A 72,089-nucleotide genomic window follows, 5' to 3' on the forward strand; every position below is an offset into this window, starting at 1 on the left:
TGTAACTTGTCATACAAGATAGTGGAATATTGACAGCTTTAGTTCCACAAGTAAAAATACATCATTCGTCTTGAATTGTTCTGAGTGTCCTTAATTAAAAAATACCAGATATGTGCACATTTGAATAGTTTTTTTTTTTTAGGTGTATACTAATCAAAGGTAAATTATCAATTTATCTTTTTATTATCAATCTACTGGCAGCCTATTTTCTTACTGCGCTAAAACAAAAGTAACCTGTGCGTCAATCTCCAATAGGTCACAAATCACAAGCCCCTAGATCCACACGCGGAGAAAAAAACGCCAAAGTCAAATAAATCGACAGGTTGGATTTTATTTACCACAGGCTAAAGTGTAGTAGACAAACTATACAAAAAGTCAAACGCTGGGGGCTCCCGAGTGGCTCATCCAGTAAAGGCACTCCACGTGGAGTGCAGGATGCGCTCTATAGTCTGGACGTCGCCGGTTCGAGTCCAGGCTATTCCTTTGCCAACCGAGGACGGGAGCTTCCAGGGCGCGGCGCTCAATTGGCCGAGCGCCGCCCGGGGTGGGGAGGGTTAGGTCGGCCAGGGTGTCATCAGCTCACCGCGCACCAGCGACCCCTGTAGTCTGGCCGGGCGCCTGCGGGCTTGCCTGTAAGCTGCCCGAGAGCTGCGTTGTCCTCCGACGCTGTAGCTCTTGGGCGGCTGCATGGTGAGTCCGCAGTGTGAAAAAAAGTGGTCGGCTGACGGCACACGCTTCGGAGGACAGCCTGTGTTCGTCTTCGCCCTCCCGAGTCAGCGCAGGGGTGGTAGCGGTAAGCTGAGCATAATAAAATAATTGGCCATTCCAAATTGGGAGAAAATAATAAAAAAAATAACTGGCAACGACTACATTTATAAAAAACAAAAAGTCAAGCGCTGCCTGAAATGTTTGCACGGTGTAAATGTGTCTCCACCGTCTAATCCGCATACGATGCCATGCGTAATATGAGGGTTGCTGTGTTGGACTTAGTTAATACAAAAATGTGTACTGGGCAGTATTAATTAAATTTGCCTACATAGTAATCATCAGTATCTAGTTGTGGTCAGTAATTCGGTCTTAGCAGTGTGCGACACCCAGTCGGGAAAAACTCAATTGTTACGTCAAACCAAAACTGAGCACAACTGATCGCCGAATCTGTGCATACTCAGGTGAGATGAGTCGGGACGGCTTGAGTCGGGCTGTGTGCAGAGGGCTTAACATTTATGTATTTAGACAAATTCAATATTTACATTAAATCCGGGGGGGAAAAGTGACTGTTATGCATCTGCGTAGAATGGATAATGTTTCATTTGTTCTGTTTATGTTCCTTTTAATCTACTCCATTTCTAAGAGAGGGGGGAAAAGGAAACTAAATGAACTACCTTGCTCTAATATCATTGTTAAATAAAGTATACTATAAGCCCATTCATATTTGCTTGTACAACAACAGACCATTGTGTAAGAGTTCTCAAGTAGTGCATATATTTGTTCTCAAGTATCTTCTATAGCCGTTTAAATTGGATGGGCTTTGCAAAGTTGCTTTGGAACCAACCACTTCTTTTTTCTTCCTCTCACAGTATAACAAACCCAGTGAAACCGTGGTTACGGACACAATTGATGGTCTTCAGGAAAACTTGGATGTTGTTGTGTCTTTAGCAGAGAGACATTATTATAACTGTGATTTTAAAATGTGCTACAAACTCACATCAACGTAAGTATACACTTAGTGCCCTTTTTAAGTGATGTGACCACTCAAGCATACCCACAGTCTGATGCTTGTTTTAGTTTTCAGACCATAAAAATGTAGAAACTTACGTCATTTATTTATTCAATTGTTAATCTAAATAGTTTGGTTAATTTGTGGTACAGCAATGTGCTGGTTTATAATAAAGTAACTTGCTTTTCTTTCCCAGGGTAATGGAAAAAGATCCTTTTCATGCAAATTGTCTACCTGTGCATATAGGAACACTGGTAGAACTCAGCAAAGCAAATGGTAAGATTCTATTTGGCTGCTTAGTCAACTTCCCATCCATTGTGTAACAACCAAGCCTTCTTTATAAAGTGTTTTTTTTTTTTTTTTTTGTAAATATGCAAAGCCCCAGCAGTAACGGAACAAAGGTTATACTGTGCACATTAGTATTACATTTAGTAGAAAGCAAATGAGCAAAAGAAATGTGCCTACTGATAAGATGGTGTACTAAAAAAAAAAAAAAAGAATGTGTATTTAGGTTGTATCTTTACCATTGCATGTCTACTCTTGCCTTTATCTGTATGCTGTAGAACAGGTCAGACATACTATTGTGCTGCACTTGAAATGTATTTGCTTACGATTGTAAGTCGCCCTGGATAAGGGCGTCTGCTAAGAAATAAATAATAATAATAATAAACTACCTAAGAACTGCATTTGCATTAGTGGTAATTGACACCCTCCTATCTCTTTGCAAATTGCATGTTACTCTTATTACCGCTTAGGAAATGTGTTAAACATCTGAATTTGAAATTGTGAAGCGAAATAGGTATGTCAAAAAATGAACAAAATATATAATTTGAAGACATTTCTTGAATTTCCTGCTAAATCGTATTGTTTCAGAACTATACTACCTTTAATATATGAGTGTCCAAATTTCCTAAGTGGTAATATAATATCAGAGTATATTGCGACCAGTTCAGATCCCCTGAAGAAATATCCACGCCGCTTTTTTTCTCTCTCCCCCCCCCCCCCCCCCCCACAGAACTGTTTTATCTTTCACATAAATTGGTGGATTTGTACCCAAATAGCCCAGTAAGTAAATTTCATTTTTCAAAAGTTGTGACAAATAATTGTTAAATTAAGTATCACTACTTCTGAAAATCCTGTGTATTAAATACAGGAAGTAAAATAGTAACATTATTTTGCCAGCATAATCTTATTTCCTTGTGTGTGTGTGATTTATAAAAAATATATATATATATATATATATATATATATATATATATATATAGGGTGATTAGAAAGTATCACATCAACGCACCATCTCACAAACGTAAACTTTCATATCACCCTGTATAAGAGAGAAAATACTAGTATTGTATAATTGCTGTCTGTATGACATTCATGTCTGTATAAATAGATTTTTTTAATACTGCGTGTGACTTTTAAAGCTGTTCTTTTGCCCAGGTGTCCTGGTTTGCAGTAGGATGTTATTACCTTATGGTCGGTCACAAAAATGAACATGCAAGGAGATATCTCAGGTATATAAATGCACCAACCATTTACTACTTTAAGTTTTTGTTCCATTGAAATGTTGTTTACTTTCAAGAGCATTCCTTTTCAGCAAAGCCACCACTCTAGAGAGGACCTATGGACCTGCATGGATTGCTTATGGTCACTCATTTGCAGTAGAAAGTGAACATGACCAGGCCATGGCAGCCTACTTCACAGCTGCACAGCTAATGAAAGGGTATGTTAACCAATCCCTCAATGCTGGTTTTATTGTTATTGTTCTCTGCTGGAACATTTTAAAATGTTGCTTTCTAGTGCTGTTTGCTTAATATTCTTGGTTATGAAAGTTCTTCATAACTTTCTCCCAACAGCTTTTGAATTCCCTTCCCATTGTGTTTCTCCAGTGATTCCACATGTTTAGAAGAAGAAATAAAATGTGCAGCCTACAGTAAATTAGTTTTCGTTTTATTTATAATTTTTTCCTGACCAGCGACAGGCTGCATACAGTACGCTATAAAAGTGCTGACATCACTTCTTTCTTTACCAAACCATTGCAAAGGGTGGCCGTTCTTTAATCCTTGCTCCCTGTTTCTGTAGCGAATGTAAAATACGGGCAAGATTCACAGTCTGACATTTAGGCATAGTTTTATTTTGGGGGTGCTAACTTCGTAGATCAATCGGTCAAAAAGGCACAAGTGTTTTTTGACAAGGAATGTTTAGAACCATTACAGTGGTGATGTAACATTTTCTTAGTGTTTTATATCATTTGCATCATTCAAATTTGTCACGTGTTATAACTAATTAGCCAAAGGCTAGTTTCCCCCTGATCCACATACAGTCAATAATAATAATAGTTAAGTATTACTTGTTTTGACTGTTATTACTATTAATTCTTGGCCTACTAGGGGTGTGAATTTGAGTACTTATGCACTACAAATGTAGAGAAGGTACAGTTGTTACATACACTTGTTATTGAGGACAGTAAAGAAGGCACTAGCACAAACATTTGTCTATTTGAGTTAGTTTTACCCTGTATCTATCCTATCTATCTATCTATATATCTATCTTTCTATCTCTATCTATCAAGACAAGTTGAACAAAGTCAAGGTTAATTAGCTTCAGTAATCACTTAGTGAATTGTCATTTTTTGGTTGTTCATAGATGTCATCTTCCAATGTTATACATTGGTCTTGAATATGGTTTGACAAATAACTCTAAGCTGGCGGAGAGGTTTTTTAGCCAGGCACTCAGTATCGCCCCGGAGGATCCGTTTGTCATGCACGAAGTTGGAGTGGTGGCTTTCCAGAACGGAGAGTAAGTAAGACTGGCACTTGATCAAATCGAAATCTTCTGGCACTAAACTAATTCCACAGAACCTCTCATAAACTTATCACTATGTTAAAATGCAACTTAGACACAATTCTGAGTTGTTAAATTAAGTTGTTTGTTACTTTTGTAAGATTTTATAGTTGCCCTTTTTTTGTGTAAAGAACTTTTAATGAATCTTTCCCTACAGTATATACCTTAACTTCTGTTTATGTGGTTATAATGTAACTCACTCTGGTCAAAGCCTGCAAAAGATTGACCCTCACATTGACTCTAATAGTTTGTGTGAGTGACTGATTATTTGTTTATATTCTATTTTGAAAAGACTGCAAAAGTATATTTATAAACGCAGGTCATCTGCCTTGACAGAAATTTGGTATATCTTGGCTATTCATTGATTGTGTTGATATATCTGTGATAACTGTTTCCAATTGTCTATACTGTTTTAGTTGGAAGACGGCAGAGAAATGGTTTCTTGATGCAATGGAGAAAATAAAAGCTATTGGAAGCGAGGTAAATACAATTGTTGCCTATAATACTGTACAATGAAAAGAAACTTCACAACATCAGTTTGTTGCTGCCTTGGTTGCATATCCCCATGTTTAGTGCAGTGCCACATTTACAACTGCATCAGTAAACCACTCAGTCATTCAGTCTCCTTTTGTTCCAAAATCTAATTGTATGTGAAACCTGTTTTTGGAACAGTGTCATTTAAATGAATGTACTGAATTGTTACAGTAGTGGGCTTTCCCCAAGAGAAATAACCAGTTCTCTCAAACACAAACAAACTGCATCATAGTTTCCTGGCAACTGCTAACTTCCATTTGTCATTGTGAGCTACCAAAACTTTTCAGATCAAGCCTCAATCATTGTTTTTGAGTTTCAGAATCTGGGCATATATGCAGGGCTCCAGACTGCAACTAACATGGTCACAAATGCGACAAACATTTTTGCAACTGTTTTGTGGTGAGGCGTCTGACGCCTGTAATACAGAAATGCTGCCCCTCCAATTAAAGTCATCTGTCTATTTTTATGAACAGTCTGTATAAAAAAATAAAACTTGCATGTTTTAATAAACCTAAAGTGCGAGTAGGACGGTAACAATTTGATCAAATACAAATGCTTGCAAGTGCAGAGAAGTGTTGTATTAATACCAGCAAAATACCAGCAGTTTCATTGAACAGTTGTGATGGTGAGTACCGTTTGTATAAAAATGTAACTTAAAATGAACCGTTACATTTCAAGAAATTTAGAACAAGAACAGCAAAAAATTAAAATATACTTAAGGTGTATGTGTTGCACACGTGCCATTAACAAAATGCCCCGAAAACTTCAAATAAGTAATTATTTTAATGAAGGGCTGTGATGCAGCAAAAAGCTCAATAATGAAACAAAAAAGGAAGTGCAAAGGTTACTGTATCAAGCTGAAAGTTATTTCAGTAAGCCAACATTAAGTCAAATCGTAGCGTGCTGAGGACAGCGTCACTGGCAAGGCTGTTGCTACCAAGAAGTGAAATGAAATGTACTGCAGCTTACTTGATTGCAGTAAAAAAAAAAAATATATATATATATATATATATATATATATAATATATGACAATGGGCTTACTGTGGTGTATTTAATATCGTAAAAAGCAGAACAAACTCGCTGAGACCATTGCAGTCAACTGCTGCATAGATTAACCGTTCATCAGAATGAGGCAACAAACAAGTGAATACAGCTATTAAGTTACTGTTTTAGTATCACTTTAATGTCTTGGCAAGTTGCATTTGAAGCAGTTAAATATGAAGCAACCAATTTGCTCCTGAAGTGTCACCCAGCAATTTAATTTGGCAACCAATTGGTTTTGTCCTAGGAGCCACTGGCTCAGAAGGCAAAATGTTTGTCTGGAGCCCTGATATGGAGGAAGTTGGCTCTCCCTCCATCTTAATTTTTTACAAATACATACAGTGGATCTAAGTCATGATTGTCTGCTTTTTTCAATGTAGCTAATAGCTCAAATTTTATTTTTATGGCTATGGCAGCTTCCTAGGTTTTAAATGCATTAACATCACAACCTAATAGGTGTAGTCTTCAAAAGCCTTTTAAAAATAAATACAATGTTTTGTTTGAAATTAAAAAGGTTGACCATAAATGGTTTTCCTGTTTTTAGAAAATGTTTCCTCCTTCAGACTTGTGACTTTTTTCCATAGTTGCCTTGTTACCAAAATAGGTTATTTTACATCTACTTCAGTCCTCTTCAATCAAAAGAGGTTGGATAGTGGAGACTAATTCAAGAGCCTTTTACTGCAGAGATTGTTGTTGGTGTGCCTAATTGAATATGTATTGAAAAGTTATTTGTTTAGGTAATGGTCCTTTTTTGCCGTACAACCTGCACCTTGTTGTCTGATTTGCACATGTTCTCTCTTGCTTTGGGTAATAATAATAAATAGTAGTACTGTTACCAGTGCTATACCTATCTTTGTGCATTATACTATACAATATGAATGGTACTACTATGATATTACCACCTAGTTCGTTATTGTGCATTCTAATTGGTGTCCTTGTGTTGTACTAAATCTCTGCCAAAATTGTTAGTTGCATTTCAGAAATATGAAGGAGGTTACTTAACTAGCTACACAAATTATCCAAGTTAGCAGACCATGTCCATAACTGGTGCATTGTATTCCCTTAACATTGTATTGATTATATTTATATATATATATATATATATATATATATATAAAAATACCTTGGTAGCTTGGCATGCTAAAGTAATAATTAACTGTTTTATAGACACATACTGTTGCTTTTTTGGGATCACACTTGGTAGGTAAAATAAATGACCGCTTTTCTTTTTTTTTTTTTTTTTTTTTTTTGGGCAGGTGACTGTTGATAAATGGGAGCCTCTGTTAAATAACCTTGGTCATGTATGTCGGAAACTTAAGTAAGTAAACATTTAATTGTATACTATTTTATGCAGGCAGCCTGGTGGGACTAGATCAAATGTAATTTGAAGTTTCCCAATCATACACTCCCTTCCAGGCATCAGAATAGACTTGGTAATTTTAACATATTTATAATCATGTTGGCTACCATTGCAATTGGAGTCCTTTCTTTGTCAAGTTAATAAACAGGTAACAACAAACAACCAACCAACAAATCTAGCTATGATACAATACCGGGAAAAATGAAATATATCAAACAAATTCACCCGAAGTAGAGCTCACCAAAAAATAAGTAACTTTGTGTTAAATAATATCATTTTGCCACAGCATATGATGTGGAGTCATTTGTTTTTCCAATAGCATTGTCTTTTATGACTTTCAATTGGGCTGCTACGAGTTGTGATAACAATGCCTAAGTGTGATAAGATCACGGAATCCAAACTATTTACTGTAACAGTATAGGTATCAGACACAGCTCCGAGCGAGTAATACCCGGTCCAACAGGTTTCAAGTGTTTTCCCAGAAGTGTAAAATTTGCATGAGATGACTAGCATAAGCTGGCACGACAGACCTTCTAGTGTGGGTTACAACATGCAGAAAGGTGCCGGCCCAGTACAATAGGAAGGTGATGTTTCTTCCTTATTCATCCTTTGCAGTATGAAGCCGTAACAAGATTGGGGCAGTCTGTTTAACGAATATCACTGTCACACAAGAGAACCTCACGTTGTTTTATAGGATAGCCTTTCTAAAATAAAGATTGTAACTACGAATGCTGTGCCCATCATTGTCCACCTGAAATATATTTTGCAGCATTTGTTTGTGTTGAAAATTTTTGTCACGAGTTAAATGTGTTCACCTTTTTATAAAACTCAATTTTGTTCACCTTTTTATAAAACTCAATTTTGTTCACCTTTTTATAAAACTCAATTTTGTTCATCTTTTTATAAAACTCAAAAGGAGAAGGGGGGCAGGTGGGCATGGATACTAAACTAATCTCTCCTCTTGCAGGAGAAGATCACATTGTCCCTTTGTGCTCTCCATGAGTGTAGATAAATAGGACTTCATTCTTTGTAGCTAAATCCCCAACTCGAACAGCTACCTCATTGTTTCCATGGAAACGTATTGTTTGGTATTGCACACCACGATTCTTGGTTCTAATATGGTATAATTAGTGTACTGTTGTCGTATGTACAGGTTTAAACTGGATTGATGGTTTTAAAAGGAGTAGGAGAGGAGATGCAGATGTTCCTGTAATTAATTATGCAGCTCTTCATGTACAATGAACAAATAAGCTGTGGACTAGATGTAGAAAAAGCTCTAATTTCAAGTACCATGGAAGGTGGCAAAATGTCCAATTACTGCTTCCATGATTCAACTATTTTGCCTGGTAAATACTAGCCTGCAAAAAAAGCAGCGTTGCTTGGTTCTCTCTATTTTACTGAAAGACTTTGTTGCTTCTGTAGGAAATATGACCAAGCACTGGAGTACCACCGACAGGCCCTTGTGCTGATTCCCCAGCATGCTTCCACGTATTCTGCTATTGGATATGTCTACAGTCTTATGGGCGACTTTGAGAGTGCTATTGACTATTTCCACACAGTAAGATTTTGCACTGTTTTATATACACCGCCACCCTCATTACAATCAAAAGCAAAACATTTTCTTGCAAGTTTACTTGTAATAGCCTTAAATACATTCCTTTTCCAGGAACACCTTTTGGTACAGCTTTAACTGTGGTGCGTAACACCTGATTCAAGATGTATGACTATGATAAACTCAATCTTGTCTGTCAGCTGATTTGTGAACTGCTATTAATGTAATTTACCAGGAGTTGTCTGTGGTCTGTTTTTCATGTGGTTGAAAATAAATAAGTGAAAAAATAAAAATTCAAGTTGTATACTATTATATATTATATCTACAGTATCTATGTTCATGTAAGTGTTTAACCAACACGAATAAATAAATTGCAACTTCTTTTTTTAAATGCAGGCCCTTGGTCTCAGAAGAGATGACACATTTTCTGTAACAATGCTAGGACACTGCATTGAAATGTACATTGGAGATGCAGATGCATATATAGGTATGTTACCCATTTTATGCCAGAACTGTAGTTCTTCTGTAATTTGCTAGATTGGGGCTTTTTTTCTAATGTAAATGGTGTAATTATGTAGTCAACAATAAATTTCTGTGAAGCTTTGTTGGAAAATATAAGCCAATTTGACATGGTTGTCTTGAAGCATCATTTAAAAAGCCTGAAAGTAATCTAGCTGCTTTCTAGTATGACATTGTAGTGTATTCTGGGGGCCACTTTAATATTCAATATACTGTGACTGTTTTAAAAAATGCATTAACTTGTTTTAGGAACAGACATCAAGGACAAGTTACAAAACACTCAGAGTACTCCAGCACTAATGAAAATGCTGACAAACCCAGTGGATGCCAATGAGCTCAGAACACAGCCACTGGAGGAGAGTGGCATCATGGCCTTGGAGACTTCTCCAAATCCAGAGAAATCGATAGAGGCTGCTCCCAGACTTAATGAAACCTTAGAGTTTGAGATGTATGAAAGTGATATGATGTTAGAGACGTCTATGTCTGACACCAGCACGTGATGGGCCCAATTTGCGTGCCTTTCTTGGTGTCTGGATTATTGTTGAACTATGTTGCAAGTGAATCCTCTCGGAATGATGATATCGTATAATCAAAGGTTTGGAAAATTGTATGTTAAACACAACCTACAAGGAAGAAAAGCACAGCAACCAGGAAAAAAAAAAACTGTTCATGAGCAAACCAACTAAGTATTCCATGCCTGTGGATTTTTACATAATTCAATAAATAAAACATGCTTAATTCCACTTTTAAATGTGTCAAGTGAATGAAGTTAATACATTTATTAAAAATCATTGGACTTCTTATTTTTCTGTAAACTATAAAAAGTAATTTAAATTGTTTTGTGTGTGTGTAATTGCATCTAATCTACAAGGGGTACATTTTAAAACTGAGTAATCTTCAATTAGAGTTTCAGCAAATCAAGGCAATGTGTTCCAAGTATGAGGGGCTTTAAAAGCTAAAGTTAGTTAAGTACTAGACTTCTGTTCCATTATATTTAACATTGTTTTGTTGTGCCTGAATGCTAACGTACAATGAGGCTGTTTACTGTAACACTACTGGAAATGTCTGAATGGAATGTGGCGTTTTAAATCTTAAAACATTCTCATTACTGTCAGCAAACAAAATCTATTCCTATTTTCCAGCAAGGCATATGTCTTCTTCATTTCCTTGTTATCCTTCACAGGGATGAAATCATCTGACAGAGATATACAGGTAGTGGAGGCGACTACAAAATGTTAAATTAAGTAAGGTAGTCCAAGATTTGTGTCAATTGGTGGCTGTGAAACCACCCCGATAATAATGTAATTATACCTGTAGAAACACCTCTACAAGACTGTTCCTAAATCTCAGTTTACCTGCTCATTTTTAACAGGTAAGGATAAGTTGACTCAATGATTCAAAATGCCCTCCTGGAAACCTGAACCCACATTCCAGTTTAAGCCCTTATTTTTAGGTAACATCAATGGCTTGAAAACATGAAACCGAAAAATGAGTTTATGTAAACTATTAGAATCAAGAAGTCAATTTCTAATTTACTGAAATAAAGTTAAGGTCAATTACAAAGTTTCTGCTTTCTGCTAGATTTTAGTGCCAAGCAACTGAATCAAGTAAATCAGGGACCTGTTTTCAGCCAAAGCGGGGTGAATGGATTCACTTGTCACGTATCTCGTTTATTAGAACTACTACCATGATTAGGTGCCAGAGATCTGAACTGGCACCTGATTATTTTAGTAACTATATGTCACAGTAGTTTTTGTAACAAAAAAGGTAGGGTGTTTTTTTTTTTTTTGGCATGAATTTGCCTGAAACCTCTTCTTTAGTTTGCATAATAATAATAAATAATAATAATAATAATAAACTTTATTTGTTGAGCTCCTTTTATACCAAGAGGTTCAAGGCGCTTCACACAGACTTACAAAAAATATTGTAAAAAGAAAATAAGAATGTGTGTGTGTGTGTGTGTGTGTATATATATATATATATATATATATATATTGTGTGTGTGTGTGGCAGATTTCAAATTAGGAGTTGGGTAACCCAAGTTTATTTTTGACAGTATCAGAGTTAAGTTGCAGAAAATTTGGGGACATCCAAGTCTTTGTCAGTAAAGCACTCCAGAAGGACCGATGATGTGATATCACCTGGTTTCACTGAGATGTATAACTGCATGTCATCTGCATAACAGTGACAATTTACACCATGTTTACAAATAATCCGGCCTAGAGGTAGCATGTATAAAGAATAAAATTGGACCAAGTATAGAACCCTGAGGGACACCACAGCTGATATTTGCTAAAGAAAACATTGACTCCCCCAGTGAAACAAAAAACTGTCTATTAGAGAGGTAGGATCTAAACCAGTTCAGTAAATTACCCACCAGACCCACCCATCCCTTTAGACGGTCAATTAAAATGGAATGATCCACTGTATCAAAAGCAGCACTAAGGTCCAAAAGAACCAGAACGGAAATAGAATTTGAATCGGCACTCATCAGTAAATCATGTGTTACTCTAACCAGGGCAGTCTCTGTACTGTGATTAGAAGGAAACTCAGATTGAAACTTTTCAAGAATATTGTTTGAACTCAAGAAAACATTAAGTTGTTTAAGTACTATTTTTTCAAGGACCTTTGCTAAAAACAGGAGGTTTGAAATGGGTCTAAAGTTACTCAAAAGTGAGCTATCTAAGTTAGTTATTTTTAAGACGAGGCTTAACCAGGGCAATTTTAAGAGGACTGAACTATTCCAATTTCCAGTTAAAGATAACCAGACTAATCCCAGCATATAATAACATGAGCTATCAGGCAGGTAAAAGAATGATATCTCTATATAACTGAAATTTATTACATTCCAAATGCTATCAAAAAAATTAAACACTTTTTTAAATTCAGAGTTGTAAATGCATGGTTTGTTATAAACCAGTAATATCTAAAATGGCAAGATCATTGAAACACAATTCGGTTCTGCCCTGTGGAATTCTTTCACTTGATTGATTGGATAAAAGGAATTAAGCCGAGTATAGCAAGGTGAATACTTGCTATACTCTTCATATTTGCCTGCTTAAAACCTATTTAAGTGTTTTGTAGTTATGTATGAATATAGGTTTTAGCGGTGATACTGTTTTTTTTTGTGTGTGTGTGTGACACCTATAGGCTAAATCTTGACTACAATGTGTCTTCAGTATATATATCCTCCATCATGAGTGTATGCACTTGTATCACAAAACCTAGTTTCCATAGCACAATATAGTTTGAGAACAATATATACTGTACATAAATACATACATTTGAATATCTGATGCATTATACCTGACAAAAACTACTTTTAGGATGCTGTGTGTAAATTTAGGTTCACTTTTTGTTTAGAGTTGGAGCCCTAGTAGTGCTATGCCAAATGATGCAGAATGTCATAAATATTGTAAATGAAGTCTGTGCCACACACTACACATGCACTTCAGGTGGGCTGACGTTTCTGTAGAAACGTCTTTCAAGAGCATTTACGTCAAAGCAGCTCCATCAGTTCATTTCAAAGCTTGGTCGAGAGGCACAAACAAAGATCACTCGCTTGTGGAACCAAGACAGAAGGATCTGTGCCCTGTTTACAGATGATGCTGAAGCTGCTGCTGCTATTCTCAGATATTAATAGATCTGAACATCTGAATTGCTCAAGTAAGAATGCATTTGGAGAAATCCAGGGATGGGATGCACGCCGTCTAAATCCAAGGCCACTTACACGCATGATAAAGTCTGGAGGGATTTGGACACCTGCTCCACCTTGGTCTCCGGTCTCAAGAGCTCAGTATCCACTCCTGAAAGGCCGTCTCCAAGACCCTGTTTTGAAGACCCCAGTATGAAACAAAACTTTTTAAATGGTGAGTACTCTTTACTTCTGCATATACTTTAGAAATCTTTGCTCTGCTTCACAGTATTCAAAGCGTGTTTCAGCATCACATTTTAGGCACGTAGCGATATCCCAGACAGCTGTCACAGTTCCTCCAAGGTGCCATGCAGACACATCAAGATTAAGCATCTAAACTTGATCTTGTGCATCTCTGTGGAAGTAATTTGTTCATTGTTTTTATTGTTTATTTAGTAGTTTATTTATTTTTGCATTCCTATTTTATATATATATATATATATATATGTTTTATCTCTGTGGTGCATAATTTTAGTTCCAATAATAACATTTTTAAATATTTGATGTATTTGAGAATGTTCTTATTGAATGTAATGGAACCATTTTCTTTCAACTTCAAAATGAAAACTGTTCTCGCACATTAGCATGTTCTCCCATAATAAAAAATAATGAAAAACTCTATTTCCTAACCCTGTGTTTTTTTTTTTGGTGCCTCCAGTCCCTTGCCGGGACTACCATGGCAGGAGTCTAAGCCAGCCCAGCAGCCCTGATATGTGGAGCACCTTCAGCACCCCTAGTGCCAATAGCCCACTCTGCCAACCCCGACCAAGCACCAAACCCAGCAGCAGTGACAGCGATTCATCCGACAGTGAGACACCTTGCAGGCAGAAAAGGTGACAGCGATCTGGCTTCCCAGATATAACTTCGACCTTTTATCTAAAAAATACAATTGTTATTTTTAATTCAAATAACTGTTTTTCAAACCACCACAGAGTGAAGTACTATTACCCATGGAAATCAATCGATGTGTTATATTACTAGGGTCTTTTCTGCTTCACAGCACTGGCACTTGAATTAAATTTGAATATGAATCATTATTAAAACATAAGAACATAGGTTTACAAACGATAGGAGGCCATTCAGCCCATCTTGCTCGTTTGGTTGTTAGCAGCTTTATTATTCATACTGTTACCTTCATGGTGCAGAATTTGCATTTGGAATTGCAGTTTCTCAGCCTCTCTAAATACAGGGAAAAAATATTTTTTAATGTTTATCTGGTTTAATTGATTGTCTGATGATAAATGTATAATGTAGTGTGATATAACTTGTTTTATGCTTGTGGAGATATATACATATATTTCAGCCTCTTTAATATTAATTCAAGGTACAATTAAAGTACAGTAGTATTTGAATCGACAATGTAGCGCTCTTATGAGCCATTTCATTAAAAAGATACTGCTTCGTGGAATCTTGTGAAGCACTGAGCAAATATAACTCCTGTATTATCACATGTACTCTTTTTGCTAACAATATGTATATAGAATATATCTGTACTGTAATTAAAACAATATTTAACAGGGTTTGGTTAGGACTATTTTTTTACAATGTGGAGAAAAAGAATGCATGTATACTGTATAAATATTAATAAATAATATTTATACAGTAAAACCTGTCTAACTCCATTTGGGACCTGGGAAAATTACCAGATCACTGTGTATTGATTTAAGTTCTGTAAAAAAAAATACTGTACCTAAAAATAAATATAGAAGGTAAAAATGACAAACTATTTGAACACTTAAAAAAATACTATTCAGTAGAAGCACTGTCCAGGTATACCCTGTCATTCAAGGACTGTAATCATTTTTATTTCACAGTCTCCATTATGTACCATACCTGCACGACATGTGCGTATTACACATCAATGCTGCTGTGTAAACTTTAGAAAAGAAAAATCGCAAGCCTTTGTGCCGGACTGCACAGTACGATTCACATTCATTTTAGGCAGACAACAATTACAAATCTTGCTGGATTCAAGAACAGACAGATTCCAGATTGTAGAGGTTATCACCCTGTTGTTTTCAATAGGTATTTGGACAGGACCTAAATATGCAGAATTATACAGAATGCCCGTTCTGTAGAGGGGCTGGAATAGACGGTTTGAAAATAAAAAAAATAAAAAAAATAATTTTAAAAAAACCTGATAGTTTTAAAAATCTTTGCACTTTTACCCACATATTTGTTAATTTAATTAAATGTTTGTGCGCTGAATTGTAAGTTGGTGTATTTCTGTTTTTAACAAATATGTTTTGCATATATTTTGCAGACAAGTAATACTGTTTTCTTACATGTTACAATTATTATTAATGTTGCAAAATGATCTCAAAATTCAATTAAAGACTGTGGATGTGTGTTCTATGTATATTATAGAGCAGACCCCATGATGTATGTTTACAGTATTCAAATAAATTGGAAGTTATGCATATGGATAAAGACTATTCTTTTTATTCTATGTATTGTAGTGGGCAAATATGCAAAATTCATCTGGTTAGTTTTAATTAGAAAGATGGAAAATAACACATTTCTGTTTACAAAAATAACTCTCTTTAAAATGTATTTGGTTAATATGTACGTAAAATAAAAATGTGCCAATTTTATACTTGTATATTATCAGATTACTTTTTATTTCCATTTGTTATTCTTTTGTTTCGTTTTGTAGACAAGGGAAGATCTGAATCTTGTCACCTAATTTTTAAATTAATTTATTTTTAAATTATGAATGCTCAATTAATGAATGTTTAATTTCCCTTTGTATGGACAACAAAATGACTGCACCTAACTGTAGTTTATAGACAAGAGAAATAAGAGCCAGTGGAATTCAAATCCCTATTATACTTTGTATTAACTGGGCAATAATTGCCCCACTACCCCACCTTTTATTTGGTTTAAAGTTATATGCTAATTTTGGGATCACTTAACATTGAGCCCAAGACTAATGACCACCTCAAGTAAACTGAATAAGGTATTCTTTTCATTATTATTATTATTATTTATTTCTTAGCAGACACCCTTATCCAGGGCGACTTACAATTGTTACAAGATATCACATTATTCTTTACATACAATTACCCATTTATACAGTTGGGTTTTTACTGGAGCAATCTAGGTAAAGTACCTTGCTCAAGGGTACAGCAGCAGTGTCCCCTACCAGGGATTGAACCCACGACCCTCCGGTCAAGAGTCCAGAGCCCTAACCACTACTCCACACTGCTGCCCTTTCATTATAAATATGTTGGGAGTATTGTGTAGAGAATGCAGTATATGATATAGTGTATATAAAATAGGGGACCTGATAAAGAAAAAAAGAGAGTGACACCTCCTGTCATTGGCTATGTTTCATTCTATTTACATTTCAAATGTGATTCTGTGTATTTGGAAATACACAGTTGAAAGATACATTTCAGTTCCATGACATGTAGATAGAGAGCATACACAATGGTATGTGTGTACAAAGCAAACATAGTAAATGCGGGAAGGAAGACAATAATTCAATGATTGTTTAATTATAGTGAGACCAAAAAATGTACTTCCTTGACGGTGCGGTTTAAAAATTCAAACAAAGGGCTTTGTGTCATCTTGGTCAATGCAAATATCAATGAAGTCAACACTAAACCAAACTAGGAATGTTTAAGAGAAACAAAAGCAGCAGGGGTATAATGTAAAGTGAATAGCATATCTATGGCTTGTCAACGTGAAGTATAATAGATATGTGAACAAATTATAATCGTGGTCTTGGACCTTGAAGAAGTATAAATGTTTCATAATGTTTTTGCCAAAAAAGTTTTTATTGGTCGGTGCTAATAATCAAAGATGACAGCTGCGCACCAGATGTGAAGACACTGTCTCAGATTGTGGTCTGTGTCATTATCACCCATATGGTCAACGGTTAAAACAAGGTGGCAGTTACACAGTTAATTTGTTACACCTGTGATGGAACTTCAACAGCTGACGGATCTAAATACCATCATCGTTGAATATTTAAAATAAAAAAGGCATGTCAATTAGTATTAAAGACAAAAAAGTTAATCATGAGCAAGCAGATGATCATGACCTATACCCACTGTAGTTTCACATATGATTTGATATAGCCTCAGATTCTGATGTGCTAAAGTTTGTTCTTGCCAAGTTACATCAAGTGAATTAGTGCATCTCTAGATACGGCATCTGTGACAGAGAGACAGGCCATGGATAAACAGGATGTCTCCATATACCCCCTGATTATGAAATAACATATTGTACTAAATAATGTCCATTTCAAGTTTAATCATAATTGGAAACAGCACTTTTCAAGATAAATTATCTTTGTGTGACATTCAGAGGCTAAATCATTTATGAAACTCTCACTATTATGTGCAGAATATAAACAATTGGAGTATCTTGATACACACTATGCTGAAATGTAAGTGTAATAAATGCACAGACTATGCCATACATCCACTTGAATCTAGAGCAAAGTTTCCCAAAGTGGGGTCGTCAAACATTCTATAAAATGTGACTTTCAGTGCACACTATTAAGATTTAGTTTCACTATACAACTTCTTATACTTATATTAAAAATAAATATAATTCACATACAAATTATTAGCACTGATTATGTAAACGATGTATTGTTTTATCACCAGTCCTGCTTTAAATATGAACCAAAAAAGCCTGAGGACATTTTATGAGCAGTTACTTGTGATTTTGAAAACAGTTGTTGAAATGGATGCAAAACGAAAAAAAAAATATCGAATCCTATTTGCAGCTCAAAGAAACAAACAAACAAAACTCGCAATTAGCATATTATATTAACTTCGGTTTTTCTTACATTGATGAAGAGGATGATCTGCGTCCTCGTGTGTCATGTGTTGTGAAGTACTGGCTCACGATAGCCTTGAGCCGTCGGCAACTTGGGACACGGCATTCAGATTCAGTTGGTAAAAGAAAAGCTGATTAATTAGCTAAACAGCAAGAATATTCTTTAAACAATCAGTCACTCTCAGAGAAGATGATTATGTATCCTACCTGGTTACAATGACACTGCAAAAAACAAAAAAACTGCACAACTGACGTGGGGCGCTGGAACTAGGGGTGCTGGGTGTGCGGCAGCATGGCTTCCATCATATACAGGGGTTACAGTATTGTTCAATGGGTTTTAGTACCCCCACTATAAAATTGTTCAAGCGCCTCTGTAACAGACTGTTGTCGCTATGTTTGCAATGCTTGATGTTGAATTGAAAATTAAACTTTGTATTCAGTATGCTGCACCACAACTTTAAACTGCTACTGTAACGTCGAGGTAAATGAAGCAATCCAGGCAAGTATTCTGTTCTCAAACACACGGTTTATTTTACAAGAACGAGCAGTTTTAATAAAATAAATGCAATAAACATTAACGAACAGGATAAACAAAAAGGGATTAATAAACAGGCAGGTAACACACAGACAGCCAACTGTCTCTGCGTGTCTGACTCGGTAATTAAAAAAAACCTTGGCTGGCTGTCGTGAATGTTTGTAGCAATGCCCAGCCAACCCCTACCCCCACCCCCAGGTTCATCTGCCTCGTCGTTACAATGTGTTGGTTTAATACCATTTTTTTATTATTATTATTTATAATTAATTGTATAAAAGCAAATATTTTAGCAAGCTGTAAAACTATCAAAGCCAGACTGTTTATTTAGTGTAGTGTAGTTAAAAATAAACGAAACGTCGCCTTTTGATTGGTTAAGAAGTATTTCAGTTAAAATACCCAATACTGAATAATTTCGGGTCGTGGGTTAATTATTCCTGTGTTTACACTTTATTTGCGTCACCAATCAAAAAGTTTTGGGAAACACCTCTGATTGAGAGGTAGCAGAATTCCATCTGTCTGATGTCACCTTTCATGTTTTATGTAAACGGTTATCTTCGTATTTTGCTTACACTTTCCAGAAATGAAGCTGCGTTTCTCAGTAGGAAGTTTTTTTCTCTCCCTTTCCATGACATAATAGTGTCATCTTTTTAATTTTTTTATTTTTTTATTTTTAAAACCTGTACATCCTTACTGAATATGATGCGCACGCCTGCCCTTGACTGTCCCACCCCGACCTCGTTTTGAAGTCACCTGTCGCAGTATAAAAACGTGCCTTCTAGAAAAGTGGTTCATTTTGCCTTGTGAAAGCACTTAAACGGGAGATAAAAAAAAGAAAGAATGGAGTTTGTGAGCCAGACCTTGTTTAGTCTTGTACTACTGTGTTTGAGCACTACAGTGTACACATATGGAACTGGAGCCCCTGTTACTGCGTGCAGTTCAATGAAACCTGGCCATGGTGTGGAAGCCTCAACCACCGCTGCTCCGTACAATTTACAAGTCTCTGGAAGCACCTATAACCCAGGACAAAATATTACAGGTGTGTTAAAAGTTTGTTATTATGTTATCTTTCTACAGACAATGGGGTCATTATCCAAAGTCATTCGACATAAATTAAATCCAGTTACATTAACTTAGTTAATGTAACTGGATTTATTTTATTTTAGTTGTTTAAATGGCTTAAGTAGAATCAGGGGATTGGATTCCCATCAGCCCTTGCAGGACTTATACAATTTAGTTTTGGAATTGTTTGTTGTTTATTGTGTTGTTTTTTTGTGTGTTTGTGTGTGGTTGCACAAGTGTGTTGTGTTTCCTTGTCTCTTGTGCCCCATGTGTTCTCCTTGTGTTGTGTGTGGCCTCCCCAGCTCTGTGGATGTGACCTCCCTCCTCGCTCTGTCTACATCTCTGCCTCTGCCTGGTTCTAGCACTTGTAAATGCTGCACTGGTAGCTATTGAAATAGCTTGTTGATTGTTCTGTTGCCTCTGCTAACTTTTCATTGTTTAAATAAAATAAAAATGATCAAACTAACTTGACTATTAAAAAGTAAATCTAACTCAAATGGATTAAGTTACATGAATATACATGATATGAGCTCAGTCAGCCCCAGAGAAAGTTGTTGTAACAAAAACTAAATGAGTAGCTAAACTTAATTAAAAACACAAGCTAAGTTAGAAGAAACAATTGAGGCAACCTTGACCAGCACCAAGGAAATAGGCACAACTGTAAAAGCGGTGTAGTCAATGTTGCCCTAGTTGTTTGTACTAACTTGGCTTGTGTTTTTCAGGCACAATAAAAGCGGATCAAACTTGCCTCAAAAATGCAAGTCAAGTTAGTAGAAACAATGGGGCAACATTGACCACACTGCTTTTACAGCTGTGCCTATTTGTTGGGTTGATTTCTTCAAATAAAATCCCCCCCCCCCCCAATTTTTGATGCATTTGCGAACAGTGAGATGCCAATTTACTACCATTGTTACTTTTCCAGTTTAGACATTATGGTATCTGTTCTCAATTTTGAAAGATATGACTACTGTATTGGTAATTAATAATACAATTATTTTTTAAAAAGATTTGTATTGGAGATAATACATTTGCTCTTTATTAGATTACCGGTAACTATGAAATAAATTTGCATCCATTTCTTTTAAATTTCCTCATGAAGAGACTTTTGAGGTATTGAAAAAATAGTGATTTTATAACATAGTGAATCTAATAAACAGTATCAATCCTTCAAATCTATTAGTATGTAAAAACAAAATAAGCGTTCCAGTACACAAGCCCTATTTTTTAAAATGCATCATTATTATTAGGCTTCCAGGCCCATGGCTGGGGAGCCTATTGTTGTTAAGATTATTATTATTATTGTTGTTGTTGTTATTATTATTATTATTATTATTATTATTATTATTATTATTATTATTATTATTGTCTTTCTTTCCACCAACAAAACCTTAAGTTGCATGAAAACTCTTGAAATTTCACAGAGTAGTGTCTACAACTGAGTGAGTGGCAGCCAATGTATGGCATAATTCATTGGAAGCCATAAAGTTGCTTGCAACTTCTAGTTATTATTATTATTATTATTATTATTATTATTATTATTATTATTATTATTATTATTATTTTGATCTAATTTATTTGACCATGGAAACCCAACACGTCAAGATTTAAATCCGAACAAAAAATAATTATTTATTTGTGTTTTTCTTTCAGTGACAATAAATGGAACATCTGAGTACAAAGGATTTTTACTGCAAGCCAGTGAGCCGAGTACTTCTAAAATCGTTGGCACTTGGCTGAGCCCTCCAAATAACACCAAACTTTTAGAAGTAAGAATTTTATTATATCAATAAATTCACAATTAAATGACCGTGATCATACATAAATAAATATATATATATATATATATATATATATGTGTGTGTGTATATATATATATATATATATATATATATATATATATATATATATATATATATATATATATATATATATATATATATATATATATATATATAATATAAACGTGTGTGTTACATTCATAGTCAGGAGTCGGTCAGTGACAGAAAAAAATAACCATTTTGCTATTTAAGCATTTACAAATTATCTTAAATCTGTTTGGGAACAAAATGAAAAGTTATTTCACTATTTGAGCAAATTCTTTTGATCAAGTTGCGAAATGTAAAATCCCAGACAAGTAAAGATCGAAGCACAAAGAGACGGTTCTTCGGTCTTAAAGTAAAGAGATATAGGCCTACTCAAATTGCGAAATGTGCTTTGTGCAAATGCACAGCTCCCGAACAGATTTTAAAGATGCTGCTCAATCTGCGATTAGCAATTAATTGCAGGGTGTTAAAAATGGGCATCAAGAGAAATACAAACGTTTTAATACAATATTTTTGTATTAAATTAACATAATCAGTCAATTATAAGATAGGCATCATTGATTGATTGTTTATTATTATTATTATTTATTTCTTAGCAGGAAGTTATTTCTTATGCAGGAAGTTAACCCATTGAGACCGTAGCCTCATTTGCACGGGGGTTGTGGTAAGCAATTTAGGAGGATAGTGATCTCAAACATTAAACTCCAAGCGAGTTTGAAATATCGTTCGTAATGTTCTCGCCTTATTTAGAAAATACAGTTTTAGAGAAATAAAATGAACACAGTTAAAAATGTATTTTTATTCATATTATATGTATGGCGTCCATTTTGGGACATCCTCAGACATCACCCTTACTGGAGTCAAGTATCGGGCATCCCCCACTCAAGTAACTTCCTCTATCACCCCCCCAGTATCACTCGTTTTTGGTATCGTGTATCACTTGTACACTATTTACGAGATGACAACATTTTCAAAATAAACCATATTGAGAGCTCCACTGGGCAACTGAGCCTCATTTTTAAACACTGTTTTGATTGTTTAGATAATCAGGTAAAATTTAAAGTTGTTCACGCAGATTCGATGCATATAAAGAAACCATAATGAGACCTTGTTTAAAAAAAAATCACAGTTTAGATTTAGAAACATTCAAATCACTGTATTTGTTTTTGCAAGGCCTGCTGCGGTGGCATTTAGAACTGCACTGAACTCCCTTACATACAGAGGCGCTTCTTTGTTTGACAAAAATGAAGCCTTGCAGAGCCCCAGAATCAGCTGCTGCTGCTGTACGAAGAGAAAGTTTGTTTTCTTTGGGTACTTTGTCCAAATTAGGAATAAACTATCAGACAATTAAAATTGAATTTAACTGTAAAGGTGCTCCAGAGATCCTCCAGCAGACCAAACAAAAAAACTGTCTCTTATGTTTCGCTCTTTGCTTGTTTGGTATTTTACATTTCGCAATTTGATCAAAATAATTTGCTCAAAGACTGAAATAACCTTTCATTTCATTCTTTGATAATTTTGTTAATGCACAAATCACAAAATGGTTATGTTTTTCAGTTATTGAGCGAATCCTGACTGTTTATGTCATTTTTTTTTTTTTTTTTACAAAGTAAAATATAGGTCAGTATATTGGAAAATATAAAAATATCTTATCCCTATGTTAGTTACAATATGCCTTTTTTAAAATTTTAAAGTGTACCGGATCCAATGCAGTTACTCATGCCAATAACCAACTAAAGACTGGGTTGGTTTATACTTGGATGGCACCAAAATCCGATGCTCCTAAAAAAGTTGTATTTCAGTAAGTATAATACAGTTCACAAAAATCTGAGTGATGATATAACATCAAGGGTATAAGACAACTGATATATCTAAGTTTAAGTAGCTCTTAGTGTAACAATTTATTAAAAGTAATTAATATTAAGAGGATTGTGTCAATTACATTAGACTGATAACAATAACAGGCGAGCCCAGCTATTTAGCATGATAAGAGTGATACTGCGTGATAACAACAAACGTTATAAGACTACAACTCTAAGTTTACTGACTCATGTTTAAGAATTCATGATAAATAGAACACTGCTATTAAAATGTGTTATGCTGGACTGTTCTGGAGTGTTATATAGCATTTAGGGCATGTGTATTTTTAAGACGACGCTATCAGTTTTCCCAATGCTTAAATAATATGCATAGTTGCGATCATCAATCTGCTCCATCATAGTAATAACAGTCGTCTCTGTGAAATACCATTATCGTTTTGTATTCTATTCAGGGCTACAGTGGTCAAGATTAAAACCGATTTCTGGATGAACATTCGTTCTTCTGAATTTCAATTAAGTAAGTGATCCTCTTAAATTGTCACAGTTGGAGCAGCTGTATGGATATGAACGGCGGTTTGATACTCCACTAAATGTTTCTATTTCATTATTTTACATTATTATAATTGTGTGCATTATAACAAGTATAACAAGTGAAATGTATCTATCATTCCCTTTGACTGGGATTCCAAATCATGTTCTTAAGCAAAATTACAGTCTGGATAAACAAATGTCATAAAGAGTCCATTGATAACAGACTGGATCAGCTGGAATGCGACTCAAGCGGAAGCCCTTAAATGACTTGTAAAAAGGTCATAGCCCTTGTCATATAATAAAAACAGCTAGAGGGCGCATCATGTGTTACTTGGAGATATGTCTCCTTTGTGGCTTTGGGGCCTCATTCGCTAAAGGCTCTTATGTCAGGCACCTTATTCATCCACCTAGATAAGGTGCACCTTAAAGCAGAACAGCCTTTAGTGAATGAGGCCCCAAGAGAGCGAGGGAGACTGATATCTCCAAGTAACACACCCGCCTTAAAAATAAGGTATTGGGCTGATTAGCATCTGCTGAATATGCCTAATGTTTTACAATGATGTGGAAAGATAGCACTAGTGAGGGGAATGGTATGCACATGGTATTCACTAAACCGTGCTAACCATAAGGTGCACCTTAAATCAAGTGCTTAGTAGCACTGATGGGAAGCAGGTGTTATGAGCCTAGATCCTTCTTATGAAATGCTGCCTTTCAGCACAAGTGTTTTTTCTCTCATCATGGAGGCACTCCTTGCCAACAGAAATGCAGCGTTTTCAAAGGAGAGAGGAAGAAGAAAGAATCATAGCCTGAAGCCGAGTGAGAGAATTTTTAGGGCGAGGAAGAAATCCTCACAAGATACAGATTGAGCACAAACACAATACTATATTCTATATCAGGAAATTAAAGGGAACATCCAACCTCTATCAGTCCTAGCAGTCCCTCCACTTGTTCTACGCAGGATAGCTATCTCCTCCTCCACACGTCCTCAATCTCGGCTCCTTTCTTTATAGGCTGTGGGCCCTCTGTAGGGCATCATTTCCTTAAGGCACGCCTTCTGAGATAAGGCGCTCGCTATGGTATGCTAGTGAATTCAATAGTACACACCTTAATAAGGGGCACTCACCTTAGTGAATACCACCTTACTTGTAGAAATAAGGCACACATTAAGGGCTGGTGTTAACACAGGCCTTATTTCTACTTTTAAGAAAGTTTTGTGAGTGAGGCCCTTGGTCTCTGAATTTATCGACACTTAAGGCTGCTTTCCCCTCTTACACACGATGCACCCTGTACCAGTAAAATGTTAGTACAGAAAAACTATTAACCCTGAAATACACTATTTATATAAATCTGAAGGTATATCATGTATACAGAGTATAATGTGTGTTTTGCATGCAATAATGTAGTACTACATGCAACATGTGTAAGAGTATATAATACTATACAAATGCATGTATATTAAAGGTGTCATATTTGAAGCCTTTTTACTGTTTTTCAGATGGGGCCACATCTGGACTGAAATACAGTGCTTGTGTTCTATTCTCTCTGTTGACTGTGTCACTAATCTGTTCCATTTGATGCTCCCCATCCGCCAACACATGATATTTATACAGTCTGTGCATGTGTAGAAAAACTGATAGACACATTCCAAACATTTAATTTACTTGTCTTTTTTGTATTTATAGACACATTGAATTCTTTCTCTCTCTCTCTCTCTCTCTCTCTCTCTCTCTCTCTCTCGCCAGTTGAAAATCAATATTTCTCAGGAATTTGTACACATTTCCTTTGCACTACACTCATTTTTGTTACTTTTTACTAAATTCTATTTATTGAGGGGGAAAAAAATGATAAATGTCATCTGTATTTGAAGAATGTCATGCTGTTAACACTGATTATGTTTGCAACCTGTAACTACTGGTAATGTAGTCTGCTTATTAAATTTGTAAAATAGAGATTCAGTGTGTTTTCTAATTTAGATGTACAGTGTTCTTCATGTAAATACCACGGTAGTTTTAGATCATTCATATATGACCTTTCTGTACCTAGGCAACCAGCATCTAGAACAGATCAATGAATGACTAGTTAATAGTATTTAAGTACCTATCTTCATTTTCTTATCAGTGCTTTAAAACGGTACTCAATTTATAGGCCGCCATTATATATATATATATATATATATTAGAGCTCTGGAAAAAATTGAGACCACTGCAAAATTATCAGTTTCTCTGGTTTTACTATTTATAGGTATGTGTTTGGGTAAAATGAACATTTTTGTTTTATTCTATAAACTACTGACAACATTTCTCCCAAATTCCAAATAAAAATATTGTCATTTAGAGCATTTATTTGCAGAAAATGACAACTGGTCAAAATAACAAAAAAGATGCAGTGTTGTCAGACCTCGAATAATGCAAAGAAAATAAGTTCATATTCATTTTTAAACAACACAATACTAATGTTTTAACTTAGGAAGAGTTCAGAAATCAATATTTGGTGGAATAACCCTGATTTTCAAGCACAGCTTTCATGCGTCTTGGCATGCTCTCCACCAGTCTTTCACATTGATGTTGGGTGACTTTATGCCACTCCTGGCGCAAAAATTCAAGCAGCTTGGCTTTGTTTGATGGTTTGTGACCATCCATCTTCCTCTTGATCACATTCCAGAGGTTTTCAATGGGGTTCAGGTCTAGAGATTGGGCTGGCCATGACAGGGTCTTGATCTGGTGGTCCTCCATCCACACCTTGATTGACCTGGCTGTGTGGCATGGAGCATTGTCCTGCTGGAAAAACCAATCCTCAGAGTTGGGGAACATTGTCAGAGCAGAAGGAAGCACGTTTTCTTCCAGGACAACCTTGTACTTGGCTTGATTCATGCCAAAGCTGCCCAATTCCAGCCTTGCTGAAGCACCCCCAGATCATCACCGATCCTCCACCACATTTCACAGTGGGTGCGAGACACTGTAGTTTGTAGGCCTCTCCAGGTCTCCGTCTAACCATTAGACGACCAGGTGTTGGGCAAAGCTGAAAATTGGACTCATCTGGGGGTGCTTCAGCAAGGCTGGAATCGGGCAGATTTGTCTTTGTGAAGGACACATGAATCAAGCCAAGTACAAGGTTGTCCTGGAAGAAAACTTGCTTCCTTCTGCTCTGACAATGTTCCCCAACTCTGAGGATTGTTTTTTCCAGCAGGACAATGCTCCATGCCACACAGCCAGGTCAATCAAGGTGTGGATGGAGGACCACCAGATCAAGACCCTGTCATGGCCAGCCCAATCTCCAGACCTGAACCCCATTGAAAACCTCTGGAATGTGATCAAGAGGAAGATGGATGGTCACAAGCCATCAAACAAAGCCGAGCTGCTTGAATTTTTGAGCCAGGAGTGGCATAAAGTCACCCAACATCAATGTGAAAGACTGGTGGAGAGCATGCCAAGACGCATGAAAGCTGTGCTTGAAAATCAGGGTTATTCCACCAAATATTGATTTCTGAACTCTTCCTAAGTTAAAACATTAGTATTGTGTTGTTTAAAAATGAATATGAACTTATTTTCTTTGCATTATTCGAAGTCTGACAACACTGCACCTTTTTTGTTATTTTGACCAGTTGTCATTTTCTGCAAATAAATGCTCTAAATGACAATATTTTTATTTGGAATTTGGGAGAAATGTTGTCAGTAGTTTATAGAATAAAACAAAAATGTTCATTTTACACAAACACATACCTATAAATAGTAAAATCAGAGAAACTGATAATTTTGCAGTGGTCTCTTAATTTTTTCCAGAGCTGTATATATTAGTATTACAAAAATATGAATTTTTATTAAAGATTGGTTTAACCTAAAAAAAAAATAATAATAATTTGTTGTAAAACAATCATTTAATGTGACGACAGAAGTACTGCTTACAACTGTAGTGTTTTGTTTTTATTTTATTTATTTATTTATTTTTTAAATGTATTAACACATGCACACAACATTGTAAGCTTTATTACAGTTTTGTACATCTTATTCCTCAGACCAAAAACAGTATGTAATCAGAAAAATATACAAATAGCAATGCCGCCCTATGGAATGGATTGAAACGAGTGCAACCAAAACACAGTCGGCTACTTTCACAGACATGTAATATTAGACCACTGTACCTTGGATAGTCTAACATTACTGCTAAACAGGGTAATCGGTCGCAGCCAAGTGTGATAACTTCAAACTAAACCAGCACTGCTACACTGTACCGATACTGCGGATTGCAGTTCAATCTGACAGCAATTAAACCGCAGAAGTTAATTCTCGCGGTAGTTGGCACAGTTCTCGCGAGTTTAGCTGTGTGTTGTTTCCTTGACAGCGAGAGAGAGCAATGAGGTCTGAGGGGGAGGTGATGACCGGGGGTAGGGAAAGAAAGATAGTAGAAATACATTTTAGGGACCAAGACTCTAACCCAGCCAACATCAAGCACAAAGAAGAGAAAAGAGAAGTCTTTACCAAGGTATAACTACAGTCATCACCGTTTGGTTCGGGGGTGGAAGAATCATGTAGGTGACTGGATGACGCGGTTTTGGCACTGATATCAGCACCACAGACAGCGATATAGTGTAGCCCTAGTATACGGACTCTGTGGCGTAATACAGCAAGGGAAAAAAAAAAAACCTGAACATTGTAATAAATAAACTAAACAGTAGACCAAACTGTGGTCGTTCAGCCACGTCTTCATTTTAAAATCTAGTCCTTGTTGGTGGTAGGTGTCCATGTATACATTATTGACTTAAAACCGCAGTATGTTTATTGGTTTCTACCATGGAAGATATTCTGCTATTAGCAGTTTAAAACAGTTATATTATGGGAATGGATATTTTAGTTACTCAAACATGAGATGTGCAGTGCCATTCAAAGAAACCGTTTAGCTGAGGGACGTTACTAATAATGCCAATGTAGGGAGGGAGTCCAAGCTTTACAAGTGAATAACTTTTAAATTCCCCCAAAATTCAAACAGATAGAAATTAACATTAGCTTTCATGACACCAACAGAAAGCAGAACATAGCCTGAGAATAACAAAGATAAAAAAAAATTGGCTATATACATATAACATACACATTTTGGCTTAGAAAGTAGGGTTATTGATTGTATATATTTTTGTCTTAGGTCTTATTAGTTCAACTGCAATATATTCGTTACATAATTTATCCAGAAAAATATATTGTTTTATATTACAGGTGGTTATTCGACGCCTGCCTCCCAACCTATCAAAGGAACAGCTTGAGGAGCAACTTAACCCTTTGCCTGCTTATGACTACTTTGAGTTCTTCTCAGCTGATCAAAGGTGGGTGCAAATAGACCAAATAAACAAATACACAAGTACATACATACATACATACATACAGAAAAGAAAACAAAGGCCCAGCTACATTAATAAATTAAATCAAGTGGTGTTTATGTTGCAGGACAAGTGCATGGTATTTTGTAATGTATGTCTTACCATATATGAATATTATGTGTAAACTAAGCTTTCCATTTGTCATTTTATTTAAAAAATCAATTTCTAGCATAAACTAGCATTGAGTTTTCTGTCTGCCTCTGGGTTAGAGGCCTGTGTGGTCAGACCTGGGGAAAAAGTAAAAGGTATTTGATACTTCTATTGGTTACAAAACAAAATAAACAAAACAAAAAACTTTGACAAGTCTTAACTATGAACCGGCGGTCAAAGTTTCCCACTTAGACCTCAGACCTACATGTCTTTTCTACTGTCTACTCTGTCACAATCTATCTATATATATATATATATATATATATATATATATATATATATATATATATATATATATATATATATATATATATATATATGTACTGTATATATATATATATATATATATATATATATATATATATATATATATATATATATGTGTGTGTGTGTGTGTTTAAACACATTTGAACAAAATCTGAACTTGAAGTTTCAAAATAAATACAATTTATTTTGAATTGATTTAAGGTCATTTAGTTACACTTTAAGAGGGACTGGTACTTTGAAATACACCTGTAAAATATGTGTTTTATTGTTTTTTTACAGCCTTTATCCACACCTTTTCTCAAGAGCTTACATCAACTTTAAAAACCCTGAAGACATAGTTCTCTTCAGAGACCGCTTTGATGGATATGTATTTATAGATCACAAGGGTAAGGTCTTTATATTTGTAATCCATTTTTGCTATTTAATATTAACTTAAAAGTAATTCAAATATAGCATTAGTTTTCCAAAAAATTGATAAGATAAATCATTTGTCGAAGAGGCTTGGTGAGGCTGAAGGTGTAGTCTAATATCTCAAGAGGTAGAGTTCTTATGATGGGCTCTATTCACAAAGCACACTATTTACAGCAGTAGAGAACAGTTTCAACGCTTTGTGAAAAGAGCCAAATATCAAACTCCTTGGCGTTGTTTTATGAATGGCAAAAGAAAAAAGGATTCCCAAGATCTCCAGTGAAAAAGATGGTAGTAAGCTTCATAACAAATTAATATTAGGCTCCCCGAGTGGCGCATCCAGTAAAAGGCGCTCCACGCGGAGTGCAGGATGTGCCCTATAGCCTGGAGATCGCAGGTTCGAATCTAGGCTCACAGTCACAGCTGACCGTGACCGGGAGTTCCCAGGGGGCGGCGCACAATTGGCTGAGCGCTGCCCGGGTAGGGAGGGCTTAGGTCGGCAGGGGAATCCACGGCTCACCGCGCATCAGCGACCCCTGTGGCCGATAGGGCGCCTGTGGCTCTGCAGCGGAGCCGCCAGATCTGTGTTGTCCTCCGGCACTATAGGTCTGGTGGCATTGCTGTGGATCTGCAGTGCGAAAAATGATGGCTTGGCAGGAGCACGTTTCGGAGGACGCGTATTCCAGCCTCCGTTTCCCGAGTCGGCGGGGGGGGGGTTGCGAGCGGTTAGCCGGGGATACAGATAATAATTGGGCATGCTAAATTGGGGTGAAAATCGGGGTAAAATAATTGGCGACGACTAAGTTTAAAAAAAAACAAAAAAAACAAATTAATATTAAAAATTAGAATGACTGTTGTTGCCCATATTTTAATAAATATTTATTTTCATTTAGGCCAGGAATATCCTGCTGTTGTGGAATTTGCGCCATTCCAAAAGGTATCCAAAAAGAAGCTCAAAAAGAAAGATACCAAATCTGGCAGTATTGAAGAAGGTAAATAAGACATGTCATGCCCAAAGTTAAAAGGCTTTAGTTGTATTTTAGGCAGAGAAAACCAACATCACTGATTTTACATTTCCTTCATGAGACAGAATTTATTTTGTAAAGTTGGTTTCTTTTAGTATATACTATGATTCTAAATTATCTATTATGCTGGGTTTTTAACAGTCTAGGCACATGGCATGTTTGGTATCAAGGATCTTTTGAATTTTTAATGAAATGTCATACATGTTACAGGTTGGTGCATGGATGTTCAGTAATACGTTCCCTGTGAACAGTTTAAGCACAGCTCTTTTGGATCAGCAGTCATTATTATCCTTCATTTCTAGGTCCAAGTATACTGACTTTTGCCACAGGTTACAGATAAATGACATCTTGTGGTTTTGTGCCCACTTTCCGTGGAAACAGGAGACTTTGTTTTTCGTCACTGCAGATCCTGAGTACAAAAAGTTTTTGGAGAGTTATTGTGGGGATGAAGAGAAGGCCACTGCCAATCCTGAGACACTTCTTGGAGAGATAGAGGCAAAGACCAGGGAACTTATTGGTATGTTATTGCCAAAATGTAGAAGTCATTCTGAAGTGGTGGTTCCACTAGCGTTGTTGTCCTGAAGAAAGAGAGAAATCCAGTATTTCACTAGAGCAACAGATGTGGTTCATACAGCAAACTGAACAAGAATCACTTTTCAGTTATCCAAAACTGTCACTTTTTCATATTAACTTTTTCTGAAAGCTTTCTGTGGTGATCTTTATGAAGTAGTGGTTTTCTTTTTTTTTTTTTTTTGCTTACTGTTTAATTCTCAGTTGTTGTTTCTGGGTAGAACCACTGGCGCTGCTTCTGAAAATATTGGATATCACTGTTTCTCAAGGACACTAACAATAGTGCATTTTCTCAGAGTGATCTGTGAGGTTCAACGTAGTTGTTGATTTGTCGGGAACCAAAAAACACTCCAGGAACATCCATTCTTCCAGGAGCATCTACATATAAACCTAATCCTAACCCTAAATCAGTTTGACCCCAAACCTAATCCTAATCTTAAAGTCACTATCAGATTGCAAAATTGCAAATCAGTCCTCCAGAGGGACAATTGAAATAGTATTGTCTGTACAACAGATGCTATTCAAAGTGTTGATAGTCCCTGGAACATTTAGTACTGGACGAGTCAACAACCTGCATTTTAAATATGCTTATACTGTATATGGTGACATGTTTGTATAATTTGTATTTGTGTAATCAATAGGAAGAAAGATACAAAAAAGTACTTATATTGTGATGTGTTTAAAATAATAATGCTGGTCTGTATTTGTATTTATTTATTTACAGCTAAAAGAACTACACCACTTCTGGAATACATAAAAAATAAGAAACTAGAAAAGCAGGTAGGAGTAAGTTTGTTTGAATTTATTTTCAATTAAAAACAATCCAATTCCACATGATCACCAGGTATAAATAATGTAAAATGCATTGTTATCACAACATTAACAATACCAATAGATACACTTGTAATATTCCATGCATTTATTTATTTTACCTCTACCTTTTAAATGTAGCAATCATCTTTAAAATGCAGTTCTCAAAGCTATTCTCTTAGAACCAAAATACATGACCTTTTAATAATTGCTGTGTTTAGTGTTTTTAGTATGTAAATAAAATATAAATTCAGTAAATCTATGTGCATGTTCTCCCTTCTTAAGGGATACGAGGAGAGTCATTTTTTCTGGGGGAAAAAACAAACAAACAAAGTAGCTCCTGATTTTGGACAGCTTGTATGACTGAGTCATCATTTTCTAGAGAATCAGGGAGGAGAAGCGAGAAGAAAGAAGACGAAGGGAGCTGGAGAAAAAACGCATGAGAGAGGAGGAGAAACGGAAACGCAGGGAAGAGGAACGGCGCAAAAGGAAGGAAATTGAAAAGCAGAAGAAGCTAGCAGAGAAAGAAATCAAGATTAAGGTCTCCTTTCTTTTTAGCATTTTTTATTCAAACATTGTATGATATTTTAAGAAAGAAAAAGCATAAATAAGAAAACAAAAATGAATGTAAGTATTGGGTGTTTGGTTTATATTCATATGTACAGTAATTTAATATTTTTCTTGATATCTACTGACATTTTATTTAATTATATTCGCTTAGTTGGTTGAGAATCATAAAAGTTTTTTTTTTTTTTTTTTTTAATTACAGTCCTCCCTTATTACTTGACAATTTGGTTATTTATTACCGGTAATTTGGTTAATGAAGAAGTATACTTTTTACTGTGTAAAGGACCATTAATTCTCTATCCTCAATGTTTTATCTTTTTTCTGTGGTCATTTAGAAAATAAACACTGAAATTGTTTTTACATTTTAGCTCCTTAAAAAGCCTTATAAGGATGATGAGCAGGATCTAGGCAAGCTGAAGGAAAAGGGAGACTGTGGAGACATCGAAAAGGGGAAGTGGGATAAAAACATGAAATCAAAACAGTTAGACACTGTAACCAAAGACCAAAAGGAGAAGTAAGTAAAAGTGTACTTGTATTAGTCACCCACCCCATTAGCTAACTCGCCAGCACGTTCTCACATACTGTACAATTAGTCTTTTGTAAATCATAAAAATGCAATTGTGTTTTGTTAATACTCAAAAACAGACTGATACAGTGTAATAGTGTAAATGCCAAGCTCCATGTATGAAGTACAGTCGGTGCTGCTTTATATATCCTACATAACGGCAGACACAATTAAACAAGAGGGATTTACAACATGCACAAAGGAACTTACTGGTATGTTATTGCCAACATTTAGAGTCATTCCAAAGTGGTGGTTATACCCCCACGGATGAAAGAAAAAGAATGAAATCACATTATGAATTAATGCTAAATGCATCATTTGAAATACAAGTCAATTATTTTTTTGGTTTTAAACAAAATAAATTGCTTATTACTTACTCTGCAGCCACGCCTGTTGAACAAGGTACTGTATAATAGGAAAGAATCGCCTGTAAAAAAAAGTCTTAAAAAAAATGTAATTTATAATTGCATTTTAATCATGCATGTAATCATTGTTATTTCTAATTGGAGTCATAAAACATGAGTCATGAGAGTTCTGTGTTGGGTTTAGCAGCAGCCCTGAAAAACCATCTCCGTTCATCATTTGAAAATACTGTATCCCAATTAAACGAAGTGACGTCCCAATAAAACAACATAAATAGCATTGGGAAGAACCATCTCCCAGAGTTCTGTCCCATTTAAGCATAAATACTGATTATCAGTGTCCTGAATTAAGTGGCGCCGACTGTACCAGCAAAATGTTGGTGTGCAATAATATTTTGTTTGCTTAATTGACATTTCTTCCCAGAGTGCAGACAGAGATTGACAAAGAGCAGCGAGAGCATGGGAGGAGGTTAAGAGAGAAGGACCCCGACAGGCCGAGATGCCGTGAAGATGAGCGCAAGAGACAGAGACACCACTACGAGTTTGACAAGTTCATGAGACGAAAGGAAGAGACCAAGTGGGGGAAGGGATACTGCCACGACAGGGCTAAGAAAGACATCCATAATAGTTATTCATATTGTCTGGATGGTGACAAACTGGGAAAAGAAGACAGGGGTGATGATCTAAAAGACCGCATCCGCAACAAGGTGAGTGAGTTGGGTTGTGTATCTTTCAGTATTGTATTTTCCAGCTACATTAAAGAATAATGTGATGTCAACTTTTTTATTGCAGTACTAAAATCTTGGAATTATTATTATTAATATATATGCAGAAGTACATGTAAGTTCTTTCTCATTGTCTCACCCATTTTTTCATACACGAAGGATACAATAAAGGATGTTGGAAGGGTGCAAAAAATTACTGGAACAAAAAAACACATTCACTGTTATTGTTTGATTTTGGTTAGACACCTGGTGGTGACTTTGATTAGACAACTGATGGATGGATTTTGCAATTGATAAATAAAGTGTCACTGCTTCTTTAAAAAGGAAAGAAATCCTAATGTCTGCCACATTTATATAGGATACATGTTATAGAAGCATCTCATGACATAGAAAAGTCTGCATTTCCACAGCACCATAGTGCTACAGATCATTCTCTACTGTATCTCACAAGGGAAAAATCTTCCATATTCAAATCAATTTTTGTCCGTTGTTTAACATATATGTAGGACATAATGTAGAATCCAAAACAAATTATGGTACAACATCTCCACCACATCATAGTTTGTTCTAGAGTTGGAAAACTGCTGAATAGACATCCATCAACTTATTGTTTATATGTAAAGTACTGTGTAACGCAGTGCTGATATGTAGTGTATCAAAAATCACATGGATTATTAAGATTACAATTTCACATTAACACATTTTTACTTTAGGGCATTGATTATTATTTTTCCTCATGTATTTCTAATACCACTCAATCTGAGTGGTTTAATGAAAAATATTTACAATATAAAAAATAAATAAATTATAAATTACAGGAAATACCAAAATTCTACAGCATTTATCATTTGTCCTTATCAGACAACTGTGTTGCTAATATCTAGCTAGCTGTGGCTTGTCTGTTTATCTAGGTGCCGTATTAAATATTTTTGGAGTCTATGGTTAAAAAGGTGACAGAAATATATATATATATATATATACACTGTTGTACAAAAGTCTTAAACATGTTGCATTTTTCTACTCTGATGCATTATAAGCATCAACAATTTACTCAAAGCCTCCACTGGTGTTTTCTACTATTATAACAACCTTGACTTACATAAAGAAGGAAAAACATTGAGTGAATAGCTCGCATCACTTGATTTTCAAGGTGTGGTATCCAAAGCATAATCAACAAGTACAGCGAAATCATCTGTAATTGACAAACCCAGGACTGGAAGACCCAAAAAGCTATCTAACAAGGATGAGCAATACTTGAAAATAATTTCCTTAAGGAATAGAAAGAAGACAAGTGTTGAATTGACAACAGAACTGGCAGAAGGCACAGTTGTTGTTGTCCATCAAATCAACAGTACGAAGGTCACTCTTGAAATCAGGACTTAAAGGATGTGTTGCAGTAAGAATACCTCTGTTAAGAAAGGGGAACAACACTAAAAGGCTAAAATATGCACAATAACTCAGAAATTGGACTATGGAACAATGGTCAAAGGTGCTTTGGACTGTTGATGGATGGACAACGACACCTATGCCTTCTGCCAGTTTTGTTGTCAATTCAACGCTTGTCTTCTTTCTATTCCTTAAGGATATTGTCTTCAAGTATTGCTCATCCTTGTTAGACAGCTTTTTGGGTCTTCCAATCCTGGGTTTGTCAATTACAGATGATTTCGCTGTACTTGTTGATTATGCTTCGGATACCACAACTTAAAAATCGAGTGATGCAAGCTATTTTACTCAATGTTTTTCCTTCTTTATGCAAGTCAAGGTTGTTAAAATAGTAGAAAACACTAGTGGAGGCTTTGACTAAATTGTTGATGTTCATAATGCATCAGAGTCGAAAAAATGCAACATGTCTAAGACTTTTGCACAGCAGTGTATATTTGTTATTTTTTTGTACACTTGAGTTTCTGTGACTATGATTATTCGGTTAGCTTGAAATGAGCTAGGGCTTCGTTGGGCTGAAATTGATTTAAGGAACATGTTTCTCAGTCTGTGTTAGTGCATCAAGAGAAAAGGACCTCCCATTCAGAGGGTCGTGACGTGATAGGAGGGGCTCTGCCAGCGAAGGTACAGCTAGCTTTCAAGGATTTCTAATCAAGGGTGGGATGATGTTGTTACGTCTGGGAGAAGGCTCAATCCAGGGTAGTGCCTGATTTTTGACAGCAAAAGTAAGAACAATTTACAAAAACATTGAAAGCAAAGTTTGTTCCATCCACACCTTGTTTGAAGGAAGTGTTTAATTTGATTCTCTAAAAGGAAATATGACGGTGATATACACATTTGTTTTATATAATACACTATTATACGTCCTAAAAATGCATGATCAATATGTGTTAAACACATTGCTTACTATTTATTATATACAGTGCAAAATTATTTTAAAACTGTGGCTTTTTTTTTTTTTTTTTTTTTTTTTTACCCCTCATGATTTTAGTTTATCTCAATCTGTAATAGGGGGTTGCCTGTGTGAAATGCATTAAAATTATTTCTTTTTTTCATTCTAACAGGACAAACATACCTTTAGTGAGCTTGTTTTTTTTACAGAAGGTGAAATCATTTGTGCATTAACTTAAACACAAAATTAAAATATGTATTGTCAAATACTGTACATTTAGGGACGCTCCTCAGTAACATGTTGGGCCCACTGGGCTTTGAAGAATCCACAAGGTAAGACAGTTTGCAGTATGAAAGACCATTCTTTCGTACTGGTATTGGTAAGTTTAGATTTGATTCTAGTGATCGTCTGCCACTTGTACAGCTTAACCCCTTTGCAGCCTCAATCAGCTATGTTCGATTCCCCTAGTGGTCTTTGGGTAGCCACCATTGGCTGCGTTCGGTTTTGCGCTGTGCGTCCTGTCTTAGCAGTGTAACTATGGAATTCCATCACTAAACTGTAGCAAACTGTGTATACAGCCAGTCAAGCCCTTAGCGAACCTGCCAGACTTGCCTCTGTTGCACTAAAAGACAGTGTGAGGTGACATCTATAACAAAAACGTTTGGCTGTAAAGGGGTTGACTTTCCATTTCATTTATTCTCAATTAATAAATGAATCACTGCCATCTGGGGGAGGTGTTGAAAGTCCATCATCGTCATCAATACCAAAAAATACAAGGGTTGGTCTGCAAAAGTGTTTACTACCTGTATCTATCACAGCACTATACTACCTAACATGATTTCAAATGTTCACTCAACAACACTGTGGGAGGGTGTGGGAATTCACTGGACACAAGACCACTGTAGTTGGAAACGCCACTTGGCGCATAGATTTATTTACGCCACAAGGTGGCACTGTAGCACTGGCTCCAGAGCACAATCAAATACCAGCAATGGTAAAAGGTTGGCCGTTCACTAGCGGTGCACACGCAGGTGCTCAAAATAATAGTACAAACAAAAGGGCGAAAGTAAAAAGGAAAATAAAACACTGTAACAAAACTACAAAACAAAAGGTGCTGCTCTTGCAGCGTTCCCCCAGCGTCGCTACCCGCACGGCTCGGGTCTTCAGTCTGCGCTTTGTTATTCCCCTACTATACTATATGGGGTTGCCCAGGGTTTCCCCGCTAAACTACACACGTCCTGATTCAGGTACGTGAATACAGATTATTTTATTTATTTTCTTCTCCGGGTTGGTTGAGAACACACCCTCACCCAACCTCTCTGTGTCATCGCCATTATTGACAGGCGGATCCTACAGGGCTCCCGACCCCTCCCCTACAGGATCATGCATACGCTAGAGAGCCAGTACAGATCTCGCCCCGTTACAAACACATTATGAAGACGTTATCAATAGCCCCAAAAGTTTAACCAAACCCCAAACACCTAATGGTCATTTCACTTCAGCAATTATTTTAGAAATGGCTGGAAAACCACGGAATAGATAAGCAGGATAAATAATTATCTAATCTGTGACAACAACATGGAATGATAAGAGAACACACATGATTTTAAACAGGTCAGGAAATAAACATTCTTAAAATGTAGATTGTATAAAGAATTCCTTTAAGGGTGAAATGTGTCAGTAAAATAAATTGTCTATAAGCTCAGTCAGCTACTAGAAACTGGACGACCTTAGGCGGGCCATATAGCTTCCTCGCATTTGTAATCTTTCTTATGTTATTAAAGAATTTAAAGTTTCTCTTTTTGGTGCAGCATTTCAGAAGGTTCAATTATTTGTAAAGCTGTCATTGCATGTACAGTATGCACAATTATGTTTGTTGCGTAGTGTTTCAGAGTAACCTCCATGGACTATCCTAGACCATTCGTGAATTTAAGTAGAAGTTCAAGAATGTTTTAGAGACAAGCACTGCAGTGGTATGTAAAACCATTACAATGTGGATCTTGGAAACAGCTGGAGCCTCAGTTCAGTTTGGTAAGGGGGGTTGTCCCTACTGAAATACACTATGTATTTTTAATCTTGCAAAAGACTATGGCAAAGCAAAATATAAAATATTATGTTTTGGATGTAGTTTTAAGCTCTGTTGCTCTGCTGTTACTTAATTCCAGTATTTCTACCTTAAACTCCTTTGTATTATATTCCATTGTAAGCAGAGTTTTCAGATGAGCACTGAGCTGTGTTTGCATCTTTATTAAAAAGTTGGTTGTGTTTTGTTCTGGTTTTAATATTTATGTTAAGGTAATTTGAATGACAGAAACAACTTTCAAATGGGGATGGGACATTCTTTGGAACAGTTTTAAAAGTACTATAAACTGAAAACTGCAACACATTATGCAGGCTTTTGCTGTCAATACCGTTGAGCAATTGAACACATTACAGCACATTCTATGAAATAAGTGAAAAACACCTGTGGAAAGTGGCATCCGATCTAAATCTTGGCAGCTGATGGTACTGTCTATGGTAGCAAATGTATTAACTTCTAACAATTACAGAAAATACATATTTACTAAAGGGTCTTTTATCATCACAAAAATGTATAGGATTCTAAAGCATTCGTACTGTATATCTACACATACATACACACACACATATGTACACCCAAATGTGCACATAAAGTATCACATGTTATTCAGAGATGATAGATAGATAGATAGATAGATATAGTTTTTTTATAGGCCTTCATTGTATTTACATTTTTTTTCTACATTGTCAGTATTTATTTTACCATTCCAAACCATTTTTTTTATATTGATTGCATATTGTGCATATAGAAGACGTTATATTTGAACATTAATAATACAATAAGCAAGATGAATAAACAAGTCCTTGACAGAGTAACTAATAAAACTAAAAAGCATTTGGATTAAAGATATTTTGTTTTTTGTTTGCACTTTGATTCTAATAGGACCGTCCGGCAATGCAGCTCTACCAACCCGGAGCCCGCAGTAGAACACGCCTGGGATCTGGTGGAAAATCTTACGACAGCTCCAGCAAGTCTCCAGATCGCATTGTCGACAGGAGGTTTGAAGCTGCTACAGGAACTGGATCAGAGAAGAGTGGGGATGAGTAGCATCCCAGCAGTTTCTGAGTATTAAGGCACAATTCTTTCAACATCATTTAGTGTAACCATTGCTAAGAGTATCACATTCAAATTTCATTCGTTTTATATAGAGAGAAAAATGTTAAAAAGACAATACACACGTTGCAATGATCAATGGAGCTACCTATGGAAAAGTTGTTTTGACGAGTCTTCAGTGTTATTTATGAAGTTAGTGCCAGACTTCACTACCTGATAGAACTTTTTTGTGCATCAACTACTTTATACAATGCTAGGAAATAATACAGTGTTTAGTTTAATTTGAAATGTTTACTGGTGACGCACTTTACCTACCCACACATTTATTCCACCTGTCTCCTAAAGTAAAATACCTCATCATTTGGTATAAGATGTTATTATTAAATGTATTTTCTGGTATATGTTTATGATAGTAGAATAATACTTTTACATAATATGTTTGTAACTCTTAAGTTATTCATATTTATGAAAAATGATATATAGTTAAAATTAGTTCTCTATTTAAAAAAAAAAATCTATATTTAAAGTTATTGTCTTGTTGGCTGTAGTGCTTTAATGTATTGTACTACGTGTGCATTGAGACATGTTTCACTTTTACTAATTGTTTTTATTGTAAGTGGAAGTCTTTTTTTCCTTTTATTTACAATGAACTAGTTCTCATTCATTGTTCCTTACCAGTCACTGCCAGTTACGAAGTATGAGATTAATATTGCAACCTTTAAATGTATTTTTAAGGTTATTATGCAGGAGATGCGGGTGTGTTATGCTCCAGGACTCTCACAGACAGCAGTCTTAAACCTACCTAAGAACAAGGCTAAGCTATGGCAGAAGAATTGGTTTTTTTTTTGCTACATAATTTTATATTTATAACAAAATAAAAAAATGAAATCTTTTAGTTTTTTTCAGTTTATGAATAATAACAATATAAATAAAACACTTTATTCTACATTTCTTGCAACAGATGAAAAACAGACAATACATATAGAAATGTTTTATGTTTTATTCACTTTTGTCTCCTTTAAGAAACAAAAAAATATATAAGGTAAGATATGGTTCAGAATATATTATTATCACACAATATTATATCTCTTGTTGGTTTTGGCCTGATAACGCATTTCTGGCTGTGCCACTTGTGCATTACAGCCCCAAACCAACTCGAGACATATATTACTGTGTGATAAAATACTCTGACCCCTGCATTATTCTATTTATATTTTTTGCACGTACCTATGTATATACATAAAGATTACAAGGATATTCCTTTTTCAATATAGTGTGCTTTTTCAATATATTGTAGCGTGTTGTGAGGCATGAGGCGTAACATCAGTACAACCCATGTCTTCAGGTGTGTTATTGCACTTATGAAATGGTTTAACATTATTTTACAAACAAAACAAAAAAAATCCGCTAGATTTAAAATTTAAATGATGGTTCAATGAATGTATACAATGCAAAAAAGTCCCTATACTTTGGCTGTAGAGAGCTACTAATTGACTAGAAAACGTATTACTGCTGAACTTATTGTTCATTTACTTTGTAGATATGCAAATGTGCTTACTTATTTATTTCATAATATGCTGCAGCTTGAATGTATTGTTTTTCTGAAAAGGAAAATTAAAAAAAGGAACATAAAACTGCCGACTTGTATGTTTTATACACATTGGAATGTTTGAAATTGCTGTTCCCCTACAATAACCACACTCTACACCTTTACATTTTAAATGAAAAACTTTCAGAGTGGCAGTCTGGCTTGCTTACTTGCTGGGTGCCACTCATATCAAACACAAACAAAACTGCATTTTAATATACACTGATGTCTGCAATTACTGTGCTGTTGTTTACCTGAATACTTCATAAATGGACAACTAAAATCTGAAACTAGTTAATTTTTTCCTCACACACTCCCCTCTAGTTAAGGTCCAACACAACTACGCTCAACTCCGGTTTTAGAGACTTGTTCAGCTGTGTTCCATAAAGCCTGAAGGCCGCTACACACCAGACGTGATGCGATTTTTCATTGGACGACAAGATACTTTCGCAGCGACATAACCATACAGACTTGAAGCGACACAGCCGCAATGCGACAGACTGGAAAACTGCCAAAAAAGCTCCCGCTACAGTGAGTATTATAATCAATGTCCTGTTGGGTATTCTCAACAATGAAAAGATAGGTTGATGACAGTATCTCGGATATAAATGCAAGGTGTTTTGGTGTTTCAAATTTGACAAACAATATATATGTTTTACTTTGGGAAGTAGTCTGTGACTGTATAATAAACAATACTATTTATTGTAGACACAACTTCACCAACTTCTAACTGCTCTATGCACATGCAGCTAAACTGATGATGTAATGCTATGGCTCAAGGTAAGAACATATAAAAAATATGTGTACAAAGCCAAGAGTTTATCGGATTGCAGACAATACGAAACATTTACAGAAGCCTAGGAATGCCAGTTTGGTGAACACTGGTGCAAAATCAAGTCAGTTATGCTCACCTTGACAGACAGACTGACACAGTCAGCGTATAAGGGTCGACATTTTTTAATGAGAACCCTTTGTTTGGACAATTCCCACCAGTACAGAGCTGGAAATGAGAACGCAAACAGACATACCAAGGTCTAGACATCTTCATTTATAGCGCACTACCATTATTAGTGGTTGTGTAATATGAAACACGGTAGTTTCTTCAAGTTTACCATACATTTTAAAAGCCTGTCTTCACAGATAATCTCAGTCAGACTTTTTCTAATTCAATGCCTTGGTGCTCATCCTTCTTTGCTGCCTTGCTTGGTTCAGAAGAGCATGTCGTCTGTTGAAAATGAGCAGCTTCTTTTGTATTGCTGAACTCACCCCTTCAATCATCAGACTTCCCGAGCTACAACGCAACCTTTCAGCACGCTCCCACAACCCATCGCTACTACACTGCTGGTACAAAATGAAGAAAAAAAAACATAGTTTATACATAAACAAGCAAATGAGAACAAAGCATCCATAGACAAAAAGTTCAAATAAATAAATAAATAAATAAATAAATAAATAAATAAATAAAGACTTCTTGGCTAGTAATACTATGTTAAGAAGCCAGGTGGCAGTAGGAGAGACTGGGGACAGTTGTAACACGGGACGGTTGTAACACCTTGAATTTCTCCAATCAGAAGTAAGCTAGAGTGCTATCACTCACTCCACACATGCTCAGTTCAGGTCTCTGTCTGTCTGTGGAAGAGGAGCTGTCTGTGCCAAAGCCCTGAGATTTTATCTACAAAAATCGATTTTTGACCTAGTAGCGTACATTTTTTCCCCAATTTTCTTTTTGTGATATGTACCTGTGTTATACCTGTGTTATCCCATTTATGGATCCAGGCTTTTAGCATTCTCATCCCTGATCTCTTATAATTGACACAATTGATTGCTCTTAGTTTTGTTGTTTCTTACTGGAACCTAGGGTTCCCTGGGTTGGGGTCAATTGTAACACATAGCTGAACTATATTTGTGCACATTAATCTTGCACTGAAGGAAACAAAATGTTCATATATCACAATTGTGACTCAGAATGACATATTCTTGCCTGATAAGGCTTATAATTTTAGGGATGTTAAAAAGTTTTAAAAGTAGAACAAAAAAAATTGCCTTATGAGAACATTTTTATTTTTCAATAAAGATACACAGTTTTGAGTTAAATAAAAACAAACTTATTTGCTTCATGTGAAAATTTATCTTATTCAAAAAAACATTCAATTCTTGAGTTAAATTAAATGTGTTGTTATTTATTTAATTATTCTTCACAGAATATTACATCTGACCCCACCCCCACCCCTGTTACAACTGAACCTGGCCAAGGGGTCAATTGTAACATCAGACACATTACACTTCAAGCCCTCTTACCATATATATATCAGCACTTAAAACAGGATAACTATGGGGATTGGTAGAGGACACATGTAAGTTGTTTGCATCAAAGTCAGGTCAAACTAGCTCAAATCATCAGTGCGTAATGGAGAAAAAATGTTACAACTGTCCCCAGTCTCTCCTAGCTTACAAATGAAAAAGTAAAAGAAAAAGAAAGAGCAAAGCTACCATCAAGGGCTTGCACTGTAATGTAATTGGGGCTATGTTACATAACAATCCCCTACGACCCTAGTTTCATGTACAACATACATTTGTTTAGGAGAACCTATAGGTAACTGTTGGAAAATGTATACAGTACACTAGAAAGCATGTCTATTCTTCTATGCCGTTGACATCCTTAGCCTTTAATTAACTATCACAGACTGTTTCATCTTAAAATGCCTTGGCAATAATAATAATAATAATAATAATAATAATAATAATAATAATAATAATAATAATAATAACGTAACATTATGTTAACGTAACATTATTCAACAGGTTTCATTTGACTTTATGAAGCAAAATTATTTCACTCTACAGGGTGATGCAATAGCTGTATACATAGATCTGTATAGAATTGTAGATGTTCACCTGATGACGACGTAAACATCAATGAAAACATTATTGTTTCACTACTTTTATTTTATTTTTTTTAATAGGAGGCATGCAGCATGGAGGAATGGCCATGTTTACTCAACACAAATTTTAAAGGTTAGTGATTAATGCTTTAAAACACTTACTTACAGTACCTCTCACTTGCAAAACAACTTTGATATTGTATGTTCTTTCCCTGTGAAGAAAGTACAGTACTAGGGTCCCACCTGACACCTCTTAAAGCCATACAGTATTTGCACCAAAGAAAGCTGAATATTTCATGTGAATCTATAGTGTGGTGGCAGATTAAGCAGGCCACCAGAAACTGTTAAATTAAATGAGGAAAGCTATAGAATAAGTATGATAAGGGACTTGCATGGAAATTGTTCTGATAATGACAAGAATTAAAATGTTAACCCTTTTCAGAAAAAATAATCAGAGTTTAGGTCACTGGGTTAGCTGGCCGCAGTTAAGCTGTTATGCCAAATTATGACACAATTTGTCATAACAGGCACCAGGCACATTTCCAGACAGTTAACAGGTCAGGGTGGTCCCTCTGGGGCAGGTTGATTGTATGAGGGGCTCTGTACGTTTGGTACATACACAACCATAGCTATTATTTTGCTCCATTGTTCATCACAATCATTCGAAATCTGTCACCCCCTTTTTTATTTTCCAGTGCTTTCATTGTTTGTGTTAGGTATAGATATTTGCATGGTAAATGCAACTTCTTTCCAGTGTAGGTGTTGATACATGCTTAATGATTACTAACATAGCCTTAACATACCCGCTTCAATGCAAGTAGTCCATGTGGAGACATTTCTAAATGTTTACTTTGCTGTCATAGTAATAGCAATTGTACTATTTTTCTGTAAGGAATATCTTCCAACTTTTCAACTTGGTAGCTAACATTTTGACTGCAATAAAGCCTAAAGCAGTGAATCCGTTATGCACCATATATAATATTCATAATGACAAGTGTACAGCTCTTTAAGACTTGGTAACTTTTCAGCAGTTTTAATATTGACTTTGGTTTTGTAATTTATTGTTTTGAATCTGAAAACAAACGTACAGAATGTGCATGGTAAACTCAGTCGGGCTCGGAGGAATCAATGCTTCTCTGTACACTTGAATCCGATTAAAACCCCAACCCTGGATTTGGGAATTGATTCTTCAAACAGGAGCTTGAATGTGATTACATAGCGTTTGTGCACTGAACTGAATACCTGTCACTCTAAAGAGACCTCCAGATACAGTAGGAGCAGTGCTGAAGAAATCACCCTCAATCTGATCAAGTTTTTACATTGATTAACATTACAATAAAGATCTTCTATTATTACAATTTTGCTGAATAATTCAATTGCATTGAAATTATACCGACTATCAAAATTGGCATGTGAAATGCAGCAACTTTTAGTAGTCTATCTAATATAGATCAATTCTCAACAAGTGAAGGTGAACTAACATCCCTAATAGGCATCTTCTTGTTCAGTAACACCTCATATTTGCCACACTAGTTTAGTATTGATGAAAATAATTAAGTAAATATGTGCATTAGCTATATGACGTATTTTATATTCATATTGAATTAATCTTAAGCCTGAAACTCATACCATTTAGACACTCTGCTACTCTTTACAGAGAGACAAGGGGTGGGGAATGAATTGTCCATTTTTCCTCCCTCAGACCCCATAATTACTAAATACCTTGGTATCTCTGAATAGATAATCGTCTCCGCTTTAAAATATGCTAAATATTGTAATGGTGTGGCGGAGTGTCCTTTGTATATTTTTATGGCTGACAGTCACACATCTTTAGTAAACCTGTGCAGAATGTGACCGAGGGGTTAACAAGATAATTAATAGCTAGTTAATCCCTCGGTCACCACTATAAGAACCTGCAGCTTTGGCTGCACGGTGGAGAGTGTCAGAGGCAGAACGACACAGGAGTAAAGTGAGCTACCTTGGTAACTAAACAGTTGCTATTAGTATTATATATACCTACTTGTTTACATCTGTTCCATTATGTGTTTGTTTGTTTCTATTATTTAATAAAAAGCTGAGCGCCGTTGCATCTCAGTTTCACCAGCCAGTACTGCCTTGTTTTGGATTCATTTCCTGGTCTGACATCACCCTTGCAGCCATCTCTTTCATAGAGCAAGACATCTCAAAAGCAATGTTCTAGGAAAGCAGTACAATTGAGAGTGGGATTTTGTTGCCAGATAATTTCAATCAGACTACTTTATCACTAAATATCTTGGTATCCCTGAATTGAAAAGCGAGAGATTGTAACGAACAGTTTCTCCCACAAGTGCTGTGGTACCCCAAATATGATCAACTTCCCACCAATGCAGAATGACTGGGTATGACATTTTCTCTTGATTTTACCCCCAGTGATAGATTTCTGGCTCAGGAATGCCCAGGACAACACTGCATTGATTATTGTGCCAGTCCTGGCAGTCACCACTCAGGAAAATCATTTTTTGGGTAAAGTAGAGAACAAAAGCTCCACCCAGTCATTCAGGATTGTTAGTAAATGAATCATATTTAGGGTACCACTGAACCTGTGAGATGGATTTGTCACGTTCAAGTCTTATAAAGGTAAAGGAGGAAGCTGTACTCCTAGTGGTTCATTTTCATGCACTGGGCCCGAGTGAAATAAACACGTTGAATCCACTAAACTTTATGAGAAACAAAAACAGACATGATACTTGTATTAGGATAATAGTCTCATTAAGAACAACAAGAACAACAATGGTAATATTACAACGTTTTTAACAATGTTTATCCAAAACCGTTCCTAATTAAGAATATTACTGCAACAATAATGCCAGACTTAAGTTTCTAACAATGTTTTATCACATTTGAAAAATATCATACAAGTATTAACGAAACAATCAAACAAAGATCAATTAAAACCAGTTTGCTTTCAGTCAGGCATACTAATCTAACTAAACCACTCTATACAATACATGTATTAATTCTACTCATTTCTAGGACATCTGTATTTCAGGCAATTAATATATGCTTACCCTCTTCTTTGAGGTGTAATTGATTCAGATATTAGTGATGTCAACCAGTAGGAAAAGGCTTTTCAGGCAGTCTCAAATCAGGATTCACCTGCAGAGGCTGGATTCAAATTCTCGAGCTCAGTTGAGGATCGGAGGTCAGAAAAAGAACCCTTTGGTATTGTTTGATTAACGTTTTTATGTCCAATTTTCCAGCTGCCTACCCACCTTCCATGACATCACCACAACCCCCCTGCGTATGCCGCATATGGCTACAATGTGTCTGCTAGCTATCAAGCTTACCTAAACGTTTAAATTCATACTACAAAATATTTAGCAAGTCCAAGCAAAAATGCACATACTATGCTAAGTCAATATAATTATAATGCATTTGTTTATCACATTTAATCAATACGTTTAGCATTTTATCTTTCATCTTGACTTAACACCTTCACAAAAAATAAACCTCAGCCTATTTCCTCAGAAACCCGCTTCAAGACTAAACCGCACCCTAACCTTTTGACTGATAAAAATACACTGTCTAGATGGCCAGCACAGGTTATAAGTTCATTTCTCACAGAAAATGGTTAGTTAGAAAAAGTCCCCAGCTCTTGCCTAGTTTATAAAAATTCAAGGTGTTGCTGCTTTGCCAAAAAGGTGTTAAAAGAAAAGCCAGCTATAACTCATCTCTTTTTTTAGAGAAATTGGTGCTAGTGAACAGAAAGCAGAGGTTTATTTTGAATTGTAGAAAATGCAGAATGCAACTATACTTTATGAGAAAAACTATTTAGCAGCAAGCAAGCAAGCTCTTCTCTTCAGGTCAAGAGGGACCCCATCTTTTTTCTGTTCTGGTCCCAGGCATCCAGTATCTTGCATCACAGGTATGGTGATCTCTCTCTGGTTGGCACCTAGTATTGCATGTACACCTAATATGGCATGTACTGCAACTCCCTCAGTAAGCTCCCTACACTGCAGGCATACCATGCTTCTCGTGTCTCTCCAGTCTACTGGCTGTTTACAGGCAGGTTGCTCTTATTATTTCCTTTCCATTGAAATTAACCACTGGCTCTCCTGAACTAACCTCAGTATAAACACAACATCTTCCAGTGGTGCAAACTGTACAAGCTCTCTTTTTAAATGGGCCCTGTCTTAGTTGGCACTTGTCACAACTACAATCGGGGTGTCTCGGAGACGCTTGTTTATTCCTGGAATTTATTACTCTCAAACCAAATCTTGTGAAATCCTCTGCAGGACAGTTATGGAAAGTCCCATACTTGTCCATCTCAGTCTGCTCACATAAATATACTAATCTGGGCACACCGTGGGCCATTTTAATGTCTCTAACATAATATGGACTTGCCTCCATATCTGACACTTTCCACACCTCTGTGCTGTGGTCACAGTCAGTGGGTATTTGCAACAACAGATTAGAGAAGGCGCCTACCTGAACACCAGTATTTATTTTATGTATTCTCCACACCTTGCCAGGCTCAAGGGTTTTGATCAACTCTGTGACAGATTGCTCATTAAAATCCTCAACATATTTTTATAGGAGACAATTATCTATTAAGGGATACCAGGATATTTAGTAAATAATGGGTTTGAGCGAGAAAAAATGGGCAATACAAACTCCACCCCTAGTCTTGCTGTGTGTGTGTGTGTGTACAGTTATAGTCAAAAGTTTACATATTTTGTAGCAAAAGTTTTGCTTTTATTATTTATTTCTTAGCAGACACCCTTATCCAGGGCGACTTACAATTGTTACAAGATATCACATTTTTTTTACATACAATTACCCATTTATACAGTTGGGATTTTACTGGCGCAATTTAGGTAAAGTACCTTGCTCAAGGGTACAGCAGCAGTGTCCCCTACCAGGGATTGAACCCACAACCCTCCGGTCAAGAGTCCAGAGCCCTAACCACTACGCCACACTGCTGCCCTACTACGCCACACTGCTGCCCTTTTGTGGATGAAGTCAAAAAAATTACAAGAAATAGATGTCTACAATGATTTATTTCAGCAATTTATTTTGCGAAACTCCAAAAATACTAATAAAAAAGTATTCATACCCTTTGATGCTTTGATAGTATTGTGTACAAAGTGCTAGAAATTTCAATATGATAATATGATAATAACCTAATTCATGAAAAGTCTAGAAAATGCTGGATTGTAGATGAATATTCTTAGAGAGTATAAAAGGGTTAGGCATAGGATGATTGCTGTCATTACCAATAAGTCAATATGGGAAAAAGTAAAGAGCTATCTAAAGAAAATTATTTATTGTCATAAAGCTGGAAAAGGATACAAGAATATTTCCAAGCATTTGAGTATCCCAATTTCAGCTGCTGTTTCTATTATCAAGAAGTACAAGACTCATGGTAGTGTCACAGCACTCCCTTGGTCTGGAAGAAAGAAGGTTCTTTCACCAAGAACAAGTAGAAGAATAACAATCTAAGATTGACTGCCAAATATATTTAAAGTGAATTGGCTGCAAGTGGGACTGGGGTTTTCATTTCAACCATAGGTCAAGTATTTCATGGTGAAGGTCACTTAAAGTTTGCAAAACGGCATTTGAATGATGGATACGAGTTCTGGTCAAAAGGTTTTTTGGAGTGATGAAACAAAAATCGAGCTATTTAGTCCCACTGATAGTCATTACGTTTGGAGAAAGTCTGGTGAGGCGTACAAGAAAAGAAAACCATACCTACTGTCAAGCATGGAGGTGGTAATATCCTTCTATGGGGCTGGGACTTGGTTTAAAGCACAACTGGACGTTCTAACATGACAATGATCCAAAACACACATCAAAATCTATTTCAGAATGGTTAAAAAAAGAATAAAATCAAGGTTCTGGAATGGCCTAGTCAAAGTCCCGATTGAGAATCTTTGGTATGAGTTGAAGAAGGCTGTGCACAAGAGAAGTCCTTAGAATTTGAATGAACTGGAACAATTTTGCATTGAAGAATGGTCTAAAATCACTAAAGCTAAAAAGCTCGTTGACAAATATCCTAATCATTTAAAAGAGGTTATTATTGCTAAAGGTGCCTCAACTAGATATTCATTTAATTTTCCTTGTCAGGGTATGAATACTTTTGAATCAGCATTTTTTGAGTTTTGCCAGAAAAAATGCTTAAATAAATAATTGTAGGCATCTATTTCTTGAAACTTTTTTCCTCATCCACAAAACCAAAACTTTTGCTACAAAAGATTTTTCCTATAATTATTTGTTTTTGAGAAATTTCTAGAAATTATACATTTCCATTGGTATATGTAAACTTTTGACTACGATAGATAGATAGATAGATAGATAGATAGATAGATAGATAGATAGCTCGCTCGCTCTTAATTAATACCTGTACTGTGATTCTTGAAATGTAATTTTGTTTACGACTGTAAGACGCCCCGGATAAGGGCGTCTGCTAAGAAATAAATAATAATAAATAATAGATAGATACGTGTAGTGTTGTGTGTGCAAGATTATGTTCTGTACTGTAATTAGTAAATTAGAACTGTGAGATCTGAAAACTACCTATGTCCTGGCATAAATCTGACATACTGCATAGCCACAAAATATTGGTTGAAGAAAAAAATAATTATCTTTTGCTGCACAATCTAGTCTTCCGGTTATGCGCACCACATCATAAGCGCTGATTGGTTGGGAAATAACCGCGGCGGATAGAGGACATTGCAAGCTGATCTGTAGTGTATTCTATTCATTTTATGCTGTATTTAATTATATAATAATCACAGTAATAATAAAGTACATTTTTTAAAAAATCAGTGTTTTACCATACGTCTTTGGATGTATGAGATTAAGCAATCCGGGATCGTCGGGGAAGCACTGTAAGGGAAGGTAAACTTGCATTTTTTTAGTGCATCAGATTATTGTTTTATTTAATATGCTTATGACGGGTTGTCATATTTGTATATTCATAGAATCTAACTGCATTTGCATAACATCGAGATATGTAATATGTAGTAGTCTAATGAGAACAAACAGGATCATTTGGATGGTTACCGTATCTAAAACTCTTAGTTCTGAGCCGCTATAATGCTGTTCAGATATGTCTGACCACGTAATCACCGCAGAAAAATACACTGTTATCAGGCATTATTTCTTTTTACACTGTTCGAGATCTTCTTTTTAAAATTAGACTACCAGAATCCGTTAGCCTGCATGATTGACACAGCTCACCTCTGCCTCCCTTTGCTGTATGTCGCTCGTGTCTCTTTGTTTCACGAGACTGAGAGAGGCAGCGCCGTTTCAACAGAACAGGACCGTGTTAGCTGTCTGTCTGTGGAGAAAAAAACTGGTTTACTCTTGTTCAGTGGGATATAGCGGGCGAGTTTAAATAACGACGGACAGTCGTGGCCATGGTTTTTTTTTTTTTTTGCATTGAACAAGAACCAAGCGTCTCACTGTGAGTCTCTTCTAAAACTAGAAAGCTGTGTACAGTTTCACACTCGAGCAAGCCTGTGAGGTTTTGATTTGGCTGTACTCAGACTGGATTTTTGATTGGGTTATTTTCAACAAGACGCTTTTTAGTGTAGTTTCAGATAACCCGTGAAACCATGAAACCATTACATATGACAAACTCAGTCATAACATCCTGCCGAAATACCACAGTGCACATACAAACATGAACTAGGAGTACAGCTCAGTGGTAGAGGTGATATGGAGTACTCGGATACTAGAAACTCTGAGTCTTAAATGCATTGATTATTCGGGAGCAGTTTTTTTTTTTGGGGGGGGGGCAAGAGAGTTCACAATGGCAGTAACCCCCCCCCCCTTGATACCCCACTGGCTGTAGCAGCGAACCCACAAGTCTGACTCTGCATGTCATTGGTCACTTACTGAGGTACTGGAAATGTGTCATGCTTGAGTATTTGACTATTATAGTTAAGTATTTCGATTTGCCACTGTTTAGATCATTAAATTAGACCCTGATTTAGTTTTCAATATTGCACCGCTGTATTTATTTTTTCAGTTTGATGGGTGGGTGACGTAGAAGAGAAATGAACTTGTTCAGGGCAGTTTTTGTCTCAGTCAAAGCTTTATTTTTTTAGAAACCATTTTAGGTAGTGATTTCATGATTGCAGGGTTACAGTATATACAATGCAGTAAATCCATCGTTAATGTGTTGTTGACCTAACATGGCTGCCATATTGACTTTTTCATGTCTTCTGTATAGAGGCAGTGCACGTTTAGTTATTGTCCTAAAGTTTGGTACACACCCTTGTTCACATTGTACATGTCTGGGCTTTGGTATGGGAGATAGTTCTGAACAATAATGTCTTAGTTCAATCTCAATGAAGGCATACCTGGCAGCATTGAGTTTTCAAAATAAGGGAGCTTTTGTAATCTGAAATCTTAGTGGCCTGAATTGAAGTGAATACTTCCATAAGACAAAGGTATACAACTGTTCCAGCATGATAGACTGTGATACGGTGCTCCTTCTAATTGCTTTTAAAAAGGAAAGATATCAAACAGAAAAACAACCATGAGATGCTTCACAATCAAATGCTCTCTTGACCCCTGTGGTTCTTATTGTACTGTGGTTACGGTGGCTGATTTGGCAGCAGCCAATACTTTGTGAACATGTCCACTGTAGTTGTTTTTGCACGACAGCAAAGCAAACACAGTTGGCGTTATTACTTTCATCACACAACAAACCTAAAGGCTGAGTTTGGTAATTCACATTGACCTCGTCATCAAAGGACAAACTATGGCACCTACTTTATACAGTGCACATATGTGGCCGATCAATAATACTGCTGTCAGTAACATTAAATTGTCAATTACAGTCAGCACTCACATATCCGACCCTGTAACATTTTGGCTTCAGTGACGGTTAAACGTGTGTGACGCATATCTGATTATTTCTTGTGGGCCCGTTTGTATCTTTTTTGTGTTCCCTGAAAAACTGACAATATCAAAAATACATATCTGAAAGGACTGTTTTAAAATAAGTAGGCTTCCATTTAGATGTAATATATTGGTTTTGTTGGTACAGTACTATATTTAACAGAAGTAGTATTTTAATTCAAAACGATATGATTCTGAAAATATCACTTGCCAAAACTAAAGAGACGACACGTACATACATTTAAATCCGGTATGTAAAATTTCCTATTAACAACTTAACAGCAAAATTAAATCTAAATGTTATCCATGCACAGAACTGTGCAAAAGGCAATGCAATTTAGCAAAACCAAAAGATTAAAAAAACAGTTTCCAGAATTAAAACAGTATCCAAAGTCAGTATTCAAAATTTCAGAATATAGTGCTCGGTAAGGCCCTAATGTCACAGTTCACTTGCAAATGAAAATGCACAAAAGCAACACAAGATCACAGGGAAAACATGACCGCAACTTGTCTCGTTTGCTTTGTTTTGGCTGCATTTTCGTCAGGTGAAACTGCAGGAAGCGCTGTGTAACTGCACAATATAAGACAGACTGATTTGGCAGTAGAGAGAATTAAAAAAAAAAAAAAAAAAACGCAGACTGTGACGGATATTCAAATAAATTGTAACACTGAAGAGATGGGCTTTGTATCAAAAAACTGGTGACGGAGTCGGAAATCGCGTGTGACGGGTAAGTGCGTTAATTCGTTACATATATATAATGGGGATTTTATTTTTAATACAAGGACTGTAAAACACGACTGACGTGTATCTGGGTAACGGATAACTGAGTCCTGACTGTATCTCCTATTTTAAATGAACACACTATTCAATATATAAACACATGTTGTCAATCAATCTGAATTTCTAAAGCAATGTTAATACTGAAATTGTAATAGAAACATCTTTCACTATTTTTGTGTGACTTTAGACTTTCCTGCTGAATACTTTGTAATCTGTGAGTCTGGGAACATGTCTACTACAGATGTGCTGAACTAGTCACAACATGCAAAGATCTCTGCATATGTAACTTTCTTGATCTCCGTTTTTTCCTGTGGCAACGAAAGATGTTATTGAAGCTCTGGTTTTCTGAGCATCACTGGCTTTTTGGTGTTTTTGTGATCTCTCGTGCTTTCCACAAACACCATTCCAGCTCCCATGTCCCACCGTTAAAAAGAAAGTATGCATTTTGCCAACGTTGCTTTGAATTGTGAGAATATGTTGTGGTTGAAATTTGCATCAGTTTTTTTTTTTTTTACTGGGAGGGCTTATTGCATGCAAGCCATCGTAGGTGGTCAAGTATGTGAGCTTGCTTCGTGGACCGAATGCAAGCCTGCCACAGGACTCCCCTGGGTCCTAAACCCTGCTAGTTACAGATGGGGATTGCAGTAACCACACACCGTAGATAACATGGTATCCATGATTTTATTACCTGAAATGTTCGTGAGAAATTGACTTTTGCATAAATTAAGGTTTGCTGATCTAAAGGGGTTTAACAGTAGAGTTTTGAGCAAAATACGGGAGAAAACCTATCCCAGGAGTTGTCTGGGAGGAGTCTCCAAAAAACCCAGTAAATGAGAGTTGACAGGTGTGTGAAGGCTGTATTCATTTACAACTACAGCCAGTTAGAATTAATGGTCTTGTAAAATGTCATTCATTTCTGAGTATTCACATGTATTATTTGCTTTGTAGATAACTAAACAATATTTCAACTCAAACATGTGTAGGGATAGGATTAAAACCTCCAAATAAACCTAACCTAGTCAAACTCTAGTCTTTTCTATGTATGATAAATGTAATTTGTAAAAGCTAAGTGTGATCTGAATCAACAGTGATCGACAGCCAATGAAGTGTAATTTGAACTGGCACTTTCCTGATGAGGAAAAAAAAGAGACGTATGCAAATGACACACAGTGACATTCGGTGAGACTCAGCAGGGTCCAAAACAATAAATTAATAAGTCGCAAGGTCATTGGACAGTATGTGGTTTTATTTTTAACCAAAACCGAACATTATGTTATAGTCTGACAAAATTATTTTATCATGGGGTGAAGCTGTAAACTTCAGGGAGCAGACTCCTGCTGGTGAAAATAGCGGCAGTCTAGACATGGGCACAGATCAAGCTGAGGTCCTGATCAGCTGAACTATAAGGAACAGGCTAAATGAGTGAGAGAATAATGTAGTCATTGTGTGTGTTTGTTTTTATTAATGCTTTCTTTGTGTCATCCCCCCCCCCCCCCGGCCCCCATTACAGGTAGAGTCATCTTTTTCCATGGAGCTGTAACATTCTACTCTGTGGTCTTTATAGAGTACATCAAAGACAATGGAAGCTAACAAGCACATTCTAAATATAACTGGGCATTTACAGTGTGCCTATTGTAGTTACCAATGTATTAGCAATGAAAACTTTCAAATTCATACCGGTACATGTCATCCAGAACACTGTGAAGAAATTGATATAGGCAGGCTGGGTAAGGTTGTAATTTATCAGAGAAGTGCCAAACTGTTTCACTGCCAGGTGTGCTTTTTCACTGGCAAGACCTACACCAGTGTGTATGATCATGTGATCATCAGCCACTCCCTCTCAGGGAATCCCAACACTCTGCTATCAAAAAATAAGCTCAACGAAAATGAGGAGTCGAAGGTACCGCTTAGTGGCATCCAGGAAGAGTTTGTAAAAGAAGAGAAGAACAAGCCAGAAACGAGTGAAGACGTGGCTGAAAATTCCAGTGAGAAAGTGAACGATGCAGACCTGGATAGCCTATACACAACTCCGGCCAAGTTCACGCCACTTAATAGCATAAAGAGTGATGATCAGGAATCAGGTGACAACGATTCCAACAGTCTTGATGTACCTAAAGAGAAATCGGCTAAAAGAAAAAGGCTCCACGGGAGTTCAGAAGATCAGCCAGTGGACTTTGAAGACTGTGACGACCGTGGTTATTCTCCGAATGGCAGTTCATCTAGCTCGAATAAACACCTCGAGCAAGAGGGATCAAAGGGTGCTGCACAGGATGAGGAAGCTGTGTTTCTTTCAAAGTATGTCAAATGCAAAGTAGGAAGGTACTACTGCAAAATCTGCAACTGGAGAGGAAAAATGAAAGGCTTTGTTCTGTATCATGTGAGCCGAAAACATAATATTCCCAAACCCTACGCCTGCAAAGAATGTGACAAGTCCTTTTTTCTGGAGAGCCTTCTTAATAATCACATCCATCTTCACCACAAACAGGGTTTGTACAAATGCCCGTACTGTCCTTTCGAATCGAACTTTCTTCGAGGTATTAGGAAGCATTTAAAACACTGTAGCTCCCAGCATGGGGAGAGTGCTGACAATGAACTCTGGGACAGTGATGAGCAAATGGATGATTAGGATGAAGTCGGTTAGGTTACCACGGTTACCTCCAGAGGGTTTCCGGTCATGTCTGTTTATTTTGATTACTGAGCCACGGGTCCGGTGCTTGTTTGTGGTTTTGCCTGTGTTGTGTTGTGTTGTGTTGTGTTCACAGAGAAACCATCTCAAACTGATCAAGACTCTGGTATATAGTATATACGACTCAACAAAGTGTTTCATAGTCTTGTCACAACAACTTGAACAGTCCACAGCTTTTGCTGAAAGTCTACAAACATGAAACCGGCAACAATACCAAGCTATTGAATACATCACAGATGGGACTTTTTTTGTAAGATGTAGGCTATCTGGTATGTTTAATTCATATTTATCCAGTGTATGTGTGACATAGAGATAGAGAGATACTACACCAGTATACCCCACTCCCCTTAGTTATTTATTTTTGTCAACTTTTTTATTTCTTTATATTCTCTTTTTGGTTATTATTTTTTTGTAATTTATGAACATTTTAATCCAAATAACCATTTACCATGTGATGCCATGATTTATTATTATTATTTTTTTTTAAATATCCAGTGCTCCTTAGGTATAAAATGTATGGCAAAATGAATGAATAGGAGAATCAAAAAAAAATAATCAAAATTAAATTGTTACTAAAAATGCAATGTTTTACACAATGTTTTTTTTCACATTTAAATTCACATTTCACACTGCATGTGCTCAATAAAATTAATATGTGGACAATAGTGATGCATGAAATAATGATTTGATTATTCGGATTGAGTTCCACTGAAATTAGGTGCTGACAATCAGGTGAGGGTCATTGTTGTTGATTAAAATGAAACATGTGAAGAAACAGTTGCTTAGATTTTTGATGACTGCTGTTTCGCTTAGACACTGGAGAACAGCAATCGTCACTCCAGCAGCTGTCTCTTCAGTTATTGCACTTGGAATGGTAAATTAGCCCAACCAACCCCAATGACCCTCACCTGTGGAGAGTTTATCAGAATAATAGAATAATCGGTTTGTACAGTTCTACTGGGAAATGCCGTGCTTCCACAGTAGGTGCTATGATTCTGATTGTATTATACTGTAATGAATTATATCTACAGTCAGTGTGTTAATACAAATTTCAAGGGACCAGCAAAAAAATGTGTATTACCAGTACAGTATGACTGAAATTTCAATTGCAGAACAATGAAAAGTATTATAAATGTAAAAGTACCATGCATTTTATTAAATACAGTTGTAAGTGAAGTTTTAAAAAGTATACATTGCAAATGAACTGCACTTGAAACCTGCATGTCCCATTCTGATCACGGGCATTTTTAAAACACTAAAGCAAGGCGTCCTCAACATCAGATATTGAGCAAATCGGAAATGCTGATGACTTGTGTCCGCAGTTTGCTGTTCATAGTCCGGTATTATTGTACCCCATGTTCATGGGAATGTTGAAATCTGCAGCAACATCTTTCTTTTTCTTGTATGCTGGTGCATTATCCACCGCTTTTAACACATCCACTTTTGTCTGCAAGAATAGTGCACATTTTTGCATTGCTTCATGGAAATGGTGTCAATGCGTGAGCACTATGGTAACTCGAAATGCATCATGGGATCTGTAGTCCGCAAACCGCACTAAAATACAGTAGAGGTGCTAATCTCGATGCAAGTTAATACATTTCCCAATATCCTTTGCACTCAGCTGTTTGAACAAGGGCTGTGTGGGCTAGTGGTTAAAGAAACAGGCTTGTAACAAGGAGGTCCTCGGTTCAAATCCCAGCTCCCTCACTGACTCAGTGTGTGACCCTGAGCAAGTCACTTAACCTCCTTGTGCGTCGTCTTTCGGGTGAGATGTTGTTGCAAGTGACTGCAGCTGCTGCATAGTTCACACACCCCAGTCTAAGTCGCCTTGGGCAAAGGCATTATTGCTAAATAAACAAATAATAATAAAATACTCATAATTAGTTTTATTCAACTATATTCTTCCCTCAGGAGGTTCAAAATAATTGCCACTAACAGGAAATTTGTGTGAAATGAATTCATATTATAAGAAGTAATTTACAATAAGTGACTGCAAAATTTGTCCAGGAACATGTAGAAAATCCGTAGTATCAAGAAAGTCTAATCTGAGTTCCCTTTAATGAGAATTGCCGGTGTATTCGAAGTCGGTATCTTTCAAGTTTCACCTTCATCACATACTCCATTTCCGGACCTTGCAGCTAATTTGTAACGTGCAGAATCTGAATATCATTCTCACAAATATGAGTCATTTCAATCCAAATTAATCTGTAATTAACTTTTCATTTTCCTTTGGTTCTGAACCTCTTCCATTCAGCCCTTGCTGGTATACCTTGACTTAATAAGGCTTCTTCCAACTTTCATCCCTCCATCATATTAGAAGTTCATTAAATGGTGTGTTTAATAAGCATGTAAAACATAGAAGCAAGGGGGCCATATCACAGAGCTTTATTTAAAGGTGGATTAATAAAGTTTCATATTTATGAAACGGATCAAAACAGTCTTGGGGGGGGGGCTTGAGAACCTGTAGTCTAAAAACAGGCACTACATCCAAGCTGGCTATTGTGATTCTTCCTCAAGCACAGACTAAATATTTCATTGCCAGTAAACACTGTTCACAAATTGATCGATGCACCATTGATTGATGACAGATACAACTGCAGCCCAGATGTTTTTTGTTTTTTTTTACAGGGCATATTTAAAATACACATTGCAATACTTAATTAGCCAAGTAAGAAACCATAATGATAACAATACCCTGATGGCATGCCACAGGCCATTATAACACTCCCATGGAAGAGTGATACATTCTGCTGCATATAAGGGTAAATCTGAACATCTATAAGGACAACAATGGGATGCAAAGAATATTACTTTGGGCAGCCTGCTCTCTTGAGCAAAAATATAAAATTATGAGATATGGTTTTATTCATTCCAGTAGGTGTCACTGTTTGCAACTACAGTAGGACATGTTTTTCTTAATTATAGTTGTCATTTTCTGTAATTAAAGTTTACCTGTAATTACATACGTGTTTGCCAGTATATTAGTATCTTTTTCTGTACCATCGCCCCAAGGTTTTGTAGATTGCAATTACAGTTCAAAACTTTTTTTTTTTTTTTTTTTTCTAAAAATGTATAACTGCAGTATACTGCTTATCAGTCCTATTTTGTTGTTGTAGTTTATTTTAACAGTACCAGACAAGGAGCTGTTTCCCAAGCAGGACCTAAGAGTAAAGCTGGCAAGTAAAACTAACACAATTACATACAACCCCATTTAAGTGTCCATGTTTTATTGAGCAATTACACTTCAGCACCTGTTCCAATGTTGTACAAAAAGCGTTCTAATTCCTTGGATACAATAAAAAAAATATATAAGCTTTAAACATGAGAAACCTTCTTCAACAATCATACTGTTATAACAAATAAATGTAATTTTTTTATTTTTATTTTTTTATTTATTTTAGCAGCCAAAAGATTTCTGTTCATACAAATGGTAGGTATTTTGACTCACTCAGTTCAGATATTCATACTGCTGCGGTATTTTGAAGTCTGTGCAAGTAAAAGTAACACAGAAACCAAGATGACATACGAGCTATGATTGTAAGGAGAGTTAGCAGGTTCTTCCTGGAACAAGTGGGCAGATAAAATCTCAAACGAAGTCAACATGTGTTCTTAGAAACTGAGAGAATAATGTGGAATTCCAGTTGGTGTAACAGAGGTATATTTTACTTTTTGAGAGGGAACTGAAATTATAATTTTCACAGATCACCCCAACCCCCCCCCCCCCCCCTTTTTCCCCCCAAAAAGTAAAACCCTTCATCAGTACTGCAAATAATATGGATACAAAATCCACACAGGGCCCTTTTGCAGTAGATGTAATACTTAAAAATGAGTGCATTGAATATAAATCTAAAAAGTTATAAAAAGCTAATGTTTAAAACAAATGTCAATTTCTCTTTTTTATTTAATGCTGTCCTATAAGCTTTAATGAAAACCACAATAAAATAAAATAAACTTTAGAGAACATTTGTGTATGGTTATGAACCCAGGCTGGGCTAAACGCACACACAATATGGAATGATACTGAGGCACGGTATGCGGCGAATTACAGAATGGCATGATGGGTATTTTTTTTTACAGAAAATACAAGATGCGTATTCAAAACAAAAGGAGGAGGTAATCGTCTGGAAGTCTTAGTTTTCTATCATTGTGGGGTATTTAAGAAAATGGAATCAATCGTATACAAAACGGAAAAAATAGCTAGCAGGGTACTTGAAAATACGATCAAGTTATTTAATTTCTGCAAATTGTTCAACTACTACTACATTGATAGTTTTATTCCCTGTGTTTATGTGACCCTTTGAAGCAACGTTACTCAGATTTCAATGAGCTGCGGATGTATTTCCTACATTTGTGAAAATGTTTTAGACAGAAATAAAGCAGGATTACGAAAAGGGAAGGTCAGTTACATATAAGAAAAATATACACTAGTGTAAAGATATGATTATTATTATCATCATATATGTTTGATTTGACAGCCGATTGCATACATAGTCATTTTAGATACCTTTGTTACCCTTATTAATTCTGCAGTGTGGGTTCTCAGTAGCAGATATTAAAACTCAAAATGAGTATTTCTTTGGTTTCAAAACTTGAAAAAAAAATCCAGTCATAGTGTTATTTTTTTGTACCGAGATTTAAAAAAAAAAAAAAAAGTTTACAGAATGACCTTTGAACAGTAGTCTGTGCTATGTTATAAATGAATACTGTAGATACACAGACTTTACTGAACACTGTGAACTGTGCAGTTTTTTGTTATGTGGAAGCTGAGCGGAAACATTTGGAAAGGGCTGTATCAGTACTGCAGACATTTTAAATAAGAAACGAGGGTTGTGTCGAAACCCCAACAAAAAAACATCCAATCCTAAAAAGCAAAACAAAATGTAGAGAACCATATGAAATGGGGGGAATGGTAAAGCACGGATACTGTTTTGTTGGTGTTAACTTAGCATGATGGGAAATGGTTTGTGAATGCCCATAGTCCTGAAGCAAAAAGGCCAGTAAAACTAGTACATTACTGTAGTGCTAAACTTACGGGCAGGGCACATTTTTTAATCAGCCGTTTAGACAAATCAGTGCATGAATAACTATTTACTACAATGTGAACGTGATTTGTTGCAGTATTCTTTGTTCTATATAGTCTACTTTGTGGTGCTCAGCAGCACAATATGAAAAGAACATTTACAACAAAAGAAAACACCAGAAATGCCAACCTCGAAATAAGTGTATTAGTTTATACTAATGTATTTGATACACTTTCTACCAGATGTATTGAATACATTTAACTTAAACCACTTTTAACGTTTATCCGATTCCAGTATCTGATCACAATAACAGTAAAACAAAAGCCACTTACACAAAAAGTCACCAGAGAAGGGTGTTAGAAACAGGAAATCGATGTTCTTGCAGGTTTATATCAGCTTTGAACACGTATACTTACGCTTTAATTGTGGGTAAGCAGTAAACCAGATTAAATGCTAAAAACATCCCTTGAAGCATATATATAACTTGAAGCATATCTATAACATAAATGTTGTGTGTATATATATATATATATATACATGAAAGAAAAGGTTTTTAAAAAATGTACACAATAGGTTTAAAATATTAAAAAACCTTTTATTTTCAGGACGTTTTCGGCAAAAGATGAACACATCACAGTCTGTGTGATCAATCAGTGCTATGGAACAAATTTTGCTCAGAAACAAAAGGAACGCGAGTTTATCTTCAAACTGGGAATGAACATTCTATTCTAATAATCTTGACATCATTCACAGAATTGTTGTATAATTACAAATCTTCAATAAGAAGAAGTTTACTGCACTGTGTTTCCTTTCTTTTTAAACAGCTGAAAAAGGGCTTTTGCCAGAAATGTCCTGAAAATAAAATATATTTTAAATATTTTTAATATATGGGGTGCCGATTAGCATTACAAGAGCCAATCAAATTGCGTGAAAGCACAAAGCAGCCAGATTTTATTTGCATACAAACTCCAGATTTAGCTGGCTACTTAAATATTGAGCTAAATGTTACATTTATTTGAGATTTAAGATTTAGTTAAATATTTATATATATATATATATATATATATATATATAATTCAAATTTATTTAAACAAAATTTAACATTATAACTTGCTTTATGCATGTGTTGAGTACCACAAACTATAGTAATTCTATATGAAGCACATTTAAATTATTAAACAAAAAAAGATGTTGGCAAGTGTGTAAGAATCTAATTTTATTTTCAATATGCATGTTTGAAGGCATATATCCTCCAACATTTTCCTTACTTGCACTGAGTGAAGCACATACTCATGTTACTACTTTTGGCATAATAGACCCCAGATTGAAATTTAAAGTTTTGGAAACAAGCACTGGAAAAAGCACTATACTTAATAAAAAGTGGTGGGAGAAATATATGTTCCACTGTTTCAGTCATGAAAAAGAACAGCCATTGTGTTCTATTGTAGGCAGGGGCGCTGGAACTATGGGTTTATTTAGTCCATTGTCAATTTCATTGAAAAGAGGGGAAAGGTTGACGAGAATACCATTAAGTGACGGAGATACGCGGCCAATTGCGGTGTGATCGTTTTGAATGGACTTTGCAGTTGAACGGAATTCCGAGAGGTGCCTCAGCTGTGAGTTTTTAAAGCAGGTGATGTCAGCTGTGCTGATATGGTGAACACAGCACGGTAAAAACTGAAAGTGGCACAGTTGATGTCATAGGATTTCTCTGTGATGTGTTCTGGAAAATGCAAGGCAAAACGTGTGCTCATACCAATTAAAACTACACAGCCCTGGAAATTGACAAATAACATTACAAAATAAAACCTCTCCTACCTGCTAAGTTTTAAATAGTGTGTGGATGTTTTTGTTTTTTTTGTTTGTTTGTTTTTTTTGTTTTTTGCTATTAATGGCCCAGATCAGTTTACCATGCAATGGTAACTTTTTCTATTGGCCTGAATCAGTTCTCGGCTTTTTAATCATCAACATATGTAAGAGATCACCAATCCTCTGCAATCGGATGTAGAAATTAACTTCCTTATATTGTTAAAGTTTATTACAATACATGTTTATTAAAGATACTTTATGGTAAAGCACAGAGAAGAATATAAAAATGTATGGCGAAGTATTGCAATGTATTTTTTACTGTAAGAGAATACAGTGGGCTCATCAAAATGTCTATTAATTAATTAATTTTATTTTTATTCTCTAAATATTGATCTTTATATCAAGGGGATTTAACATGGGATATATATATATATATATATATATATATATATATATATATATATATATATATATATATATATATATATATGGGGTGTTCATACAACACTTGTGGCAATATGTTTTATGTGTTAAATTCATCACATGCTGAGGTGATAGCAAAACATATAATGTGATATTAGAGCACAACTAATCATTTAAACAAAGTGTAAATAATATGAACTAGTTTCAAAGTGAAAAAAGAAAATGACTGATCTTATTACACCTTCAAGAGCCGAAAGAGACAAGGTCAATCTATCTGTGATAACTACAGCAGCTCAGCTTGATACCTGATTGACTCAGCCAATCCATTTCTAATAAATATTAAACTGTTAGTGCCTACTCGTCAACCTGGAAGCAAAGAAGGTCGATTTATTTTCCCCTGCTATGTCTGCTTACCCATACCTACTGTATGAATCAATGGTTTTCGCCTGTTGTTTGCTGAGATTGGATGAGTAAGTGTCTCACTGTGAGTGTTTTAGTATTTGTAGACTGCACTTTTGGGCTGTGTCTAGCACTGAATCATTGTGTGAACTAGAAATGTGTGAACAAAAGCAAAGATTTTCCAAGTTTAAAGTCTAAAGGAAATGTCATGTAAGATTGAATGGTATATCAGGCTTGAAACTGGCATGAAAGGGTGCCAGACCTGGCCACGTGAATTACAGAATACAGCTATGCTACACCAAGTATGAAGCCGATATCTTGAAGTGCTGGGTTCAGCATCAGAAACCAAAAAGTTGCACCCCAACATGAAAGCCATCTTTGGTCACAGGTGAAAGGTAAGGATGCTGTTAGATTTTCCTGAGGACTTTCTACAACACTGAAAATAATCTTTTTTGAGCTGAAGTGGCTTAGAATATATAGAAGATATTAGCAGTTGTAGTGGCAGTAACGGCAACTTGTATGATTGAAAAATCATACAAGCTGCCCTCAGCATTATACGATGGGCACTGCTGTGTACCTCTTTTCTCAGTATTGTGGTCACTGCCTCTGCCTGTCAGATATCTGACTGGTAGTGGTATTGTCAGTTGTGGGGGAAAGGGTTAATCATTTAATATTTTATCCCTGAACAGTTTGAGTAACTGCAATTAAGCTAAATGTGGTAAATGTGCATCCTCTGTATTGAACAGTGTTGTGCAATACTGTATGGTTCAAACCGAAGGTACCGGGAAGTTGAGTTTCAATTCCTTTTTTGAGGGTTGGGTAAATTAGATATTTTTTGCAATGTAAGTCTGAAATGAAAATAAAATTCATACTATAAAGTTTTTTTATAGTGTGTTTTATGAAAAAATATAAATGTCTCTCATTTACAGATAAAGCAAGGGTCTGATGTGTGGTCCTGTGGCATGATTTCTGGCCAAGTGATATTTTATTTACAAACCCTTATCATTTTCTGAAGCCTGGTGTATGTATATGCTGGCAGGCAGATCCCAGTCTAAAATCATTCTATCCAGAATTTGAGTTGACACTGGTACAAACACCTCTACTGGTAGGATTTGAAATTCTGCCTGCAGAGATCACGACTGGAGTTTGTACCAGGGTGCAGGCTCTGTTTGGGATCCTAACTGATAGCATTTCTAATCTCACTGGATTGGCATCTCTACCTAGAGAATATAAAATGTCCACTCCTGAAATCTAACTGATAGGACCCTTCTGCAATAACAGACTAAATAGGCAACAAAATCAATAACATATGTATGTATATTAAATGCATACTTGCAATATGTGTAGAGATATTGGTATTACATAAAAGGTTGTGCTGTTTAAATATATATTGTGTGTTTAATAAAGAAAGTAAAAAAATAAATAAAAATAACTGTCCTTATCAGGGTATTTGTGTGCAAGATTGCAGATATCAAGTAAGAGCATTGCTAGGACTAGTGCTCTGTAAATAATTGTTTCATCATTAGAGATGTACACACAGAAAACCTGACAGAACTTCACTTCTGCCACAAAGAGAGAGAAAAGCAAGGGACCTAAAATAGAACTTCGTGTGACAACGCACATTCATCAACAATAGCAAAACTGGATTTTGCCCCCACAATAACTATAGTTCTATCAATGAAATTTGTAGCCTATTAAATAAAATGCAAAAAATTGATTCCAAATGTAAATCCCTTCCTTTCTAAAGGAACCACTTTTTATAAGGCCCATAAATCTGGAAGTGTTCAAGAAAGGGGGTTAACGACGTAAAATTAATGGGAGGCTGTGTGGTCCAGTGGTTAAGAAGTGGGCTTGCAACCAGGAGGTCCCTGGTTCAAATGCCACCTCAGCCACTGACTCATTGTGTGACCGTGAGCAAGTCATTTAACCTCCTTGTGCTCCGTCTTTTGGGTGAGATGTAGTTGTAAGTGACTCTGCAGCTGATGCATAGTTCACACACCCGAGTCTCTGTAAGTCGCCTTGGATAAAGGCGTCTGCTAAATAAACAAATAATAATAACAATAATAATGGATGCAGGTGAAGCTAGCAGGCTCATGCAGCCAGTTGCTTTTACATTATTATTATTATTATTTATTTCTTAGCAGATGCCCTTATCCAGAGCGACTTACAATTGTTACAAGATATCACATTACACATTATTTCACATTATACAAATACTACATTATTTTATATACAATTACCCATTTATACAGTGGGGTTTTTACTGGAGCAATCTAGGTAAAGTACCTTGCTCAAGGATACAACAGTAGTGTCCCCCATTGGGGATTGAACCCACAACCCTCCGGTCAAGAGTCCAGAGCTCTAACCACTACTCCACACTGCTGCCCTGCTTGCCGCTACATCTGGACCTGTTTATTGGGGTCTAACAAAAGTCCTATTGTATCCTCCTCCTGCCCATTTCTATAGCAACCACATTGATTTTGTCTGTTTTTCCTGAAGGTAATGTTCAGGTTTTTAAAGAAACAGTCCTTTTTTGTCACAAATGACAGTACATATAATTTTCAAAAGTATTTATAGAAAGGAAAATGTCATAATTATGACAAGCGAAACATTGTATTTAAGTGTAGGCTTATGTGACGGGCAGTGTTGTGTGATACACTGCTGTTACGGATTCTGTCCCGTCAGATGAGGTTAAAAGCTCTATAACCAAGAACGCAGATGAGCCCGTCTCTTTTGCATAGTGGTTAAGGCGCTTCTTTGCGGTGTAAGCCGGAAATATATTTTATAAAATTGCTCATCAAACACCTCTCAGCAGGAACAGATCCTGGACATGCATTGTTTCTGGAAAATGTTAATTTTGTGGCAAGCCAAAGCGTGGGGTTTCTGGTGTGTTATCTATATAATAAAGACGTCTTGAAATGGAATTCATCAATTACAAACACTCCTTACCATTGCACACTGGATGCACAGCGACTTCGCTGAACTTTCATTCTTTTGGTTTTGTCATTCATTCTGAACTCCCCTGCAACTCCTTGCCGTTCTTCAGGTTTATTGACTTTGGAGGAGTTAGTAGTGGGATGTTTCGGTGTTAAGCTGCACAGAAGTTAGTTTGGTCGACTTTCCCTCCTAGTGACAGCAATTATTTTGCCCACGTCTTTAGACGGGCTGTGAAAATGTCTTCAATATATGACGTGAGGAGCAGCGCAATGCCAGTCTTCAGTTTTCAAAATCATTCATATTCTGATGAGGCCACGTCCCTAAATGTATGCCTTCGCCAGGAGTTGTTTAATCACATGGATGCGCAAACCCTGTTTGCTCCAATTTGTTCCTGATTATGTTACATATGTCTATGGCAGGCAATAGAACAGAATATTTTCCTATAAAATGCATCAAAGTTATTTCTCATTTGTTTTGTGGCATTTCTATTCCCTATTATGTAAAGTGTGTTTACATACTTCAGATTTCAAATGGATCAAAAACAAGAAGCACTTTATTATTATTATTATTATTATTATTATTATTATTATTATTATTATTATTATTATTAAAAAGGAGGAATTAAATCATTTGGAGTTTTCTAACTTTGTGTCCACATAGCTAACATTTTAAATATAATATAGCATTTCTGCACTGTTTCTAAAAATTCAAGGCAGACACTTGTTGACGTGGTACTGGTGGTTACAGTTAGTTTCACATACAATGTTTTTTCTTTCTTCCTAAAACCAACCGTTACAACAGTTATTCATAGAACCTGTTGACTGTCAAGACGCTGGGTGGATGTACTGTAAGTAATACATTTGAATGGCTAACTTCTTATTTTTTTCATTGTTTGTACACTTTCATGTTGAGTTTGAAGTAAATGTATGATTAGTAAAATGTTATATTTGCTCCTCGTGGTTCACATGTAAATATGTTCAGATACCGATAAAAGTTCCTGAAAGCAGCTTTTTCAGAATGAGGAATCAAGAGGCAGCTATAAAGTGACTATTTTCTTAAGGAAAGTCATTGCCTATCTAACAAAGATTTCATTTACAATACACTATTACATGTAACTGATGATATTGTATCTGTTGTTAGACTGTCTGTGAATTGTTTTGTCAGTGTTTGAGATGTAACTGGATAGTGTGTGTGGCGGATGTTCTCCAGGATTCCCTTGTAAATGAGATGATGCATATCAGGGGTTCTAAATATTCCATTCTGACCACAGTTAAGTGGAGATATTCTTTCAAAATGTTTGTCAGTGTTCCATCTTTTCTTATTACGTCAATATTAAAACATACATTATATACTACAAGAGACTGGGGAACTAAGTAAATAGTATGATAAAGAGTGAAACTGTTCAGTCTTTTGTTAGACTTAGAAGATATCTGTTTCATGTAAAACTTATGGAAAATCCCAGCATTGTATTGCCATGTGGGTTTCATTTCAGCCCCACATGTTTCTTAATCACTTTCCATTTACCAAGCACAATGTGCATTGTGCTTCTTGGTCTAATTCAATGTGATAACAGTTGTACTGCTTACAGTATATAACACAAGCAGCACAGAAATGGTGTAAAACCATTAGTGGAAATTAGAAGCTGATACAAAGCTGTTGTTATTACTGCCATGTTCATGGAACACCATCCATTCTTATAGTAGACGACTTGTCCTGCTAAACCACAGCTTACTTACTATTAGGTGTTATTTGTGTTATTTACATAGAGCATTGATTTTAAGGAAAGAGATTCATGATTACAGTAAAGTATGCACAAACTGAGCAACAAACAACTTGAGAGTGCTCAGAAGACATAACATTATATTAGAATAACATTACTTAGTTGTTTGGATCTAATTTTGTGAATTTTATTTTATTTTATTTTTATTCTATTTTTGTAAATTTGGGCCCTATGTATACAGTGCCTATAGAAAGTCTATACCCCCTTGAACTTTTTTCACATTTTGTTGTGTCAGTGTCTCAGAGTTTCATGCATTTAAATGAGGATTTTCTCCACTTATCTACACATCATACTCCACACTGTTAAGGGGGAAAAAGTTATATATTAAAAATACAAAACTGAAAGATCATAATTGGATAAGTCTCCACCCCCCTGAGTAAATACTTAGTGGAAGCACCTTTGGCAACAATTACAGCTGTGAATCTGTTGGGATAGGTCTCTATCAACTTTGCACACCTAGATTTGACAATATTTGACCATTCTTCTTTACAAAACTGCTCAAGCTCTGTCAAGTTCCTTGGGGAGCGTTGATGGACAGCAATCTTCAAGTCATGCCACAAATTTACGATTGGATTTAGGTCGGGGCTCTGACTGGGCCACTCAAGGACATTTACCTTTTTGTTCCTTAGCCACTCCAGTGTAGCTTTGGCTGTGTGCTTTGGGTCATTGTCATGCTGAAAGGTGAACTTCCATCCCAGTTTCAGCTTTCTTGCAGAGGGCAGCAGGTTTTCCTCAAGGACTTCTCTGTACTTTGCTCCATTCATTTTCCCTTCTATCCTGACAAGTGCCCCAGTCCCTGTCGATGAGAAACATCCCCATAACATTATTTGTTTATTTAGCAGACGCCTTTATCCAAGGCAACTTACAGAGACTAGGGTGTGTGAACTATGCATCAGCTGCAGAGTCACTTACGTCTCACCCGAAAGACGGAGCATAAGGAGGTTAAGTGACTTGCTCAGTGTCACACAATGAGTCAGTGGCTGAGGTGGGATTTGAACCGGGGACCTCCTGGTTACAAGCCCATTTCTTTAACCACTGGACCACACATCTTTGGGTGATGCACTGTGTTGGGTTTGCACCAAACATAACGCTTTGCATTCAGGTCAAAAAGTTCCATTTTAGTTTCGTCAGACTGCAAAACCTTTTGCCATATGGCTACAGAATCTCCTGAGTGTTTTTTTTGCATACTTCAAACGGGATTCAAGGTGGGCTTACTTGAGTAATGGCTTCATTCTTGCCAACCTACAATACAAGCCAGATTTGTGGAGTGCTTGGGATATTGTTGTCCCATGCACACTTTGACCAGTCTTGGCCATAAAAGCCTGTAGCTCTTGCAAAGTTGCCATTGTCCTCTTGGTAGCCTCTCTGATCAGTCTCCTTGCTCGGTCATCCAGTTTGGAGGGACGGCCTGATCTAGGCAGGGTCTTGGTGGTGCCTTACACCTTCCACTTCTTAATAATCGTCTTGACCGTGCTCCAAGGGATACTCATGCCTTTGATATTTTTTTATACCCATTCCCTGATCTGTGCCTTTCAACAACTTTGTCCCGGAGTTCTTTTGTAAGCGCCTTGGTGCTCATGGTTGAGTCTTTGCCTTGAAATGCACTACCTAGCAGAGGGAACCTACAGGAACTGCTCAATTTATCCTGAAATCATGTGAATCACTACAATTTAACACAGGTGGAGGCACTTAACTTGGTGTGTGATTTTGAAGGCGATTGGTTACTCCTGAGCTAATTTAGGATTGCTATTACCACGGGGGTGGACACTTATCCAACCAAACTATTTCAGTTTTTATTTTTAATTAATTTTCTACAAATTTCTAGAATATTTTTTTCACTTGGAAGTTGTGGAGTAGGTTGTGTAGATAAATGAAAAAAATATATATTTTAATGCATTTTAATTCCAGGCTATAAGGCAACAAATGGTGAAAATTTTGAAAGGGGATGTAGACTTTCTATAGGCACTGTATGTACGGTATATTGGGAACTTCTTGGGAAATGCCATTACTACAGTATCTTGTGGTTGCTGGGGGATTTGATTTCAGGCCCACAAGTAACAGCTGCTTAATTAAAATGTACTGTTTGCTGGAATACTTCAAAATGGCAAACAATGCCAGATTAACATGTTGGTTTATGAATCAGTTAGAGGAAATATACTAATTAGGGCAAGTGGCCTCATCCCCACACTGGCTCTGTCATGACACTGAAACTACAGTGACTATAACCACACTTTCTGAATCAGACAGATTTGGGTTCTCGTTTTCTATATTACTTACTTGTCGGGGGAATTTTTGTCTCCTTTCTAAAAGTGAGACATGGTCCTTTTTCATTTTTAAAAAGCAGTTTATCATTATTTTTTAATATAAAATAGCATACTTTCATGAATTACCTTGTGGTATGATGTACACAGGAAACTGAAAACATCATGCGGTTAAGGGACTTCTAAGTCAGAGCATCTCTTGGGGTGTTTTGTTAGATAGAAATAGGCATTTAACAATTGGAAGTGGTACACGGTACAGCATTTGGACTCGCTTTTGTTTGGCTTTGCTCAGGATTGTGAGTGACCTCATCTTCTGTAATCCTGTCACAAATCTCATGTTAAGAAATGCTAATGGAACAAATAATGCAAAAGGCCAGTGAAACTTGGAATAAGAAAAAAAAATACAATTAAAAATGCCAACCAGAGAATGGGCACAGAGCTATCAGAGCTTTCCCATGGTTGTGAAAAGTAAATCATCTTAGAATAGAGTAATCTGTTTATAATGTACAATTTTATAATGCTATACC

At 36.1% G+C, this 72,089-nt stretch overlaps 5 protein-coding genes across 10 annotated transcripts in view; all 5 read left to right on the forward strand.

The window, feature by feature from the left end:
• LOC131737782 (uncharacterized) overlaps window positions 1-1,569 on the forward strand; it is a 4,479-nt gene extending 2,910 nt beyond the window's left edge. The window contains exon 2 of the mRNA XM_059029063.1: window positions 1-1,569. This exon is cut by the window's left edge and continues 1,788 nt beyond it. The gene's annotated coding sequence lies outside the window, so the exon portion shown is untranslated.
• The window catches only part of LOC117406958 (cell division cycle protein 16 homolog), a 24,034-nt gene extending 13,715 nt beyond the window's left edge, over window positions 1-10,319 (forward strand). For both annotated transcript variants that reach the window (XM_034011437.3, XM_059029062.1), the window contains 11 exons: window positions 1,578-1,711; window positions 1,914-1,993; window positions 2,733-2,782; window positions 3,158-3,231; window positions 3,315-3,440; window positions 4,364-4,516; window positions 4,978-5,041; window positions 7,394-7,455; window positions 8,920-9,055; window positions 9,446-9,536; window positions 9,818-10,319. In XM_034011437.3, coding sequence (XP_033867328.1) covers window positions 1,578-1,711; window positions 1,914-1,993; window positions 2,733-2,782; window positions 3,158-3,231; window positions 3,315-3,440; window positions 4,364-4,516; window positions 4,978-5,041; window positions 7,394-7,455; window positions 8,920-9,055; window positions 9,446-9,536; window positions 9,818-10,068 — 1,221 coding nt within the window. In that variant the 3' untranslated portion in view covers window positions 10,069-10,319. The remainder of the gene's footprint in view (window positions 1-1,577; window positions 1,712-1,913; window positions 1,994-2,732; window positions 2,783-3,157; window positions 3,232-3,314; window positions 3,441-4,363; window positions 4,517-4,977; window positions 5,042-7,393; window positions 7,456-8,919; window positions 9,056-9,445; window positions 9,537-9,817) is intronic.
• A 9,045-nt stretch (window positions 10,320-19,364) lies between these two features.
• Window positions 19,365-25,773, forward strand: LOC117406966 (putative defense protein 3). Its single transcript, XM_034011460.3, has 5 exons — window positions 19,365-19,627; window positions 21,301-21,416; window positions 23,168-23,274; window positions 23,746-23,810; window positions 25,320-25,773. The coding sequence occupies exons 1-5, from the start codon at window positions 19,429-19,431 to the stop codon at window positions 25,397-25,399; spliced, it is 567 nt and encodes a 188-aa protein (XP_033867351.2). The 5' UTR covers window positions 19,365-19,428; the 3' UTR covers window positions 25,400-25,773.
• Window positions 25,774-27,725: 1,952 nt separating this feature from the next.
• LOC117406960 (regulator of nonsense transcripts 3A-like) lies at window positions 27,726-57,597 on the forward strand. Of its 4 annotated transcripts, none has more exons than XM_059029064.1 (13): window positions 27,730-28,303; window positions 29,029-29,135; window positions 29,886-29,992; window positions 30,908-31,006; window positions 31,446-31,556; window positions 32,334-32,395; window positions 32,802-32,960; window positions 33,355-33,500; window positions 34,338-34,620; window positions 36,625-36,702; window positions 39,933-42,222; window positions 44,655-44,706; window positions 55,757-57,597. In XM_059029064.1, the coding sequence occupies exons 1-11, from the start codon at window positions 28,175-28,177 to the stop codon at window positions 40,095-40,097; spliced, it is 1,446 nt and encodes a 481-aa protein (XP_058885047.1). In that variant the 5' UTR covers window positions 27,730-28,174; the 3' UTR covers window positions 40,098-42,222; window positions 44,655-44,706; window positions 55,757-57,597. The 4 variants fall into 4 exon arrangements, with proteins under 4 accessions (XP_058885050.1, XP_058885047.1, XP_058885051.1 ...); XM_059029066.1 differs by having other exon boundaries at window positions 27,734-28,303; window positions 32,334-32,389; XM_059029067.1 differs by lacking the exon at window positions 36,625-36,702 and having other exon boundaries at window positions 27,726-28,303.
• A 10,709-nt stretch (window positions 57,598-68,306) lies between these two features.
• Window positions 68,307-72,089, forward strand: part of LOC117406961 (P2Y purinoceptor 8-like) — a 13,450-nt gene continuing 9,667 nt past the window's right edge. Inside the window, exon 1 of one of the 2 annotated variants that reach the window (XM_034011442.3) lies at window positions 68,307-68,368. The gene's annotated coding sequence lies outside the window, so the exon portion shown is untranslated. The remainder of the gene's footprint in view (window positions 68,369-72,089) is intronic. The other variant, XM_034011443.3, reaches the window with a different exon arrangement.

Source organism: Acipenser ruthenus, chromosome 8, assembly GCF_902713425.1.
Source record: "Acipenser ruthenus chromosome 8, fAciRut3.2 maternal haplotype, whole genome shotgun sequence".
NCBI lineage: Eukaryota > Metazoa > Chordata > Actinopteri > Acipenseriformes > Acipenseridae > Acipenser > Acipenser ruthenus.

Bases quoted from the DNA above. Each gene is read 5' to 3' on its own strand.
- LOC117406966 (XM_034011460.3), top strand. From the start codon at position 19,429: ATGGAGTTTGTGAGCCAGACCTTGTTTAGTCTTGTACTACTGTGTTTG. The intron at 19,628-21,300 runs GTGTGTTAAAAG...TTTTTCTTTCAG, and splicing joins CCCAGGACAAAATATTACAG to TGACAATAAATGGAACATCT. The intron at 23,275-23,745 runs GTAAGTATAATA...TATTCTATTCAG, and splicing joins CCTAAAAAAGTTGTATTTCA to GGCTACAGTGGTCAAGATTA.
- LOC117406960 (XM_059029064.1), top strand. From the start codon at position 28,175: ATGAGGTCTGAGGGGGAGGTGATGACCGGGGGTAGGGAAAGAAAGATA. The intron at 31,007-31,445 runs GTAAATAAGACA...TCGTCACTGCAG, and splicing joins ATCTGGCAGTATTGAAGAAG to ATCCTGAGTACAAAAAGTTT. The intron at 32,396-32,801 runs GTAAGTTTGTTT...ATCATTTTCTAG, and splicing joins AACTAGAAAAGCAGGTAGGA to AGAATCAGGGAGGAGAAGCG.